Below are 71,532 nucleotides of genomic sequence, written 5' to 3'. Positions count from 1 at the left end.
TAGAGTATATTGAAAAAAACCCTAATCTAATTTGAATCCTTTTGAATCTTGGAAAAGTTACATCATTGGAATTACAGCTTGAAACCCTTTTCTCATAATTCTTCATTTATCTAGATTTAATGTGATATGTGACATATAATCGAATTATTTCTGGGTTCTTAAGAATTGTGTAGCTTATAAACTAGAAATTGGACTTAACCTTTGAACACAATTAATTGATCAAGAAATTGACGGTTGATTAGGTTAGAAGAGATTGAATTTCCAAGGAATTGGAATTCAATCACCTAGGATTTTCTCATAGTATTTGCATGATCAAGGTAGTTGATAAAAATTGCTAATCCGGAAGCCTAAACAACTCCAAAACCATAACTCTTTTCTCACAGTATTTTCTCGCACATTTACTGCTTGCTTCGCTTAATTCATTGTCTTTGATGCTAATTGGTTTCCAAAACTCTCACTTTCAATTGTCTAACTAGAATAGTTAACCAATCATTGCTTGTTTAGTCCATTAACTCTCGTGGGATTGACACTCACTCACCGTGAGTTTATTACTTGGTACGACCCAGTGCACTTGTCGGTAGTTGTGGTTTGAAAATTATGCACCAATTTATCATTGACAAAATAAATAAAATCCGACGGTACACTATTTACCGTCAGATTTTGCGTCAAAATTTATCCACGAGAATGACTAATCAGAATGACCACCGCCTGAATCCCCATGAACTCAAACTCTGGTATTATATGTTTTCTTTCCAATCGACCGCTGTAAAAAATGGAACTGATATCTATTAACGTTGTATATCGGGTAACTTGTGCCCTTATTCATTATACCCAAACTAAGTGCAACTAGTCTCCAATCTGTTATGTCAATTAGATGCACGCTCACGTATTTTTTGAACTAATGTGAAAAATTGTTCAATGAGGTATCAGGATTTCTCTCTTGGAATAACCTATATGACAGAATATGATAAAGAAGTTTTGATTAGATTAAGAAGTTAGAATCTTACTGGTTGTAATATTTATGCAGACTTAAAAACTCACATGAGGTAGGATAAAATCTGGTCACAGTTAAGCAACACATGCAGATGTGTGGTATTGATTTCCTTCTTCTCTAACCAATAGTCACTACTCGCACCCATTGCAGCTCCTTATATAGCAAAGATTGAATATGTTGTTCCACTTGACAAGGGTTCTCCCATCTCATTGTTCCTTCTAACCCTTGTTCTACGTGACTCAATATGAGGCTGAAAATAGAATGAGCAAATTCCTAGCTAGCAATGCTTCGCAGATGCTGCCCTCAATCTGAGCTCTGTTCTTCATGGTGCGCTTGAATGAACCAATTATCCTCTCAAATGGATACATCCACCTATATTGGACCGACCCACATAGGCTTGCTTCGTACAGTAGGTGGATTACTAAGTGTTCCATAACGTCAAAAAATGATGGAGGGGATATCCTTTCTAGCTTACAAAGTATGATAAGAATGTTCTTGACCATGATTGTGAGATCATTAATGCTAAGTTTCATAGCACATAACTCCCTAAAGAACTCACTTATTTCTGTGAGGGATTTTCAGATATTGGTTGGAAGTTCTCTTAACACGACAAGAGGCAAAGACTCCATGAAAACATGACAATCATGACTCTTCAACCCAACAAGCCTACCACGTAAGACGTTTGCACACTTGCTCAAGTTAGAGGCGTAACCATAAGGAAACCTCAATCCTCTAATCCACTTACAAACATTTTGTCTCTGGTCCTTCGTTAGAGCGAACACCGCCTTTGGTTTATCCTACTAATCGTTCTTAAGTCTCTTTTCAGATCTGGCCACCTGCAAATATCCACTAAGTCTAACCTAGCCTCATCGTTATCCTTTGTTCGCTCAACGTCCACTACTGTGTATATGATATTATCAAACACATTTTTTTCAATGTGCATCACATCAAGACAATGTCAAACCAAGTTGTCTTTCCAATAAGGAAACTCTCAAAATATACTCTGTTTAGTCCAATTATGCTCCCTGCCATATTCCGGAGGTCTCAAACCTGCTCTGTTATCAACGATCTTTGGGATTCTACTGACACGATACCAAACTTGCCTACCACCCAACCTCACGAGTGCCTCTTCTTGTTCAATTTTATTATTTTTGAACGAGTTCTTGTTGCGCTGAAAATGATGATCCATGTCGAGAAATCTTCGATGACAATCAAACCACGAATTCTTACCGCCATTCATCAACCAAAATGCCTTTGTATCCTCCATACAAATGGGACATGCCATTCTGCCCTGAGTGGACCAACCTGATAACATCCTATATGTAGGAAAGTTGTTAATGGTCCACATCAATACAGCATGCACTTGGAAGTTTGTCTTCGTCGAAATATCATACAATCTACACTATGGATCCACAACTCCTTTAACTCATCCACCAATGGATGCAAGAAGACATCTATTTTGTCCTTTGGATTGCTGAGACCAGGTATGATATAAATTAGAAACATGTATGGGTCATTCATGCACATTTCGGGACTCAGGTTATAAGGTATCACCACTACAGGCCAACAAGAGTATGCGTTACCAAAATTAGAATTTTGTGCGAACCCCTCAGAGCACAAAACTAATCTAACATTAGGATGGACCCGATCAAAATGCTTCGAAGCATCTCTGTGTGACGGGTGTGTCATGATTCCATCAGCTCTCTTATTGTTGTTTCTATTCTAGGTCATATGAGGGGTCGAACTCATCAATGCATATAATCGTTTCAGCCTAGGGATTAAGGGCAAGTAGTGCTTCCATTTCATTGGAACTCTCTTTAACCGCCGTTTACCAATCTGTTCTCTCTCGACTTGAAACATCGGTGATCCGCAAAATCTACATTCTATTAGGTATGCACCACTCTTGTAATACAGCATACAACCATTCAAACAAAGATAAATTTTCATTGAATTTAGACCCAATTTTGAAACAAACTTCTTTGCTTTGTAGCGGCTCCGGGGGATGCCAATGGCCCCTATAGGTACCAGTTCATTACAAAGGGTAGCCCACTTATCAAAAGATTCTTGGGTATGATTTGACTCCGACTTAATGCTCATCATTCTAACACATGCAGACAATTTCGAATGAACGCACCCCTCGAACAAAGGTTTTGCGACAGATTCTAATAGATGATAAAATCTCTTTGCCTCCAGGTTAGGCTCTTGTTCAGTCTCTTCCATTTCCATAACACCTATCGTATCAAACATCATCTCGTTGTATCTCTCTTGGTTACCCCTCCTAATTTATTTCTTCCATATTTAGTTCTCTCACCAACCAAACCCTCGTTGATCAATAATTGGACCTATTCAAATTCGAGGCAGACAGGCTAATTCCCTACTTGTCCACTTCTCCATGTTTTGTCCACATCTAATACCCATCCTTGGATGCATTACAGTAGAGGTGAAGTATTATATATTCGAAGGTCCTAACCACTTAGTCAGCTGATACTTATGTCACGAACACCTAGATACCCCTTCAGACCTAAACGGTTCTATGCTGAAGACATGTGAAACAAACGTGTTAACCATCTCAAAGAATTCAAGTTTTAAATCCTCCCGTCTACCGTTATCTCTATCATACATCCATAAACGATAACTTGGAATCATATTGCAATATACACCCTAGAATTCAACCAATAATACAATTTATTAAAGTTTTTAGAAAATTCGGCAGAGTGTACCCTATAATTAGAATTTTCTGCCAATTACAATTATTATTTTCTCACAAACCAAACATGTTTCAAACAATTTAAATGATAATTTGGCAGAACTTCTCCTTAATTCAGATACATCCATCAAATAAATATAACAATTTTCACAGAAAATAGCTGCAGGCATAAATTATAACATACACGTATTCAATAAAATATCAAATCCTAACCGTTCTAGTGCGCAACCCCTTATAACAACAAGCATCACAAATTTAAGCGACATAAGTTTAATGCAATTGAAAGAAACTTATTCAATAAACTCAACTAAAATATTCCAACAACTCAAGTACTCTTAATCTCACTATACTTAACCTACCCTAACATTATTTAATTTTTACTAACATTAAATTAACACAACAACTCCTAATTACATACTTCATTAAATAAATTTAACCACTAATTTATCAAATACTCTAAAAAAATTCTAGACTCACAAAATAATCTGAAAAAATAAAATAACCATACCAACAATAAATCTGATGATAGTGGCTGTAGGATCTCTTTAATGTGGTGGTGATAGAGGCGGCAGTGACGGCAACGTGAACAACAACCGCGGAAGAGGATGCGGCAGGGATAGCAGCAACAACATCGATGACAATGTGTAGCGACGGCGACAGAGGGTGCTGCAGGTGGTGGCAACGGCGATGACGTGCTCCTGGCGGTCGCAACGGTTACATCTTCAACGGAGAGAGAGAGAGAGAGAGAGAGAGAGAGAGAGAGAGAGAGAGAGAGAGAGAGAGAGAGAGAGAGAGAGAGAGGGAGAGAGGCAATGTTTGCAGAAGTGAGGGGGAAGAGTTTTGCGTTTGAATTTTATCCCAATTTCACCGTTGGATTTACTGGCGGATTAATTCGCCGGTAAATAACCAAAGCGACGCGTTTCACTAAACCGTGATACCGGCAGAATATACTGACGGTAAAATTGGCACAGGTGAGTTACGTTTTTGTGCCAATAATTACCGTCAGATTTAGCAACAGAAAGCTGTTTCAATGGTAATCTTTTCTGGCGACAAATTTCTCCTCCTTTCTGTCAAAAAACCCGAAGCTAAATCCGCCGGTAAAAGTTGACGCTAAATCCGATGGTAAATCTAACGGTAATTAGCGCTTTTCTTGTAGTGAATCTTGTCTCTCTTCACCTTCTCCATTTACTTCGGATAGTCACTGCTTCAGCTCTCGCCGATGCCACCACCCCTCTCTAGTTCGCTGCACTCTCTTCTCCTTGCTTCTTGAGTCCGCTTGTTGTCTTTGTTCCCATCATCTTGCCCCTTTTCTACTATTCTGCTTGCGCTCTTGCCACTGTCTCTCCGATTCTCTTCCTCTGTTCTTCTCTGCTGCAAGGTGCTATGCTTTTATTACTCTCTTTTTTATTTTCTTTTTCTTATTTTAGCTTATTAGATTTTCAATCTTTATTATCTTATAATTTTCTTCTTCGGTTAATTCATACAGAGCTGATTTGCAATTCCTTCAACTGCATTAGACTGGCAATTGGAAGAATTTGTTCAGATTTAATGTTGATTTAGAGTTTTAAGAGTATTTTATTTGTGTTTAATTATCGATGTCATTGAATTTGATTATGGTGATGGATTGTTTGGATTTAATGTTGATTTGGGATTTTAGAATTTTCTAATTTGTATTTAATTCTTGATGTTGTTGAAGTTAACGATGATGGTGGAGTTTAAGAGATGCTATGAAGGTTGTAGTTACAATCAAGGTGTTAATGGTGGTGATTATGGTGTTTTGAAAAAGAGAATAATAAAGATGAAAGGAAAGGGGTAAAATTGGTCGTGAAGTGGTGTTTTGAGAGTAGAGATGGCAATGATAGATGCACTGTTATTGAAGGAGATGAGAAGATGAAGGGAGAAGTAGGGGGATGAAAGTACCTGACCTTCAAATGCTGTGTTTTATCCCTAGGAAAAACGACGTTGTTTTTCTTCTCAACATAGGGACTGATTTCTTCTCCTCGCAACACGTGGACACTTAACGGTTACGTGTGCGAGTTAACGTTCTATGTCAGTATTTTCTATTAGTGACTAACGGAATAACTTGGTCGGAGACTAATTTGACCGATGGAATTAAACTTTGAAATTTTTTTGTGTATTTTAAATTTTAGATTCTAAACTATCTAAGTTTAAAAATTTTAGGGACTAATTTGAGTTTTTTTCTTTTTTTGTCGATGGTATCCCTAAATCGATAGGTCAATAACTGATTTGGGTAATTATTCGTATGTTTATAACCCAGTCTAACCCAAAATGTATTTTGGATTGGGTTGGCCCAAACCCCAAATTCCTGGGTTGGCTAGACCTAGTTGAGACTTTTTGTACCGATCCAAATAGACACTCCAAAATCATCATTCAAAAATTCGTTCCAATATCCAAAAAATTAATCCTTTTCAAACCCAAATTTATCGTTGCTACTTGTTAGGTTGCTGCTACTCACTCCCAAAAGAAGAATTAAAAACGAAAACAAAAACGGTTGCGATCGTATAGTTAAAAGATCGGATAAGTACGATTTGGGTCCCTAAAGTTTTGTGCCAGAATCGAAATCGTCCCTCTTATAATTTTGGATTTAAAATCGTCCTTAACGTTTTTTTTCGTATTAAAATCGTCCTTTTAAATAAGATTTTTAATTTAATTTCTAAACTACCCCTGTTTTAATAAAAAAATAAAATTTTAAAATAAAATAAATATAAAATAAAAAAAAGAAAGAAAGGGATCAGAGAAGCGGGGTGGGTGGGGACTGGGGAGAGAAAGAAAGAAAGGGAGGAGGGGGCCGAGAAAGGGGGTGGGGGAAGGTGGAGGGGGGAGAGAAGGGGGACGTCATGCCGCTGCACCGCCGCCCGCCGCCCGCCGCTTCTTCTTCTTCTTCCCGCCACCGCACCGCCGCCCGTTTCTTCTTCTTCTTCTTCTTCTTTTTCTTCTTCTTCTTCCCACCGCCGCCCGCCGCTTCTTCTTCCCGCCGCCGCACCGCCGCCTGTTTCTTATTCTTCTTCTTCTTCCTCTTCTTACCGCCGCACCGCTGCCCGCCGCTTCTTCTTCTTCTTCTGTGAATTCTGTGAATTTCTGGATTTCTTCTTCTTTTGGTGTGGAATATTATTGTTGCTGATTTGTTAATTTGTTACTTTATGTTTCTGCTTGTGTTAAATTTGTGCTTGAATTTGTTGATTTTCTGTTTCTGCTTCTCTGTGTGGAGGTGGAGGTGGAGGTGGGAAGTGGGGTAGGGGAAGGGAATACGGGGAGGGGGAGAGGACGGGTGGGGACGCGGGGTGGGGGGAAGGGGGAGATGGGGAGGGAGAGGGGACGGGTGGGAACGCTGGATGGGGGGAAGGGGGAGGCAGTGAGGGGGAGGGGAGGGGACGCGGGGTGGGGGTGGGGGGAACGGGAGGGGGAAGGGGAAGGGGAAAGGGGGGAGGGGGACGGCGGTGGCATTGGTGATGGTGTTAGTGGTGGTGGAGTGGCAGTGGGTGTTGATAATGATGATGATGTTGATAATGGTGGTGGAGTGGCAGTTGGTGGTGGTGGTGGTGAAGGAGGTAATTATGTTGGTAGTGGTGAGGGTATTTTTATAAAAAAAAAATTAAAAGGACGATTTTAATACGAAAAAAATGTTAAGGACGATTTTAAATCCAAAATTACAAGAGGGACGATTTCGATTTTGGCACAAAACTTTAGGAACCAAAATCGTACTTATCCCTTAAAAGATATTCTTTACCGTTAATAAACTAGAAACCCCTACCATGAAAAAAAAAAAAAACATAGAAACCACAATTTTTTAACAAATTCTTTCCATTACTTTTTTACTATTAATAATAATTTTCAAGTAGTGTATGCATCTTAAACGTGACATAAGTCGTTTAAATTTATCATACCCACCTTATTAGAGGATATATGCATGGTTGACCAAAAAATGTTTAAAAGAATGAACAATACTATAAAACTAATAAAATTTATTATTTTTTATTAATAGTTGATTAATTTTAAATTTTAAAGACTAAATTTAAAGTTTAAATTCTAAATTTTGATAATGTAGATATAAAGTGTTAATTCAAAAGATTAGCTAATATTAATAAAAAATATTAGGCATCTAAATTTCTCTTAAAAATAAAAAAAAAATTACTGGCGTCTATTTAACTTGATCTTTTTTTTCCCATTTTATGATCGCGCGAAACAAAATTAGTGGCGAATGTTGGAAATCAATAGACTGAAACTTGGTGATTATATACAATTATTATCTTAATCGCACGGTGAGTCATTTTTAAAGTATTATTTTTAACAATGTACAAGATGTCACTAGTACGGATTAAAAGAAAGATCAGAGATTTATCAGCCTCATGCGAACACGGAGTCAGATGTTTTTGGAACGGCAGAGAATGGTACTTACAAAGATAATCTAATGGTCAAGCTAAGACAAAATAGTTCTAAGAGGTATATGTGAGAGTTAAGAGTGTGTAACATACCTGATGGTCCGTTATATAATTTGTGCTTGTTATCTTATCTTATTTTATTAACTAAGATCAAGAGAGTATTTAAATTTGAATGTTAATTAAAGATTGACGATCTCTTGGCTGGTGGGGCATGGTTAGGGCCTAGACTCGGGGGAGTTGGGTCGTAATGAGGCCGTTTGGGGACCCGGGAAACGGGTTTGGAACAAACAACCACATACATATTTTATATATCAAAATGTTTGGTAACAAAAAAATTTTAACTAAAATCAGACAAAACTTATCTTATTGTCTTCCTAACATTAATATATATATATAGTAATACAAATAGGGAGTTCTTATGCTAACATGACACTCATACATTGAGTTTGGGAATTATTTGTTTAGGTGTCATTATTAGAAATTTTTAAAATTTTATTTATAAATTATAAATTATTATTTACTTAGGTTGTTACTTTTTAAATTTTTAAATACGCTTTCTTAGGTTGTTAGGTATTTAGTTTTAATATTGTTGAACTAATTATTTGCTTATGTGTCGTCGTTAGAAATTTTTAAAATTTTATTTATAAATTATAAATTATTATTTGTTTAGGTTGTTACCTTTTAATTTTAAGTTATTTGCTTAGGTTGTTATTTTTTAAATTTTAAGTTATTTCCTTAGGTTATTAATTTTTAAAGAGGAGTTTTTTGTTGACGTGGGGCTCATACATTGAGTTTGGAAATTATTTTCTTAGGTATCGTCATTAAAATTTTTTAAAACTTTATATATAAATTTTAAGTTATTTGCTTAAGTTATTTTGCTTAGGTTGTTATTTTTTAAATTTTAAGTTATTTGCTTAGGTTTTTAGCTTTTAAATTTTTAAATACACTTTCTTATTAGATATTTAGTTTTTAATATTATTGAACGAATTTAAAAAATTATTTATCAATTGCTTAACAAGTTACTTTTTAAATTTTAAAATTATAGTTACATTTTATTTTATTATAATAATATTATTCTTTTATTTAAAAAAAAGCTAATAAATTATCATTTTTAAAGAAAACTAAGTTCACTTAATAACTAATAACAATAGCTAAGTTCACCTAATTGATTGTAGTTATCTTATATTCTTCTTTATTCTCTTTGATTTAAAAAAAAAATTATAGTGTTAAATTAGTTAGTTATTAGAGTTTATAATTTAAATTTATTTATTTTATCTATAAATTTAAATCAAATTCAAATCAAACTCAATTATATTTCAGAAAATCCTAACTAAGTAACTATGAGTCAACTATAAAAATACGAGTTAGAGATGTATAATACAATATTTTCATTGTTTAGTGTATTTTATTTTTATTATAATAATATTATTCTTTTATTTAAAGAAAAAAGCTAATCTTTATTTTTATCTTTATCTTCATAGTAATATAAATGGGGAGCTTTTATGTTGATATGATGCTCATACGTTGAGTTTAAAAATTTATTTGCTTAGGTGTCGTCACTAAAAATTTTTAGAATTATATTTATAAATTATAAATTATTATTTGATTAGGTTGTTACTTTTTAAATTTTAAGTTATTTGCTTAGATTGTTACTTTTTAAATTTTAAGTTATTTGCTTAGGTGTCGTCACTAGAAATTTTTAAAATTTTATTTATAAATTATAAATTATTATTTGTTTAGGTTGGTACTTTTTAAATTTAAGTAATTTGCTTAGATTGTTTTGCTTAGGTTGTTATTTTTTAAATTTTAAGTTGTTTTGCTTAGGTGATTATTTTTTAAATTTTAAGTTGTTTTGCTAAGGTAGTTATTTCTAATATTAATTCCTAATTAAGCGACTTCTTAAAAGTTTTAATTTTTAAATTTTTTTATTTATTACATCTATAATTTTTTTCTGTACTCAATTTACATTGTTATCTTTGTATAATAGAAGTATTTTATCTCTCTTATTTTAACTACAAACTATTCATTTTCAGTCTCTTTGTTTAAAGACAACAATATCAGCACCTTATTATTTACTATTACTATGCTTTTATTAAACAAAAAAATATCGATTAGTGCATAAATTTTTAAAATTCTGACAAAGATATGGTTATATATTATATTTTTTGTATTTGGAAATGGATTTATTGTAATTCCTATTATTTGATTACTGTGCATATAAAACTTAAACCTTGATCTTGATACAATAAAATCGTATTATATGATCTCATCTTTTTAATTCATAGATTGTAGTCATCGATAATTTTTTATAGATATTATTTTTATACTTCACATGGTGAAGGAAGGAATATTTTTATATAAAGTATTTGTTGTAGATATAACTGAAATAGAATTTACTATCTTGGTGATTATTAAATGTGATAGACATTGGTGAGCCATGATTTTTTTGTTGGCATTGTGATGCTATGATGTAGTATGAGGAGAGATCAGAGAAGTCCAAAATAGGATCCAATAGAATTCTAAATATGTTGTATGCGAGGGAAGATACAACTGCTTTTTTGCAACGTCCACCTCAGCTCCTACAAGATTTAATATCTAGAGCAAACCAAAATAGCAAACATTTTAAGGATAATATAAGAACTTATAATAGCATGTTTTGCTTCATGTCCCTGGGTGGTAAAATTGAGACCTCCATCAATGATGGGACAGGTCCTCCCTAGTTCATTATGAGTGGACAAAACTACCACAGAATTGGATGCTTAGTGCCAATTGAGGGACAAAGGCCAAAATTCACGCAGTTATATATTTATGATACAAAAAATGAGATCTTAAATAGGATAGATATTTTCAGGTTTGTATCATGCATTCCAAACTGATTAGATCCATGTTAAGGTAATTCATACTTTGATTTTGGTTAATTATGAATACTAATATTTTTCAATTAATCTTTTATACAGTTCAAGAACAAATAGCAACAACTTTGACCAATCCTTGGTTCTAGACCTCAAGGACATGATCGATCAACATAATTTTTTTCTCACACCTTTAGGACAGTGAGAAACTAACTAAATCAAGATGATATCACAAATATAAGGCTGCGGTTGTATCGAAAAAAAATCAAAAGACGCGAGGATTTACAATTTATCATCTTCTAACGAGGTTGTAGCTCTAATAGTAGGAGATTTTGATTCTGGAGATGAAGGACATGATATTATAGTTCAATTAAAGTCTGGACATCTACAAAAGATTTATGAGATACACCCCACATTTATTCCTTTTCAATATCCTATGATGTTTTCTTACGATAAAGATGGCTACCAAAAAGACATTTCTTTGCGAGAATCTCATAGGGCTGATAAAAATAGAAAGAGACAACATGTGAGTTTAAGGGAGTTCATAGCATTTAGAATACAAGAAAGAAGGATCGATTATGCAACGATTGTCAATGGTGGAAGATTATTTTAGCAGTTTTTGGTTGATTGTTTTTCCATGATTGAACACTACAAGAATAATTAGTTTTAGCGACAAATTTTTAGCGGCAATAATTCAATGGCTGCTAATTGTTTATTTAAGTTATCATTTTGTGGCCATTATATATTTACCACTAATTCTATATATTATAATGGCAATTATTAGTATTGCCAGTAAAAATATAAGAAAAAACTACTTTTAATAAAATAAAATTTAGTAGCCATAGTGTTATGGCTGGTATAATTTTTATTAAAATAATTTTTTTATAACAATAGATCAAATTTCATAGAAAGAAGAAGACCCACCCTTTTCTCTCCCTCACTCTCTGAAAAACCTAACCCTAAACCATCACCTATCCCACTCCTCATCGAAATCCAAAACCCTACCAACCATCACTTATCCCAATCAACGCCAATCCCCTTCTCCGGTATCCAAACCATCGCCATCACCGGTATCGTCGCTTCCGCCGGGAAAGTTCCACCGGATATCGCAGGATTTCGTCGAGGTTGTGCTGGAGTCGTGGCTTACCGACCGCCGAGGAAGGTGGCGAGGATCGTTGCTCCTCCAGAGGCCAGCGGGAGCGGCAGCCCTCTCTCTTTGGTCAGGATTGTGGAGAAGACACCGCCAGCGAAGGCCTATGCGTCGCCGGAGTCTTACCTGTCACCGGGGATTGGGAAATTGACGGGGCAAGAGGTGAGCGGGAGCTGCAAGGAGTTGTCGCCACAGTATTTTGGCGGCGACGGAAGGAGGAGCGAGAAGGTAGATGAGGAGAAGGAGAATGGCATGTGGCATGGCTTGTCTGGAAGGTTTCCTTCGGTTTCTTTGTTCAATGAGTACCAAAATGCAGCTATGGCGGTAATTATTCTATTTCATTTGTCTCTATGATCGGTTCTAGGTTTAGTTTTTTACCTCTTTTTTTCTGTTTAAGCTGAATTTGAATAATGAGAGGTGGAACAAATGATGGCTTTGTGACTTGATTTTGAAAATGTTGTTTGATTTACGAGAGAGAATAGAAGGGATACTAAGGAGCCTTCTGAAGCAGGTAATTGTGTTCCATATGCATTAAGGTTTCTTTCTCTATGATATGATCTAGATATGATCTAAATATCATGATGATACTCCAATTCTTTTGTTTTTTTAGATGTGATCTAGATTTATTGTTATTATTAATATTCAGATACTAAGAATCATTATGTGTCTATGTATGCCTATTGTGTATGTATTTACATTGTATTTTCTATGTGGTTCTATCTTTTGGCTGATCTAAAGATCAAGAAACTGTGGTTTATGGAGGCTCTATTGATGAAAGAAACTGTTGGGACTACTTCCTCCACCACCCCCAACCATGGCTTCAAAAGCTACTAAGTAAGTGCAGAAGCATTTGAAGCATGCTTGCTTCGTGTTTGTGGTTATGCTTCTATGAGTTTCATGTGAAGATCTGAAATTTGGTTCCTTTCTTTTTCTTTTTTGATCTGTTTGGATGGTTGGGTTCTGCTTTATAGGGTTTGATCCAGTAGTTCTGATATGCTATTGTGGAATTTTTTACCTAAATTTTGTAACTTTTTTGTAAGTTGTATTGTGTTTCTCAGTTTCTTTCTTTTTCTCATGTTTGATTATAGTTTCAGCTTGATTTTTCTGTGTTCATGTTAGCTTAGGGCCTTTTGCATTAACTGATTATTATATCACTGTCATTTTCACTCCGATTCTCATTTATTTTTGGCTTGCCAATGATTCTGGATGCTGAATTTTGGATTAGGGTCACTTTCCTTTTTTGTTTAGATCCATTAGTTTGAGTGTATATAACTATGTCATTTTGTGTCTTTTTGTTTCTTATGTTGTCATGTTCTGTTTTGTAAAATGAATTATTGATCTGTTATTGGCATTACAATTCTTTCTTATGGTAGATCCAATTTGTCTGAAACTCCCAACAAAACATCACTAGCAACTCCAAGAGGCAGCAAACTTAGCAGAGGAGTGTCCAAATCGGAATCCGAATCACCATACCCTTGCAAAATCTGTGCCATTCCATTGAACAATCGCCGCGATCTGTGAATTCAAAGCCTGCTGCTACTCCTGATCGGAAATCACCAAAGCCTGCCTCCAACCCACCTGATGTAAGTTGTAGAATGCATTTAATTATCCTATCTTTCTTTCAGATTGTGACCTATTGACTAAGTCTTTTAACTAATGTAACAAGGAACCGTTTGAGATGTTTAAGAATATTATAGTCTTCCAATTAGTGCTAATTATTGGACATTTTTGTATGAGAATTGAAATTCTAGAAGATAATGCATGACTTTTTAACTGTGATTATGAGATGTCTAGCATTTTTGTATGAGAATTGAAATTGGTTTATGGAGGCTCTATTGACGAAAGCCATAATTATATGAACTAATTAAAGTAAAATTAGATAAAGATTATCCAATAAAGATATTAAAAAAATATATGGATAAAGATATGGATTAGACTGACAATAAATGATCCATGCATGAATGATGTTATTTGTTCATTTCTTTCAACATATTATTATTATTATTATTATTATTATATAATGTGGCAACATACAGAAGTACCTCCCTGGATTTGAGGGAGACCTTCCTTTTGTGCTTGAAAGTGGGTCAGTAACATTTGCTATTCCTGTAATTACTCATGAAATTTCTCAAGGTACAAGTATCATCTATGTTTGTCTGGAAAGCTAAAACTCTTATAGCATATGAAGCATGTTACCAGATTAATCATTCAACAAATTCCAATGTTTACAGGAAATGAAGAAGGAATACAACCATGGATTAATCTTCAGGTTTCATTTATGATTTATTTCTCTTTCTCTTTTCAACAAATGTATTCTTTTAACAGCCAATCACAAAATAGCATGAATAGTCTTTGAGATGCTCTTTTTCTTCAGGGATACCTGCTGGGGAATGCTGCAACAACAGCATTGGAACTATATTAATTATTAAACCCTAATTTACTATATTAAATTCTACAATTTTCTCATCCTAGATATGTGTTCTTTGTTTTGATTTTCTCTTCTAAGTTTGTTTAAATTTTCTTATCCCAATTAAAATTTTACTTTTGTTGTTGTTGCATTGCTTCAGCTTTCTTTGTGACTCAGACACTGCGTGCATTGGCAAGAGATGGAAGAACAGTGATAACTTCCATTCATCAACCAAGCAGTGAAGTGTTTGAACTCTTTGATCAATTGTACTTGCTCTCTGGTGGCAAAACATTGGCAAGCTATCAATTCCTTGAAGAGCAGCCAAAGATTTACAGTTTTGGATTCTTTAGATATTCATTATTCATGATTTTCCTTTCTTATCTATTTTTAAATTCTTAGATCAATTGCTAAAATTAAAAGTTAGTAGGCTACTTTTAAAGGTACAATTTTAGATTATTGCTAACACTTGGATTGCTACATTGATGTAACATAGTTATAGGCTTGTAGTATTTTTTGTTGTTTCAATTTGTAGGTTTATTACTTTTCAAGAAAAATTTGTGTATCAATATTTTGAGTTTAATGAAATATTTCATTTTGTAGTAATTAAATTTAGTGTATTTATATTATGCATAATAATAACTATTGTTGGCAAAATATATATTTGATTCTAGAAAAAAGATAATTTGTTATTTCTAAGAAAATGAGTATAATACAATTAAAAAAAGTCTTAAGATTTTAGTGGCAATAATAATGGCAACTAAAAGTGAATAATATTACAATTTTAGAATTATTTTTAGTGGCCATATAAATTGCCCGTAAAATGGATTTTGGCGGTAATAGTAATGGCCACTAAAAGTGAATAATATTGCAATCTTATAATTATTTTTCGTGGCCATATAAATTGCCAAGAAAATGGCCGCTAAAAGTTATATACTTTTTGCGGCCATTAAAACGGTCTTTACCGGCAAATGTTATAATTGCCGCTAAAACCTTTTAGCGACGAAGCATAAGACGGCTAATGTCTAATTGCCGGTAAATGTATTAGTAGCTATTTTTATTGCCGCTAAAAGTAAAATAAATGGCCACTAAAAGTGATTTTTCTTGTAGTGGAAGCACAAAGGTTGACCTACTATTGAAACAACCAAGATAAGGTGAAGAGTGATATATATAAGGGAATTCAAGATGCAGTTATTAGGGGTGAGACTCGTGCTTCCAAAGCATGTAAACGTGTCATCCTACCCGTGTCCTTCAATTCACTGGTGGCATAAGATATATGTTTAATAATTGTCAAGATGATATGGCAATTTGTAAGAAATATGGATATCCAGACCTCTTCATCACAATGATATGTAACTCGAGTTAGCAAGAGATTGACAGAGTTAACAATCCAAGAAACTTAAAGGTTGAAGACCGACCGGATATATTATGTAGAGTGTTCAAAATTAAGCTTAACGTGATAATCTCGGATCTTAAGCAAGAAATTCCATTTGGAATGCTAGATGCAGGTATTACTCATCATCCAACCTTTTTTTTAGAGAAATTTATCTTTAAATTATTATAAAATAAATGACAAAATATTTTTTATTTTTAACATATTATTGATTTTTTATTATCAACCTTATCTTTATCAAAGCACATATATAAAATAGATAGTTTATTTATAACATATTATTTTTTTGTCTTTTGTTATAAGGAATATACACGGTAGAATTCTAAAAAAGAGGTCTACCACATGCTCACATTTTTTTATGGTTGAGTGGAGACCACAAGATAACAACAACAGCTCAAATTGACTGGTTAATATCATCAGAGTTGTCCGATCCTGTTCGATACCCAAAATTGTTTAGAGCTGTGTCTACATATATGATTCATGGACCATGTGGTAGAGCTTTCTCAAAATCTTCCTGCATGAAAGATGGGTATTGCACTAAATATTATCCCAAAATATTCAGTATCATCACAGTTATTGATAATAGTGGATACCTATCATATAGAAGACGAGACACCGAAGTTGTTACTGAGAAGAAGAGAGTCCATATGGATAATGTAAAACCAGCGAAATTAGTAAATAATTGGCCAATAAATTAATTATTATTTAAAAAAAATTAGAAACTTAAATTTTATAGTCTAATGAAGTAGAACTAATTAAAACATGAATTTTGACACTAATTTTAAAAAAGTTGGCCCAAAATTAAACTGTCAGACCGAACCAGTTGAATCGAACCCAAACCGAGCCCAAGGCCTAACATATAAAATCTCCATTTGTAGCCCTATCACCATCATAAACTGAAACACATTGAAAACAAAAGGGGGAGGGTTACAGTGAGAAGAGGAGAAGGAAAATCTAATCACGTCCAACCTTCAATTGCTTATATCTTTCAATCCGGAACTCCGATTGATGAGCCGTCAGTAGCCATGCGTTTGTCTCAAAATTCTATACAAAACTCATGGAACAAAGTTGTTGGTAAGCTTCACTTTCGTTTCCATCTGTTCACTCTTCAGTTTCAAAATTTTTGAGCTTTAGTGTTAAAATTTTGTGTAATTTCGGTGTTTAAGGATCAAATTAACTTTGTGCACTTGTTGGGTCTTGTTCCAAACTTCTACTGGTAAGGTGAAAAACCTCTAACCCTTGTAAAATTATTGATATAGAGAACGGGGTGTTGATTTAGTGATGTATGTGTGATATTAGATTAAATTATAAGTGTTGGTGGCAAATTGGTGGTGTTGAAAGCTTGGAATTTGGATCGTTGGGGCTGAATTTCTGTTTGCAAGAGGTGTGGATCCTTGGACTTTGTGGAATGGTGATCCTTGTGACGTTCTGGGCTTAGAGAGAAATCAGTCAAGATTTGGTTTTGGTTTCTCATAGATAACATATAATGTTTTGTGAAAATATAGGTTAGATGACTATAGGATAAGTTGTATGATATGTGTGATTGTGGATTAATGACTTGTGTTAGAGTTTGTTAAGTGAATTGTTGAAATGTTTGATGAATTATTGAGGGTGATTGTGTTGAGTAATGAGGTTGATGGAAATGTGTGACATATTGATGATGATAAGTGAATTATGAATGAATGATTGACGATGATTGTGTTGAATGATAAAGTTGAAGAGAATGTGTGATGAATTATGATGATAATATTTGAGAATGAATAATGATTGTGTGTGGTGGATTGAGAATGTTTAGAAGTATAATGAGAGTTATAAATTGATGATGTATAATGTTTGTAAGCATTAGGGTTGTGTTAGCTGACAAATAATGTGATATGTGTTGAGGTTTTGGTTAAATTGAGAATTGGTCATTTTGATGAAAAATCTTATTTTTGACCAACTTCGATGAGTCATAACTTGGCTTCCGGACCCTCAATTTTTGTCAAACTTGTTTTAAATGAAAATTGGGTTCGTGAAGTTTATGTCGTTCGAAGTTATGTGCGTCCGAAGTTAGGTGTGAAAAACAGGAAATTCTGGACATAGCAGCTTTTGCATTTACTACTATGCCTGCATACACGGCACACACGCACGCGGCCATTGGCCTCTGTCCAGAGGCTCCGCATACACAGTAGGGTGATGTGTACGCGGGATGGAAAATTTTTCAAGGTCGTGTATGCGGCCATATGAATGCGTACGCGGACCCCTGCTTTTTAAAAAAAAAAAGTGTGTTTTAAGATTTACACCAATTTTCTAGTTTTTCCAAACATCTGTAACTGCTCTATAGGATCTGATACCTAATTTTTAAGCCTAGGATGGAGGATGAACTTATAGAAAAGGGTTGAGGAGTGAAGGATTGGATTGAGAAGGGGGAATAAGTTGATGATTGATAAGAATGATGAGTATGAGATGATACATGATATGAATGATGACTGAGTTAATGTGAAATACTTGAGGAAGTACGGAAGTGTGAGAATGATATGAATGATTATAATAATGAGCTTGGGAAAACTCATGGATATACGATGAATGTGTTTGAGAAATGAATGATTTATAGTGAATTTTAAAAATGAAATTGATCTTTGAGCTTTGACCTGGCAAGGATCGTGGTAGTTTACTGCTTGTCCAGTATTTGAGAATCGAGGTGGTTTACCACTCGTAGATGGTGGGGATCGTGGTTGTTTACCACCCACAGGTTGTTTCTTTTCCAATTGAAAATGTTTGTGAGGATCCTGGTGGTTTACCGCTCGCAGATGGTGGGGATCGTGGTGGTTTACCGCTCACCAGGTGAGGATTGTGGTACTGTACTGCTCACTAGTTTTCAAGAGGACGATGCTTGGGTTAGCTACGGGACATGTCGAGTTGGCTAAGTAACCGAGAAATGAGACTTATCAGCCATAGGGTAGGCATACATCATATGTATTTATGTGATTGTTTGGTGTCTTTTGTTTTGGATTGACTAAGTGATCATCTATGCTTAACTGTTATATGTTCTATTTGCTGTACTTGTACTCTACTTGTGTTTTTCTTATCTATTTTATCTATCTCTACAACTGAGAGATCCCTCATGTTAGCGAATGTGACGCTGAGGGTAATTCTACCGGTGTTTTGGAGGATTAGAGGAGAGTGATATTTGAAGTGTTAAGTTACAATTGGTTTAGAACCTAAGAACCTTAGACAACTCACCTAAATCTCTGGTTTAATTGTATCGTTAAGCTTTATATCGGAGTATTGGAGTTCTAGGATTGCCTCTGGCTTTTCCGGGACCTTATATTCTTATCTTTGATGGCACCATTACCATGCTATGAATCTTTGGTTCTCATATCATATATATGTTGTTGTTTTCAGATGCAGGTCGGAGGCACCTTAGTAAGCATTTGAGACTTCGGAGCAAGCCAAGCATAGTTTGGGAACTTATATTCGGTTAACATATTTTGTACTTTTGTTTAGATTCTCCCATATGTATATATAACTTGTATGTCCCTCTTAGAGGTCAACGATGGAGAAACAGGTTGTTATATTGTATTTTAGGATACTTTGGGTAATGTATTTATGTACGTATGTATACACTTATTACTCCGGCCAGTCTTAGCTTCGCATGCTGAGTCAGGAGCTTGTTATTCTGTATCTTAGTATTCTACTTTGTTGTATATATATATATATATATATATATATATATATATATATATATATATATATATATATATATATATTTTAGAGGTCGTAATACCACACCACCTCTATTTTACGGCTTAAGCATAAAGCTCCGTGTAGTAGGGTGTTACAAATAATAAGAATGTGGTTTCATACAATGCATATCTGCTGATGTCTTATCAAGCGCATGTTAATGTAGAGTATTGCAACAAGTCAAATGCTATCAAATATTTGTTTTAAGTACGTGAATAAAGGTCCAGATAGGGTAGCAGTTGGAGTTTTAAAGGACGTTTCCAGTTGAGAGGATGCTCAGGTTATTGATGAGATCAAACAATTTTATGATTGTAGGTATTTGGCTTATGATATTCATCAGATGTGGCCTTCAATGATGAGATTAACCTTTTATTTGTCTGGAGATAGCAAAATATCATCTTTAAAGATGATAATGATCTTGAGGAAATCATGAAATAAGAGAAAGGAAAAGGTACGATGTTCTTAATATGGATGGAGGACAACAAAGAATTTGAAGCAGGTCAAATTTTGACGTATGCTGAGTTTCCAAATCAATTTGTTTATGATAGAGAAGCAAGGAAATGACATCCACGCAAAAGAGGGTATTCTATCGGGAGGTTAAACTATGTTCTACCGGGTACAGGTGATATCTACTATATGAGAATTTTATTAACTGTTCAGAGAGGTTGCACAACATATGAGTCTATTAGAACAGTTAATGGGATTACATATTATAACTTCCAAGATGCTTACTATTCCATGGGACTACTGTGTGACGATAGGAAATTCACTACAGCTATTAATGAGGTCTGGTCATCAATTGCAAAAACTGTTTATGATACTATTGATATCTAATAGTGTTAGCAAACCAAATCGTATTTGGAATGTAACTTGGGTATTATTGGCTGACGGAATACTATATAAGAGAGGAGAAAAATATTGAAAAACCAAAGTATTTCACTATGTGGTAAATCATTATCACATGTAGGACTTTACTTGTCAAAATCAATATTAAAGTTGCTTTGTCAAGAGTTAAGAGTCACGGTGGCCTTAAGGTTCTAATTTTGGACGAAGACAGCAATTCAAAGTCATCAATAACAAATGTCATGTTCAAAGAAGTTTTTAATAATATTTAGGTAAGAAAAATAGTATTTTCATTTTTGTAACATGTTATGTTTTACACTTTTGTACAAATATTTGTCGTAAATATAACTAATTTAATTTATCTCTAACTATATTTTCAGACTTGAAATGAAATGTGTAACATGAAGCACAACATCATATGACAATTGTTTATCTAATGAGGTTAGTAAAATATTAGATTGTCAATAAACTTTTGTTAGTCTATTGATATAAACTTTAGTGCAAAATTGATATGTTACTAATACAGTTATATATGTTCTTATTTTTCAGGTCTCTTTTCTTATTGTTAAAAAATATTATAGATTTCAAACTATTCCATTTACATTTTACTTTGAATAAATATAAAATAACATATTCAATATACTTATTATATAATAACAATGATAATATTATACTAAAGTTAAAAAATTATAGTTATAAAATACTATTTTTGATTTACTATATCAAATTAAAATATAAGTCCGTGCATCGCACGGATTTAACACTAGTATTTTATATATAAAAAATATTTGATAACAAAAAATTTAGCCAAAATAATCAGAACTTATTTTATTTAATATTTTATTAATTACTGCAACAATTAATGAATACTAAATATTTGACTTTTTTTTTGCCTTCATAACATTACCTTTTTATATATATATAATAAACATGAAATATTGATTTTTTGTACAAACGTAAAATGAGCATAATGCATATTATTATTTTAATAATTTCAATTCAATGTGCAACTTTTCTTTTTATAAATTTAGCTATAATTTCTACTTTTTAATCTTATTTCACTATCCGAAAAAAAAAAACTCAAAGAATCGTCACAAATAGAAAAAGACGTAGAAGATGTATGTAATCCACTAATCCATGCAAACCTCAGATTTATATTTTTGAAAACTGGGGGAAAAATGAGCAAACACGTAAAGTTACTGCATAATTTAATTCACTACTCAAAAATTAAAATTCGGTGCAAACCAGCAAATAATGGGTCTTAAATTATTTGTATGAAGCAGTTAAAAATAGGAGAAAGTCTAGAGATGAGCAATTTTATTAAAATCTGACTAGTACTTAACTAGTAAAAAAAAGTGAGCAATTTTATACCATTAAATATAATTTTAGATTATTAAAATATTAATAATAACTAATTAATAGTTACAAATTATAAAACTTGCTAGCCCTCTAACCTTTTTTTAAAATGATTGGTACTTAGTTTTTGTCTAATTTATTGTTTAACTAAAGCGTTAGTAGAGGTTTGTTAAGAGAATATAATGTCGAATATTTCGGAATCGCGTCACAGTGATAAAGGGTTTTTCCGCAATACTTTTAACGAAGAAAGAAACATATTATATTTAGAGGATGCTTTTGTCCACATGAAACATGTTGTCAACATAGTAAAACCAAGGTAAAGTATATTTTTGTCTTTAAAATTTGATAAAAATTTTAAAAATGTTCCTAAATTTTATTTTGTTTTAATTTTATTCTAAAAATTTTTAATTTGTATCAAATATACTCATGACAGCTAATTTTTCAACAAATTTAAGATCAATTCAACAATAATTTCATAAGAACAATCCTCAACACAAGTAACTTAAGCATAATTTTCATGCATTATTGTTAGATTAGTCTTAAATTTTTTGAAAATTTAGCCGTCAAGGGTATATTTAATATAAATCGAAAACTTTTGGAACAAAATTGAAACAAAATAAAACTTAAAGGTATTTTTAAAATTTTTGCCAAACTTCAGGGAGAAAAAGTATACTTTACCCTAAAAACAATATAAACAGTGGGAAAGCTAGAAAGAAAAGTGATGATGAGTCAATACTCAATAGTGGAATAAATAAACTTTTGATTAAAAAAGCAAAAGAAAAAAAAGTTAGAATTTAGAATAAAAAAAGAGTAATAATATATTATTCAACAAAATTTATAATTTTTGCCTAATACTTGACTAACTTTAAATAGTACAAACTAAAATTTGAATTTTAATAGAATAAAAATAGAGTATTTATCAAAAGTATTAGTTAATATGAATAAAAATACTAATCTCTAACATTGTTCACAAAAGAATATTAAATAACCAACTATTTTTTATTTTTATAATATATTTAAATTTAAAAATGTTATTTGTACACTAAAATTAGTCACTAATGTATTTGTGTATAAATACATGTATAATTTAATTTATTTTTAATGTATATTTATATTTCAACATGTATTTTATACTGGTAACTAACTTTGGTGGCTAATTTTGGTGTACGCGTAGCATTACTCGAAATTAATATTAATTAATTCTCAATTTTTTTATGAATAAAAATATTAACCCGTATTACTTTCGAAAACAAGAACTACTGTGTATCACCCGTATAGCCGTATTACTTTTCCATTAGCAATTAGGGGGAGTGTAGGAAGCGCTCTCTGTCTATATATAGATATATGCTATGTCTGCCAAGCAGTATCCGAATCACTAAAAATCATGAGCTGTTCTAATATTTTCATTCCCCTTCTTGTTTCATCGTTTCTTCTTTTCACTTTCTTGCCGGGAGCTGCCCATGGCAGCAAAAAGGTATAGGCTAGGCTCCTATTCTTTTGGAAGTTTTCTACTTCGAATTTGCGATTTTTGTGGTATGATTTATGAATGATTAGTTGTGCAGTTGGTTTTCTAATCTCTTTTTGTTTGTCTACAGTGCTACATTGTGTACTTGGGAGCACATTCTCATGGTCCAACCCCTACCTCTTTTGACTTGGAAACCGCCACATATTCTCATTATGATTTGCTAGGTTCAGTTTTGGGAAGGTATATACACATATAGAAGCATGCATACCTTTATTATTCACTTGAGTACAAAATATTTTGTCAGTTACAAAAACATTATTATATGTTGTGAATATTGTTGGACAGCCATGAGAAAGCGAAAGAGGCCATGATATACTCATACAATAAGCACATCAATGGCTTTGCTGCTTTACTTGACGAGGAAGAAGCAGCAATCGTTGCAGGTGAGAATTCATGTTCACCTTGCTAGCTAGCTAGTCAATCTTTCTCAATTTTGTTTTAAATTAACTATTTATTGACACAACGTGTTGATTGTGGCAGAAAACCCAAATGTGGTTTCTGTGTTCTTGACCAAAAAGCACAAATTGCACACGACACGGTCGTGGGAATTTCTTGGACTACACAGAAATGATAAGAACTCAGCTTGGCCAAAGGGAAGATTTGGTGAAAATACAATAATCGCTAACATTGATACAGGTATCTAGCTTTCATAAATGAAATGCTGTCGGACTTTTGTTAAGTAAATAATGGTTGTTGTGAACAATGTAAATAAATGTTTTAAAATTGGTCGTAAAAACACATTACACTTAAATTATCCACCTAAATCTTAATATTAAGATAATTATCTGCATATTAAATATCTAATATATCTATTATTCATATTATTTAATATTTTCATTATCTATCTATACTTTTCCAATAAATTGCAATTACTATTTACATACAAACCAAATAACTATATGTATAATACGACTTATATTGTTGGGTCGTAATGATAGATTGATAGATGGAAAGAATACAATTTTTGCAAGTTTTCTTTATTTTATTTTTGAAATAATTCTTTCACTTTCAGTTTTAATTTTGTTTTTGAAATTACATTATCCACCTAATTTGTATAATTTTATTCTGAACTCTACACATAGTTGCAAATTGAGAACTAAATTCTATGATATTATTATTAATTAATTGATATTAATACCATGATTGATTGTTAACTTAAATTACTGGATGAATTCTTATTCAATATGATGCTATCAAAAATTGAAACAGCATATCAAAAGTTGAAAAAAAAGGTAAAAAGAAAAGTATAACACCCGTTTTTTTTTTTCTTTTTAAAAAAAATAATCTCTATTGTTAATACTCTACTAATTTCGATTTGAATAGGCGTTTGGCCAGAATCCACGAGTTTCGATGACAAGGGATATGGCCCAATCCCGTCAAAATGGCGCGGGGGTAACGTCTGTCAAATAAACGAATTCCAAAGTTCTAGGAAAAATCCTTGCAACAGGTCACTTTTATTTTTCCTTTCCTTTTTTATTTTTGTCCTTTTGGTATCTGATTCATCTTTCTTTTAGATAGCCTTTTCTTTTTAGTTAGTATATCTATTTCTTGAAAAAAAATTTATATTTGTATTAAGTGTACATTTATTTTATAACTAAATAAAAGATAACTAAAATTTTAACTATATCTTTAAAAACAGAGATAAATAAATCATTTACTTAAAATACACAATTTTTTTATTGGTAAAAAGAAATTTATTTATTCTTTAAATAATAAAAAATGTAAAAGCGTTTAATTTTAACTAGACACATACAGAAGTGTCTTTAAAAAAGATTTTAGTTAAAATATGTGTTTAAGGTACATATTAGGATTTATTATTAGTAGTAAAAAATTTTAAATTTTTTATTTTAATAAGTATATAATAAATATATTAAAAATATTTTTTTATATTTTTATAAAAACTTTATTTTTTAGTTAATAGTTGTAATATATATATATATATATATATATATATATATATCGTACTATATATTAACTAAAAGACCATGATTTTTTACATTGAACATTTTTAATTGAGTTCTAATAACTTTAAGTAATTAGTTTAATCAGTTTTTAATCATTTAAGTAATTGATTTAAATACTCGGTATTTATAAATGGTGACTGGTTAATGTGCCAGAAACCGCTTAGATTTTTTAGTTAAATAGTTAAAAATTGAAAAAGAATTTTCAAATAATAGAAAAATATTTTGTAATGGTTAAAAAATGGCATTTGCTCTTCTAGCAATGGGACTTATTTATTATTTTTTGCTATGAGCATCAGGAAGTTGATTGGAGCAAGATTTTTCAACGTAGCTTTTGAGACATACTATGGGAAACTTGACGGGAAGTTACAGACAGCTCGTGACTTTGTAGGGCACGGGACACACACTTTATCGACAGCAGGTGGCAACTTCGTGGCAGGAGCAAGCGTATTCGCGGTTGGGAATGGCACAGCTAAGGGTGGCTCTCCAAGAGCCAGGGTTGCAGCCTACAAAGTCTGTTGGTCTCTAACGGATCCATCTGATTGCTTTGGGGCCGATATCTTGTCCGCAATCGACCAAGCCATAAACGACGGTGTTGATATCATCTCCGTCTCCATCGGCGACCAATATTTAGTGCACCCTGAAGATATATTCACCGATGAGATATCCATTGGCTCATTCCATGCTATTTCTAACAACATATTGTTCGTTGCCTCTGCTGGAAATGACGGACCAACACCTGGAACCGTCGCTAATGTGGCTCCCTGGATATTCACGGTTGCTGCTAGCACAACAGATAGGAACTTTAGTAGTACCATTACTTTTGGTAACGGTCGACAAATCACCGTACGTCTTATTATTCTCATCTTTAAGCTAGATCATACACACTAAGCTTGTAAATATATGGTAATATGTAATTAATTAATATTTTACAGCATAGCAAAATTAAGTTCATAAATTGTTTCTTGTGATCTTTTTCTTTTCTTTTTTTTTTTTTCCCTCAGGGAGCCAGTTTATTCACAAGCTTGCCACCTAACCAGGCCTTTCCTGTGATCCTTGCTGCTGATGGTAAACTTGCCAATGCCACAACTCGAGATGCGTAAGTACAATTCACTTATCCGAGCCTTGTTTATTATTAAATGGATGGTGAGATTAATTACACACATAATTTTGTTGTTATTATTTTGCGTTTTTGTAGTTCCCTTTGTAGACGAGGAACACTTGACCCAGCAAAAGTCAAGGGAACAATAGTGGACTGCCTCAGGGAAGGAAAAATAAAATCAGTTTCGGAGGGTTTGGAAGCTCTGAAAGCAGGTGCCAGAGCAATACTCATGGAAAATCAAAAGCAAAATGGGGGAACAACTCTTGCTGAGCCTCACATTATGTCGTGTGTGAATTATCCAAATGTCCACCCTCCTCCTATACCACCACACCCACATCATAATATCACTGCTACCACGTAAGTTGTGCATGATCATTCGTTGTATTTTCACAATAAAATATGGTATTCAATCGGAAATGGATGTCTTCAGTTTTTTTAACACTTTAAAGAATCGTAATTTCTTATTATTAATTTGGACCAAAAATAAATATAAAAAAAATGTAATAAAGAATTAGATTAAACAATTGATATCATCTCATTTTTTTTTATTGGAGAGAATCTAATCCTGTATTCAATAAAAATAAAATATTTTTAAAGAAGAGTGTTAGAGATTATAAATTTTGTAATTTATAGTTATCAATTAATTATTAATAATATTTTTAATAGTATGAGATTACTCATTTTTTTTATTAATTAAATATTTACTAAATTTTAATAAAAGTGTTGGTTTCTAAATTTTTCTTATTTTTTAATTCATGAATAATTAATTATAATTTGGTTGTTAATCAGTGGAAAAATGATATATATATATATATATATATATATATATATATATTAGTAATAAAAGATTTGTTATATGTCTGTACACCAAGATGTTAAATTCATTATCAAATATCAACTATTGCAGTGATATTAATAAAATAACGGCGTCTACAACAATAAAGATCTCCCCAGTAAAAACATTCTTTGGAATAAAACCCGCTCCAGTTATGGCTTCATTCTCCTCTAGAGGGCCCAATCAGATTCAGCCATCAATACTCAAGGTCAATACATTTTAATTTTAATTCATTATCAACTACATATATATATATATCACATGTGGTGCCTTGTTTCATAGTAGGTAACTTTCTATTTTATGTTTCAGCCTGATATTACAGCACCAGGAACAAACATACTTGCTGCCTACTCACTATTCGCTAGTGCGTCTGACCTACTAGTAGATGGTCGTCGAGGGTTTCGATTCAATGTGCTACAAGGAACATCTATGGCTTGCCCTCATATCTCTGGAATTGCCGGACTTCTCAAAACTCTTCATCCTCATTGGAGTCCCGCCGCTATTAAGTCTGCAATCATGACCACCGGTACATACTCTATATATATATATATACTTTTTCAAGGTAGTAGCAACCTACCCAACAAAAAATAATCAACTTTAACTAATAAATAATTACCACTTATAACAAGACTTTGAAACTCTAATTTGTTCACATACAGCTATATGGCTACAAATAATGATTTTGAGATATCAGTTAAATTCACTTTCCACTTCAACTATATATGGCTACAATTATTAACTGATATGATTAGATCAATTAAATCCTAATACTATATTATATAGTTTTATTCGACAAATACGTACTAGTTAAATAATAAGAAATGAACCAACAAATGAATCTGAATTGTTCTCGCCACCACTCTCATTTTCTTGTAATTATTGGTTGTTTTGTCTTTTCTGGTCGTCAAATTAGCATTACTTGTCTTATTTTTAATTTACAACATACTTTAACATATTCAGTTATATTTGCCCTTGCAGCAACCACACTAGACAACTCAAACGGCCCTATCAAAGATGCATTTGATGATAAGCTAGCAAATTCTTTTGCTTATGGGTCAGGACATGTTCGACCAAACCTTGCAATAGATCCAGGACTTGTTTATGATCTGCACCTTGACGATTATTTGAACTTCTTATGTGCTTCTGGATACAATCAACAAGCCATTTCAGCACTTAATTTCAACAGGACTTTCACTTGCAAAGGAAATCACAGCATAGACGACTTGAATTATCCTTCAATCACATTGCCAAATCTAAAGTTGAGTCCAGAAACTGTTACTCGTACACTCACCAATGTGGGTCCCCCAGGCACATATAACGTTACTGCCAAAGTGGACGGATGCAAAATTGCTGTTGTGCCCAATTCCTTGACTTTTACTAAATTAAATGAAAAGAAGACCTTCAAGGTTACTGTGCAAGCATCAAGTGTGATTCAGAGTTATAAATATCAATTTGGTGAATTGATATGGACAGATGGAAAGCACAGAGTCAGGAGTCCTATTACAATCCGACGCCGCAAATGAGTTTATGTATATAATGTTACTGTTTAATGTAACCATGGCGAATGTTGTGTGCTTTATTCCTCGTGTATTTATGTTATGTTTTCTTCAGATATGTATTGTGTGTGCGTGCATGAACATGGCTTGTACTATTAATTATTCGAGAATAATATTCAACGTAAAAGTTTGAACTAGTTCTCAATCTCCAAACTGCTTCTAATAATAGAATTTTATAAGTGCCAAGAGTTAGATAATATTCTCATTCTGTAGATGGATTGGGTATATGCTTTCTGATAGTGAGGGGTGACGACTCTGTTTTTGTGGTGGGAGGAGTGGAACAAACGAATTAATGAAGATAGCATTACAATCTCAAGAAATTGATGATCTAATAAAGTTGGAAACTCAGGTGCGTCGACTTTATGTGAAGTTTATAGCTGAAAGTCGTTAGACGTCAAATAAGTCAAATCATCTAACGGCTCTCACTTATCAACTTCACGTGAAGTCGACTGCACCTGAGTTTTTACCTCTAATAATATTAGTAGGATCCAAAAGGATAAGCAGTAAGGGTTTTACCAAATTAAAAGGATAAGCGTTCATTTGTTTATTGAATTGTCATTTACTTTACAGTAAGTCTCAAATACACCTAAAAGATTCTTTTAAACATTATTGGTGATGTGAAACACCAGCAGTGACCACACTGCTTTTGGCCTTGTTGTCATCCATTTCGAATCTCTAAAAGGACGCACCAAATGATATCATATCCACTTCATCTAGTATTATTACCAACAATAATCACGAGGAATTTCGTAAATTCATAAAGTGGGCAACATAATGTTTTTAATTTCTTGTCTCTAGTACTAACATATCGATATGGATTATATTAGGATCAGTGGTGTGGGATCATCTGCTACTACTAACGTTTGTTACGTGGAGAATCAAGTTTAAGTCAACATTATTTAGTGATGATGTGCCCAAAAAAAAGGAGTAGTGATGCAAACTTGGTTGTAATTATTTCGAGTGAGTTGATTAGCTTAGTAGGAATTCAACTTTTTTTTTTATGTAGACAGCTCCATGTCTCCAATAACGAAAACATAATTTATCTTTGCATTGTTCCGTCGTACATATATGCCGTTTAAAGTCTCCCTTGACTGAGTTGTATCAATTATTATATATATGATGTTGCTTTTATATAATATTGGATCTATTGTCTGAAAATAATTATCTTCTAAAGTTTCAGTACGTATATTGAAACGGTTCCACTACGTTACCAACAACATATCTGCCAACTTCTGCCAATTCTTATTTATAATTGTGTTTCATGGAAGTATGTTCGTGGATGTGTCTAATAAAAATGTCTTTTTTATAGCTGTGTTTAATAGAAATGTTTTTATAGATATATTAATTATTAGACACATCCACGAACACACTTCCATGAAACACAATTATAAATAAGAGTTGGCAGAAGTTGGCAAATATGCTGTTGGTAACGTAGACTTTTCCATATTGAAATATTATTAAAGTTACAATTATAAAAATGAATTATATTATTTTGACAGAAATGTATATCCTATTTATTAACAAATTATAAAATAATTATTAATAATTACAATTTAATATAGAATGTTAAAAATTAATATTGTATAAATCTAAATTAGACGATAATTTTTAATATTAAAAATAAATATTGATAACGATAAAATTTTAGATAAAATATATTAAACCACCAGCATCGTATCCATATATATTGGGTATATATAGTATGAACGCATACAAGACAAATGGACAACAATTCTATATATATCTACGTCGCATAAAAAAGAAAAGGGCTTCTCTACTGAATGAGTGAATGTATTCTTTCTAGGAATGAAATGAAATTCCAGGTCTAATGATTTTCTTTTGCATTGGATGGAGATTCGAGAGGAAGCTCTTTTTTTCAACTTTAGACAAAAAAAATTAAGAGGACGCTTTAAGAGAAAATTGACGCTTTTTAATTTTAGTGTTATAATTTCAGTCGTATTTTCTAACAATGTAAAATATGTATTTTTTTTATGAATATTATAAATGTAATGGTCAGATTTATGGTTTTTATTTTTTTTTAAATATGTAAATTTTAGGGTCACATTTATTTTTTTATTTTAAAATTTTTTAGATATACTAATATGATCTTTTGATCTGTGCCCTATGAAATATGAGGATCCGAGTTATTATTAAAATAAAAAAAATTAAAATTTATATAAAAAAAACGTAAATTAACCATAATACTAAATTATACACAATTTTTTTCATTTCTAAAAAATTAGAATAAAAAGAACAGGGAATAAAAATAGAAAAATGCTAGATGGCTAATAGTCTAATAGAATTTAAAATTTATTATTTTTTATCATCACTTTTAGTTATTAATTCAATTTTTTTAGTCTAATAATTTAATATATTTTTAGTATATATTTTTAAATATTAATAATTAATTAATAGTTAAAAATAATAAATTTTATTGATGATCTAATGTTTTTCATAATAATAATCACATGCACAGGTGTCTTGCATTGAAATAATAAGTACGGGTTTAAAAAATAATAAATAAAGAGCACTAGAAGAAAAGTGTGACATAGCTAGCAAAAGTCTAGAGAAGAAAAATAAAAAGAAGAGAGAAAGTATGCCTCATTACATTTTGGAAAAGAAAAAGCTAAAGGTAGGGGAGGGAAAAACAATGGCAACAGAACAAACAACATAATGAAGTATACACCTTTTTTAAATTTGGCATCTAATTAAACATCCTGATCATTCACTAATTATCTCCTTCAAAGGCTCAATACAAGGGATAGCTATGTAGATTCAATATCATTATTACACTCCTGTTGAGATAATTTATGGCAAGTTGTTTTTTCATTTTCTGAAAACATGCTGAAATCAAACTTATAGGCATCACTACTCATTCCAAAGGAGAAGAAGAATTAATGAAGTGATTAGTAGCTGTTATCAAAACCCCTGTAGGAAGTTTTGTTTTACTTAATTTTGTTGTCTGAATGATTATTAAACGATCGCTTCAACAAAGATTAAGATCGGATTTAAGCCTTTATGGATGCATTTCTGAAACTGTGGAGCTGTCATTGAGCGTTCGAGAATGCAAAATGGAAACTGTTTTTAGTATTGTGGAGTTGAATGTTTTGGGATGTCGGTATAATAGTTGAGACTTTATCTTATGTGCATATGATATTTTCTACCTGATTAACAATTAATTTGTCATGAATCTTAATTTTATTTAAAAATTTGTTATTAACTAATAAATTATTATATATACAAAACAAAAATTTAAACTCTCAATATTTATTTAAATAGATTAATAAACTAATCTAATCACTATACCACCTCAAGATGGTTAATATTTCTCCTTTTTAATGAGCTTGAACTCATGTAATGATAACTATTTTTTTTTTTTGGTCTTACTTTGTCTTTGAAATTAACAATTTACCTACCAAAGGTGATATGGACGGTTTTGTTGGAAAATATTAATCTTTTTAAAAATTATAGAGGATTCATATTTAATTATCTAAAAATGAAATTGATGTGAAAGTTTATTTAAATATATAAATAATTTTATTATAAAAAATAACAAAAATATTTAAAAATCAGTTTTTGCAAACAAAAATTTCCAAATCCAAAAATTGGATATAAAATTTAATAAATACACACTTAAAATTCACATTTTTTAATAAATTTATTCATATATAAAATATCATTAAAAAAAATAGAAAATGAAGTTGAGCACCTGGTCTCCCCTCTTCTCTTTTACTGTTAACGTATATCATATATGCATAATAATTTGGCTATTTTTTTATATAGTTTTTCTTTTTAACAATAAAAAAATATTAGGTGTTTTCCAGTTTTGCTAAAATAGGGAATACATGCAAAAGGGTAAAATTACTGGGACAATTTCTAATTTTTCTCAAAAAATTAAAGAAAATTAAAAAGAAAAAAATGGGGTGCACAATTTCGAGTTAAGCCCCACTTTGGTCCCTGAGATTGACGAGTTGCATTGATTTAGTCCTCCAGATCCCGATTGCACTAAATTAGTCCTCCAAATTTGAAAAAATGCACCACGTTAGTCCTTACTCTATTTTTCATCACCGGAGGACTGACGCCGTTAGTGACTTGGCAAATATTGCCACGCTGGACACACTAACGGTTATATGACGTGGCCTAAAGTTTGATTTGCTCCAATTTAGTCCTTATCCCCCTTTTAAAACCTAAGTTCATCCTGTGACCCCATCATCTTCTTCTTCTTTTCGTTTCTCTTTAGTTCTTCGTCTCCTACTCCCTTCTGAGTTTACCAGCATGATTGCAAGTGGGAGCCAGAGTTCCATGCGGTCCAACACAAGGAGTTTCAGTCGAAGTAGAGCATCGGGTGTTCCGCAGTGATGTGGGTGTGGGTGCCGCCCTATTCTTCGGTGGTCTACAACAGAGGCTAACCCTAACAAGCCATTCTTTGGGTGCCCTAACTACAATATTAATGGTAAGAGGTGGTGTGGTTTGTTTGTTTGGGCTGACATTGGAGAAGAAGGCCTGAGAGGAAGGGTAATGTCTACTGTGGATGGTGACCAAGTTAGGGTAGATTTGGCTTGGAGAATTGGGAAGATAGAAGCTGAAGTTAGAACCCAAAAAATGTACATTCTAGTTTTGGCTTTGTTTATAGTTTTTGTTGTTGGTTTTATGTTGGTAGTTAAAGCTTGAAGATGACTTTGTGTTACTGTGTTCAGGGTGGAAGTGTATTAGAAGAAAGAAAAATTCTCCTTCTCAAATGTCATAGTTGTTTTCTGTCATTCAATGAAATTGCTGAAAGAAATTGCAAAAAAATGCATCTGAAGTAGCATAATTGAAGCTGAAAGAAATTGTCACAATAATAATATCCATATCAATAAGTTTTAACAAAAGTAACAATAATCCTGCTATATTAATGACAACTCTTAAGACAAGTAAAGAGTAGGTCTAATTCCAAAATACACCTTAGCCAAAGGACACAGAGTGTCATCATTGTCATATTGTATTCAAATATATTAAAAGTCTACTGCCATAAATTCAGTCCACAAAACAAAAAGCATGATTTACAAAAAGATTCAAAGTTTCATCCAAAATAGGAAAAAACAGGATCAAGTACATCTTCATTTCTTCTTCCTTGGTGGCTTGAAGCCAGGTGTTGGGACAAATTTCAGGAAGTTAGCCAGTCTTGAAGATGTGGCTGAGCTTGCTCCTTGTAGTGGATCCACAGTGATCGATCCTGATGGTGGTGTGGAGGACCTCCTTCTGGTCTGCAACATGGATGGCCTCGCAGGTGGATCCTGTTTCAGTAGGACATAAATTCAGTTGAACGTGGACAACAATTTTGAGTATGAGTTGTGAAACTAAATGTAACTACCTCTTGACTATGTTGGGACTATTGTGCATCGGAGTAGTTTGACTGGAAGAGGTCAATCTCAACTGGTGCAGGTGGCTGAGCAGGGGCTTCTGGAGCAGCTTGAGAAGGTGCTTCTGGAGGAGCCTGAGCAGGTGCATCTGGAGGAGCTTGAGTAGGTGCTTGTTCAGTGGGTTTTGTCTTAGCAGCAGCTGCAGCTGCATCAGCAAGAGCTTGAGCAACATCAGCTGCTCTCTTTTTTGGACAACCCCTCTTTGTGTGCCCCTTTTGTAGACAGTATTTGCAAGTAAACGGTTTTAGTTGTCTCTTTAGAGTCCCAGTTACCTTAGATTTCTTGCTTCCCTCATTACCCTCGTCTGCATCCTTTCTCCTTTTCTTTGTTACTGGTCCTGGCTTCTTCTTTTTCTTTGGAGCTTGTGGTCTATTCTGCTCAGATTTTTCCCAAAGAGATTGTTCAGGTAATGGATTTATATAATGTGCATAAGTGTCTCTATATGCGTCCATGGTGAGCCACTTATGACAGAAATCTTCAAGTCTCTTATTCACCCTTGCGAGGGCTACACACGCATGCACACAGGGCATTCCTGAAGGAATTAACAAAGTAATGTGTCATTAAAGTATTTAACACAGGTCTATTGGTTAATAAAGTATTAATTACCTGTTAGCATCCAAAATTGACATGTGCAGAGTCGCTTGCCCAAATCCACTACCATGTTAGTTGGATGACCATGAACTTCAAACTTCTCATACTCATCATCCCCTGTCCAGATTGTCATCCAACTTTTAGACTCCTTCCTGATCTTGTCCAACCTACTTTGAACCACTGGTGGTAGCTTTCCCACATGGTTGGCTAACTTAACTTTGTTTTTAGCGATTGTTCTCATGACAAACATTCTGACCTCCTCAAGTAGCGTGATGATTGGCTTGGCCCTTGCTTCCTTAATTCTTGCATTAAAGACCTCGCAAGCGTTATTGCAGATATTATCCAGTTTAGGAGCATGACTAAATGCTGACTTTGTCCAGGACTCCATAGGCCACTTGTTCAGGTAATTCCACGCCTCTTCATTAATTTTCTTAATCTTCTTCATATTGTCAGAGAAATCTTGATAAGTTGTTGATCGTGCGCATTTCCAAAGTAAACCCCTTAACTCTAAATCCTTCCACTGCTTGTTAAAATTTCTCCATAAGTGCCACACGCAGAACCTATGGTGGACATGAGGCATTACCTCCTAGACTGCAAAAAGCAGGCCCTGCATGTGAATCAGATACAATACGTGATATATAATAGTCCTTTAGTTACAAATCGTGATACATAATAGTCCCTAAGTTACACATCGTGATACATAATAGTCCCTGAGATACAATTCGTGACACATAATAGTCCCTGACTTACAATACGTGATACATAATAGTCCCTAAGTCATGTTACCAGCATACTATACACAAACAGTATAATCAGTTCACAGCTATTCAGACCATCATGTGGACACATAATACTCAAAGAACTTACATTAACTAGTAATAGGCTATACCATAAGAACTGTTCTAATAATACAACCTACTATGAAAGGGCATGCACTAGCAATTTATACTTGCCTTCTGCATGTCGCTCATGAAGCACCATTTGTTTTCTTTATAGTTTCCGAGGTCCTCATGGAGTAGCTCCAGAAACCACCTCCAGTTCTCCGTGTTCTCGACATCCACAATTGCCCATGCTATAACATAGATGTGATGATTTGCGTCCTGACCCACAGCGGGTGGAATCTGGCCTCCAGTTTGAGCTTTAAGGAACGCACCATCTAAACCAATCAGTCGCTGCACCCTGCCTTAAAACCATTATTGCACCCACTAAGACATACATACATCCTCTGAAAGATCACCTCTCCATCTGGTTGGGGGATGGTTCCTATTCTAACTGTTGAACCCGGATTACACTTTAATAGGGTTTCTCCATAGTCCCTTACCATTGCATATTGGGCCTTCTCATCTCCATACACCACAGCTCTAGCGTCTGCCAAGGCTCTAGAAATTGAATTCTTATTTAGCACCAGATCACACTTGGACTTGAAGTAGACAGCTGCCTCACATTGTCTGAAGTTAGGATATTTCCTAACCTTCTTCACTAACTTGCTAGTCAACCAGTTCCTATTTGCAGCTCGGTTGGTGGTCTCTCTAGCACACGTGTGGTCGTCATTGAAGGTTTTTATCTGCCAACATGTCTCCTCATGATCTCGTGAGGCATATACCACCCACTTGCACTCCTCAGCCTTACAGACAGCCCTGCATCTCACAGCATCGTTCTTAATAAACTGAATCCTCCTACCTTCTTGAATTGTAAACTCTCTCACTGCCTCTCTGAACTCAGACTTTGTATTAAACTTCATCCCCCACCTCAAGTTTTAAATCACCAAACCGAATACCATCTCTAAATACCGGGAATACATCATCTGGCTCTTCTTCAGAAAATTCATCTTCCAAAGGAGGAGGAGTCTTCATTTCCTCCGAGTACCAAGAGTTAGCACCATCAGACTCTGCTCCAGGATCATATGAGTTGTCTAGGTTTTCATCTCCTATCACAGGGACTTCTAAGAAACTTAAGTCCACATCACACTCCTCATCATCCACCACCAATGCATCATCATCGTTAAGAAACTTCCTCTTAGACTTTGCTAGTCCCTTAGCAGGTGCATGCTTCGACCCAGGCTCTCTGCTCTTGGTCTCACATTTTTTAACAACATCATCATCACTTGAGCTATCATCTCTCCCAGGATCATATGAACTGTCCTCTGTGGTGTGTTCATCTTCAGAAGAAGACAACCTCAGCACTTGTTTTTTCTTCTCATGTTGCTGCCTTGTCCTCACTTGTGAAGCAGACCTTGTGCAATAGGCTTTAGTTCTGATTTTGGGCTTTGACTTTGGTTTGGGCTTGGACACAAAAAAATTTCTTTTCAGCACCAGTTCCACACAATGATCTCTTTAAGATAGTTTTCATCAACTACATTCATACATTACAGAAACATATATCAAAATAAAACACATTTATCCACCATCGGAACAGAGCATGAAGACAAACCCCAAAAAAACAGTTGCAGACAACATCGAAATAAAACCCTAGCCAAAATTTCACTACAAACCTTAGGCAAAAACAATATACAAAGCAATAAACTATGATCAACAACCATCAACGCATTCCCTAAAATTTGAAAAAATAAATTTTTAAAATCTTCACTAACCTCGGTGACAGAACAGAAGCTCCTTGTTGCAGCAAAGTACCTCCTCAGACAACTGTACAGTGTTCACTCGTGATCAAACAGTCTCCGGAATCCTATTGCTTACTCGTTCCTATTTTCAGTGAGTAACGGAAGAGAGACGTTTTTCCTTTGCGTCACTCATGGAGGGGTTGAAGACGAAGAGTGGAGACAAAAGAGGGAGAGGCCAACGTTTTGTTTTCCATCGCATAGAAACGATGTCGCTCAAAAGGGGTTTTTAGCGCCAATTTAGAAACGACGCCGTTTCCTAGTGTCCAGCGTGGCAATATTTGCCAAGTCACTAACGGCGTCAGTCCTCCGGTGACAGAAAATAGGGTAAGGACTAACGTGCTGCATTTTTTTGAATCTGGGGGACTAATTTAGTGCAATCGAGATCTGGAGAACTAAATCAGTGTAACTCGTCAATCTCAGAGACTAAAGTGGGGCTTAACTCGCATAATTTCCCTTGCTCCTTAAATGTTTTTAAAGGAAATGGAAGACGGAATGTTTTCCCTTCTCCTTATAGTTAAAAAAGAAAATTTTAAACGGATAATTTGTGTTTTTCCAAAAAATAATTTGACAAAATGAAATGGACGGGGAAGCACTGCGCCACACACCCATAAAACATGAAGACCCACCATTTCCGCAATAATTTAGCAGATCACACATAACGAATACAAGATTAAAATATAAGTGGGTCATAAGGTCATATGGCTTACGGGTTACCAGGCTCTTTAAGTTATTCTGGTAAGGTTTTAGCCACATCCCACACCCTACCTGGCCTGGTTTTCTTATTGTCAGTCTTCTTTTCACCTGAACATTTGACCCATCATTTTCTGGTATATACTATATAGTTTCACCTTCCTTTCTACCAAAAGCCCAACTCTCATCCTTCCTCCAATATTTTATTCAAGGACCCAAAAAAAATACTTACAATCACTTTCAGTTTTTGCCTCCAAAAGATTTAACTTCTAACAAAATAAATAAAAAAAATAATCAAGTTGGATTGATGTAACGGTTACCCATTAGTCTGCTTAAGTAAGTGTTGGAGATTCGAATTCTTTGCATGCAGTAATTCATTGGCCAGCGACAAATTCTTAAATGGAGTTTCAATCCGTGACAGATTAGTCCTTGGAAAGATATGTGACTCGAACCCGCGACCTCTTAATTGAGTATGGGGAGTCTATGCCATTTGAGCTATAACTCATTGGCAAAATTAAAAGATAAAATTAAAATATATTTCAAGTTTTACCAATAAAATCAAGAATTAGTTTAGTCATAGTTCAATTTTTCCTATTAATAGCTTTGTTCTATTTTTATTGAGAAATTTAACAATGACATTGCTCTACTTTCATTCGTTCATTCTAACTCAACAAGCTTATCTGCTTTTGTGATTGGTTGGTACAAAACCTAACCAAAGAAAGTAACCTTAACTCATACATATAAAGGGTACACAACACACTGCCAAAGTAAACAAGCTTAAGAATTAAGACACAGGAGGATTATTTTATATATATGAAGTATGAATCATTAGATCATAATGAAGCAATCACGTAAGTGCACTTCCCGGTCCTTCAATGAGTTGCCCAACTTAGGGTCTGTATTGTGTTATCCATCTTTATATTTGACATGTACATATGCCACATTCTTTTTTCTAGTTTATAGTCTCATCCTTCTTTTCCACCCAAATTAAGAATTGAGTTCAAAGACAAAGACACAATGATTAGCATATCCCAGTAACCAGTATGCAAAATGATTAAACAAGCCTATGGTACAGTTGCCCATAACTCATACATACATGTTACACACACACTCACAAATTGAACACGCCTATGATACAGTTGCGTTACATGAACCCCCATTAGATCACACTAATTCATAAGAAACGGGTGAGATTAATCATTAATCACACAAGTGGAGCTTCCAATAATTCTTGATTGAGTTGTCCAAGTCTGATCATGGGAAAGTGGTCATCAGAGAAAGGTGATTTTCCCATCATGAGTTCTTTAGACACTTGATGCATGCTTGGCCGAAATTGTGGATTTTGGCTCAAACACTCAAGCGCCCACTTTGTGATTAACATGATTTCCCCAGCAACTGACTTCTCAGGATGGGGAGGCCTTTGATCAATTACATCAACCAACAACAAATTGTATGTTATTGATGCGGTTGATGGTGACAACAATGAATTGATCATATCTCCCGGATGCTTTCCCACAAGGATTTCGAAACAAAGCACTCCAAAGCTATACACATCACTTTTTGTAGTCACCTCCAAACTCTGAGCAAGTTCTATAACATTGAAAATTTAAAGTTAGTCATTCATAAATCCATATATGGTTTTAGTATCAAGGTAAAATGGATTTATTACCTGGAGCACCATAGCCATAGGTGACTGCAAGTGTGGTCCAATTTGAACCTGGCTTTAGAAACTTAGCTGTCCCAAAATCAGAGACATGAGCTTCATCTTCTGAATCCAGAAGAATATTCTTGCTTGATATGTCACGATGAACTATAGGGGGCACGCAATCATGATGGATATATGATAAAGCATTAGCAACTCCTCTAACCACATTCACTCGCTTCTTCCAATCAAATGCACTTGCTTCTGCTTCATTGCTTAGTACTTGATCCAAACTGCCACCTTCCAGGAATTCATAAACCAAAAAAGAGAACCGGGAATGCTGGCAAAATCCATATAGCTTTATGATGTTGCGGTGCTTGATTTCTGTCAGTGCTTCAATTTCACTTTTAAATGATTTCAAATTGGACTTGTCCTCTGGATCTGATTCTGCATGAATTTTCTTCACAGCAACAACCATACCTGAAGGTAACTCAGCTCTGTAAACAGATCCTTGCCCTCCAAATCCAATGAGATATTTGTCATCAAAATTCTTGGTAGCTTCAATGATAGTTTCAAATGCCATTTTTCCATCATGGCTCCATATGGAAAAGTGTTCTTCTGATTGTATTTCTTTGGCTGAGTCTTCTTTCTTTCTCACACTTCTACAAATAATATACATTAAAACACCCACCACACAAAGCACAAGTACTAGTATTCCAAAGATAAGAAACAATACTAATTGCATGGCCTTGTGACTCTTTTGGCTATAGCTATTAGTTTTGCATTGCACCAAGCCAGTGACATTACCACACAAGCCTTTGTTACCTTTCAGTGACTCAATTGTAGCAGTGCGAAAGGCCTTACTTTCTGGAAGTGGCCCTTCTAACTGGTTGTATGATACATTGACAGATGTCAAGGTTGACATGCCACCAAAAGTGGATGGAATATTGCCAGAGAGATTATTGTGTGAGAGGTTCAACAACTGCAAGTGCGTCAACTGTCCAAGCACATTTGGAATAGTTCCATTCAAGAAATTCCTGCTAAGATCAAGAGAAGATAGAGGTTGGAATGAACCAAAGTGAGAGGGGATGCCTCCCTCTAGCTTGTTGTTGCTCAAATTCAATTCCAACAAGTTGGGTAACTCAACAACTTCTGTTGGTATGTTACCACTCAACTCATTTCCTGCTAGATGCAAGATTTGCAAATTCTGCAGTGATCCTAATTCTGTTGGAATGTTTCCTGAGAGAAGATTATCACTGATCTTGAGTTCAAGCAAACTTTTCATTCTCCCTAATTCTTTCGGAATCTTCCCTGTCAATCGGTTTGAGGAAAGTTGAATCCTGCCAAGTTTGGTAGCCTTCACAATTTGTGGTGGTATACCACTGGAAACATTATTGTTGGATATGATCAAGTTCTGAAGACTATGACATTTGCCCCAGTTTGATGAAATTTGGCCATAAAATTTATTATCACTCAAATCAATATGTTTCAAATTGGGATATATGCCAAAGTCTTTCGATATGTCACCTTCCAACTGGTTTCCCTCTAATGTGATTCTAACAATACTAGAGCAATTCTTCAAGCTTCTTGGAACTGGACCGGTAAAACGGTTGTGCTCAGCAGCAAAGTACAAGAGTGACTCACCTGAGCAGATTTGAGGTGGCAAATGACCGGTGAAATTATTTTGGGCCACTAAAAAATCTTGCAACAATGTCATGTTATTAATGCCCTGTGGGATGGAGCCAGTAAGCATGTTGTTGGACAATTCTAATGAAAAGAGGCTTTTCAAGTTTCCAATTGTGTCAGGAATGGATCCACTGAGTTTATTATATTGGAAAGTCAAGTAGTTCAAATTGAACAGATTACCTATAGAGGAAGGAATTGGTCCAGAAAAATTGTTAAATCTCAGGTATAGTTCGGTGAGCTTTGTCAAATTTCCAAGTGTGGGAGGAATGGAGCCAGAAAGGTGGTTGCCCTCAAGTGAAAGGGAATTCAAATTGGGGGCTAAGTTATCTATGTAATTTGGGATAGATCCGGAAAGTTCATTGCCAAAGAGCCATATCAAGGTCAAAGTAGACATGTTCCAGATAGAGGGTGGGATTGGTCCAGACAGTGTGTTATTAGGAATGTAAATTTGTTGCAGATTGCTCAAGTTACCAATTGTAGAAGGGATAACACCAGAGAGAGTGTTATATGAGAATTCAATCGTCTGAAGGTTTGTCATCATTCCTATTTCCATTGGAATGGAACCAGAAAGATAATTATTTATAAAAGAAAAATACTCAAGGTTGGTCAATTTGCCAATCCCAGTAGGAATGTGGCCAGAGAGATTGTTGTTTCCAAAATCTAGATATGTTAAGTTGGACAAATTTCCTATAGACTCAGGGATTTGGCCACTTAGATGGCATTCGAAAAGATCAAGCCCGCGAAGACTTGTCAAGGTGAAGATCTCTTTAGGAATGGAACCCTCAAAGAAGTTTTTGGACAAGTTCAATTGATTAACTCTGGACAAGTTAGCAATCTGTGGGGGAATGGTTCCATGGAATAAGTTGTTGTATATGTTTATGCTAAGGAGGTTGGGGAATGAAGAGAAGGTGAGAGTATGGAGTGTACCTTTGAGTCCAAAATTTTGAATATCCATGCTTGTGATTGACTTTGTTTTATCACACTGAATTCCTCTCCATCTGCATGGACTTGTGCCGTTGTTCCAAGATGACAACTTAACTTGGCTTTGGCTGTCAAGAGTGGCCTTCCACTTCAAGAGTGCATTTGCTTCCCTGTTTTCATCAATTGCAGCTGAGGCCATATTTATGAGGACACTAAGAACTATGCATATAGTTACCCTGCATGCCATCATAACCCTGATTTTTTGGAACATGGTTCAAGCTGAATAAGTATAATAACAAGACTTTTTGGATCAATCAAAGATGCAATGCATTCAAAGGCTGAAGATAGTTCTGGTGTATGGATATACTGATATATATAAAAGTAACCAAGTGCAACTAATGAGTGGCCGATCCTGCACTTTGGAAAGTTTTGCACAAAGGAAAACAAAATCCATTTTTTAACCGGACCACCCCACTTCAAAGGTTGAATTATTGTTGTGTGGAAAAATCTTCATTGCTTTAGCAAAAGGTTATGTTGTGTCGGCTTCACACCACAAAAGATATTTTTATTAATGGTTTAGTTGTTAATCTTTTAGCTAAATCTGAACGAGACCTTTATTCAGTGTGATTAATGAAGATAAACAAAGAAAAGAAGACCAAGAAGAAAAAAATATATGAAAAGGGAAAGAAATAGGAACAAGTGAGTCTACTTGTGTTCCATATGGCATATTTTTTTCCTTTTCTTCATAATTTACATCTAAACATATTGTGTCGCGATTTGCCATATAAATATGGGTTTCATTTTTCCTTTTCTAATCAACTATGAACTATGTGAATTACATCTATTTTAGATTCTTAAATTTAATCTAAAACTGTACTTAAACGTCTATTCTATATTATTTAGTGTTTGTGTAGTTTTTCTTTTTCATATACTTTTTTTGTGTGTCTTAGTTGATTTTATTAAGCATAGAACAGGTTACTTATGTGTCTTTGATAATTTCAGGCCAATAACTCGTTATTTAGTTCTGCGTACAAGGGACCTTGGGCTTTGCAGTATTGTATTGGACTATGTTCTTGTCTTGGCCTTGCAACATTTGTAGCCTTGTAAAATTAGGCCTCTTTCAGGAGGCCCAGACCAACAACGTAAAAACAACTATGTTCCTTGTTAGTTAAAAGCATCATCCTGAACAAAAAACAAAAAAAAAAAGTTAAAACCAACATTAAAAGAAAAGTGATAACTTATTTATAACCAACGTTGAATTTGTCAATGAGCTTTCTTTCACATGGCATATCTCTTCCTCTCCAACTTAAAGATCAAGGGTTCAAATATTAAAAATTGCAATTGAGGAGAAAATTTGATAAATGTGTGAGGGGTGTGTTGTGAGTCTTTCGAGTGTCTAACAATTCTTTTCCCACTTTCTATGTCAGATACTATGTTTTGTATCTGTGTGTTTATATATATGTCGTACAAAGTCAAATGCTTTCTCTTTAATTTTTCATTGCTAATAAGTGGTTTCATACTGCTACCTAAGACTAAGAAAGAACATGCATTGGATTCCATTTGGTTGTTTGAAAAACTTCCGTCCGTTATACAAAATTTCGTGCTCAGCTTCTTATATTCACACGAGGACTTTCTTTGTGTTTTTGTATTATAAATGTTATTTGAGGTTGATTTTTTTTTTATATAGAAAGAATATTGGCATATTTTTTGAAAATGGGATTATTTAGTATAATTATAGATGGGTGGATTTTGTAGGTGAGAAGTCAAGTGTGGGAGGAATGTTGCAACATGTGGGGGCGTATTGGACACGTGGTAATATTGGTCAATACGTAGGGAGCGTGTTGAATAATTTTTACAACGGTCCCGCTACGTTACCAACAGCATATTTGCCAACTTCTGCCAACTCTTATTGATAACTGTGTTTTATGGAAGTGTCTTCTTGGATGTGTCTAATAAAAATATCTTTTTTATGGCTGTGTTTAATAGAAGTGTCTTTATAAATATATTTTCTGGATGTGTCTCTTTATATATGTATTTAAAATATAATAATTAATTATTGTTAGCAATAAGTTGGTAGATAATATGTTAGTACTCTATACTTTTCCTTTTTCTAATATTATAATACATTTTAAATGTCAATATTCAATCAAAACATTATTTCCATTTCCATATTAAAAATAATTTCTGGTTATTTGAATGATAGTAAATTTTTGTTACACTCGATTTATTATTAGAATAAACTACTATTTTTGTTATAAAAATTTTGATTACTGATAATTTTAACCGTAAAATAATGTAAATTAACTCTAATTTATTAAAAATGGAGTCCATTTAACAAAATTATTTAGAATGTTAAACAAAATAAGTTTATATTTTTCATAATAAAAAGTAATAATTTATTTATGCATTTTACCATGAAAAGAAAATAAAATAAAATAAGAAAATATAAAAATAGAGTTTTCCTATAAAATTAATACTTTCGAATATTATCTCACTAATAAAGGGTTTGTGATTTGTCTGCATAAAGAAAGAAAGTGTGTTATGATATTGCCTTATGGTCCTTGTTCTCTTTGCTTTGGAAGATGCTTTTGCCCCAAAAAACATTAAAATAACCTGAAGCTCATGAAACATGCTGCTCCAAAATTATAAACTAGTAAGAATTAAAGAAGTCGTCGATAGAAATTTTCCTTCTTTTCCAAGTGTAACCCTACCCATTAATTCATTATATCAACACCCATATCATATCATATACTTTATATTTGAGAAACATATACCTTTCCCCAATATAATCTAATTTAATATGAAACTAATCTTGGAGAAAGAATAAAAAACAAAAGAGGATTGGAATATGCGTTGTGACATTTTGCTTTTCCAAAAGCAAAAGCTGAGTGAAGAAGAAGCACTTTGTGAAGACCAATAAGCGCGCGTAAGACACTAATAGAGATAAAGGAACATTAACATAATAGGCGAGGAATTGATGAATCCCCTATATAATTGAATTGTATGCTATGTCTGCCAAGCAATTCCCACATTCAAATGGGCAAATCTAGTTTTTACTACCTTAATCTTCCCCTTATTATTACCATATCATTTCTTCTCATAGCATTTTTGCCGGATGCTGTTCATAGCAGCAAAAAGGTAGCTTCAGTTCTATTTGTTTCTTGCTTAATTTCTTATGGAAAAAAAATATATTGTAATTATTGTTGTAAGTTGTAATCTTTGTGGTAACATGTTGCATTTCACCAATATATATATATATATATATGTACAGTGCTACATTGTATACCTAGGAGCACATTCTCATGGCCCAAACCCTACCTCTGTTGACCTTGAAGCCGCAACAAATTATCATTACAATTTACTAGGTTCAGTTTTGGGAAGGTACGTACAAAATATTTTTCTCTTATTATTATTAAACTTTTGCTTATGATAGACACAAAGCTTAAGAAAAGACACCACTACATATGATAAGTATTTTATCTAAATATAGTGGGAGTAGTTTAGTAAAGTTAAGCGTATAAAAACCATTAAATAATTCTTCCATGAAAATATATAATTGATTAATTATATCGTGTGTATGCGTATTGGTTCTTTGACAGCCATGAGAAAGGGAAAGAGGCCATTATCTATTCATATAATAAGCACATAAATGGTTTTGCTGCGCTTCTTGAAGAGGAAGAAGCAGCACATGTTGCAAGTGAGAATGCTTCCGATCCATAGTTCCATTATTTTTATTATCAACGTCGCTTTCCATTATTGGTTCATTGACCTCCAATGTAATACAGTAATAATTAGTAATTACCTAGTCAATTTATCTCAATTTTGTTTCAAATAAGTTGACACTGAATTAATTATTAATTAATGATAAATGTTTGTAATAATCGGGGCAGAAATACCGAATGTGGTGTCTGTGTTCTTGACCAAGGAGCACAAATTGCACACAACCCGGTCATGGGAATTTCTTGGACTACACAGAAATGACAAGAACTCAGCATGGCCAAAGGGAAGATTTGGTGAAAATACGATCATTGCTAACATTGACACAGGTAATTAATTAATTAAGATTGAATTTATATTCCAACACAGAAAATGATTTTATAATTAATACCAAACTTTTTCTTGCATAACAAGTGTACTAAATTAGTGTCTATCTTTTCCTTCTTTTTTGATAAACTGCCTATCATTTAATATAAAATATCATTCTCCAAATTAAATTATTTCTCCTTGAATAGGAGTTTGGCCAGAATCACAGAGTTTCAGTGACAAAGGATATGGCCCCATTCCATCAAAATGGCGCGGTGGTAATGTCTGTCAAATACCTGATAACAAGAAAAATCCTTGCAACAGGTTATGCTTTAACTTTTTATATTTTCTATTTTCAAAATTGAGGAAAAAAATTGATTTTCTTTTTCAACAAAATGTTGCTGGATTTTAATGTTGTGGTGTAAACAGGAAGTTAATTGGAGCAAGATACTACAACAGTGCTTTCCAAGCTTACAATGGGAAGCTAAACCCGTTGCTACTGACAGCACGTGACTTCGTGGGGCATGGGACCCACACTCTGTCAACGGCAGGTGGCAACTTTGTGGCAGGTGCAAGCGTGTTTGCGGTTGGGAATGGCACCGCAAAGGGTGGGTCTCCAAGAGCCAGAGTTGCGGCTTACAAGGTTTGTTGGTCGCTAACTGACCCAGCCAGTTGCTATGGCGCCGATGTGTTGGCCGCAATAGACCAAGCCTTAAGCGACGGTGTTGATATCATCTCGCTCTCTGCTGGTGGCCGGTATTTAGTTGCCCCTGAAGATATCTTCACTGATGAAGTCTCCATTGGTGCCTTCCATGCAATTTCTAGAAATGTTCTTTTGGTTGCTTCTGCGGGAAATGATGGACCCACACCTGGAACCGTTTTGAATGTGGCTCCTTGGGTCTTCACAATTGCTGCTAGCACCATTGATAGGGACTTCAGCAGCACTATCACTCTTAGTAATGGTCAACGGATCACGGTACTATCACAATTTTTTCTATGCATGTCTTGCAATATGAAGGGAAATAATAATTAATATCTGTGGTGTATTTTTTGTTAGGGTGCGAGTCTTTTCGTAAACTTGCCACAAAACCAAGCATTTTCTTTGATCGATGCCAATGATGCTAAACTTGCCAATGCGTCAATACAAGATGCGTAAGTACAAATAAATCAATCTTTTATTTATATGTTATTTTGAATGAAAATTCAGATACAGTTAAGTGAGAATTGTTACTGTTATTGTTGTTTGGCAGTTTACTTTGTAGGCCAGGAACACTTGACCCAGCAAAAGTAACGGGGAAAATAGTGGCATGCTTGAGAGAAGGAAAAATAAAATCAGTTAGTGAGGGGAATGAAGCGAAGAATGCAGGTGCAAAGGGAATGTTCTTGCGCAATCAACAGCAAAATGGGAATACTCTTCTTGCTGAGCCTCATGTTTTGTCAACAGTTGGCGATCATGGTTCACATCCACCATATAGGCCGCCTGCTCTGCCAACCAGGAATCCTACTTCTTTAACAACTTCAAGGTTTCAAAAATACAAACAACCCTTAATTCAATACTAATTCATATGATGAAATATAGAAATAGTCAGTCCATAACTTTCCCGAATATATTTTGAATACGAAGAGTCCATTTGCATTTATGTTCGTTATGTTTATAATAATAATATAGCAGGGCTCCTGTAGCGGCCTCGTTGGCCTCGTCTATCACAGTAAGATTCTCGTCGGCAAGAACCCTCTATGGAAGAAAGCCAGCTCCAGTTATGGCTTCGTTCTCCTCTAGGGGACCCAACAAAATTCAGCCATCCATACTCAAGGTCTCATCTTCATTTGATTCCTTATCAACCACATATATCTACTACCATTTTATAAGAAAGAGATTTTCATATCAATATAACTATTAGAAAATCCTTGTTTAGCGTGACTAATTTTTGTTAGTTAACAGCCTGATGTAACTGCACCTGGGGTGAACATACTTGCTGCATATTCACTATTCGCAAGTGCATCTGACCTATTAACAGACAACCGTCGAGGATTTCCATTTAACGTGATGCAAGGAACTTCTATGTCTTGTCCTCATGCTGCCGGCATAGCTGGACTTCTCAGAACCCTTCATCCTACTTGGAGTCCGGCAGCTATCAAATCAGCAATTATGACCACCGGTAATTCACGCCAAAAATATAAATAAACTTTGACAACATAAAATGAACTTAAACAGAGGATCAGAATATATTTAATTGTTGTTAATTTTAACCTATTTTATGTACATCTTGCTCAGCAACCACATTGGACAACACAAACAAGCCGATTCAAGATGCATTTGATCATAAATTAGCAAACCCATTTGCTTACGGTTCAGGGCATGTTCAACCAAACCGTGCAATAGAGCCAGGACTTGTTTATGATCTACACCTCAACGATTACCTAAACTTCTTATGTGCCTCTGGATACAACCAACAACTCATTTCGGCACTTAATTTCAACAGGACTTTCATTTGTAAAGGAACTCACACCATAGATGACTTAAACTATCCTTCAATCACATTACCAAATCTTAAGTTGAGTCCGCTAACAATTACTCGTACACTCACCAATGTTGGTCCCCCAGGCACATATAATGCAACTGCCAAATTAGATGGATGCAAAATTACTGTTGTGCCCAACTCCTTAACTTTCACAAAGATCAACGAGAAGAAGACATTTAGAGTTACCATACAGGCTTCAATTGTGATTAAGCTTTATAAATATCAATTTGGGGAATTGTTGTGGACCGATGGAAAGCACAGAGTTAGAAGTCCCATTACAGTACGACGCCGCAGGTGAAAAATCATAAGAATGATTCATGTTTAATTTAGTATACGAGGCATATGTAAAATGAATAATGTGTGATTTTTGTAATAATTGATGCTGAGCGCGACATCGCTACATCATGTATTTTCTTACATTTTTTTCCCCTTCAAAATTGTGTGTGCAGTGTACTACCATTGTCTAGTTATCTAGTTATTAATATTTAATCTACAATATTTAGAGACAATTTTATTTTATTTTTCCTAATCTCTCTTTCTCTAGCTACTTTACGTCTCTATCCCTCGCCCTCGAAATGCAAATTCAGTTATAATACTATTATCCTAGCTAATACACAATTCGATGCTCTCGTTGTTTTTCATGGTTATCTTGATCACCATAACAATCGGATTTCAAATTATGTGTATCAGAGATGCAAGGACACAATATTACACTGACTTTATTTGATCAGAGATGTTAGGATTTGGTTGAATTAGTCCCACATTGTTTAAGATAGCAAATGAAATGGGTGGTCTAGGCTATAAATATGAGGCTAAGTTTTCTATATTTTTTGCATCAGTCGAAAACACTTAAAGCTTGTATCTGACTATTCTTTTCTTCTATACTCTTTGATTAGAGAGTGTTGTGAGGTGTAGTTAAATATTTGCTTTAAAAGTGTGGGTGTACTGGGGTGCCGGTGTTAGAGAGAAAGAAGTCTATGTGTTGTAACAATTTTCACATAGTGATATTCTTTGGTTGTCATTTGACAATGGTTGTGATTTTTTTTTTCTCCAGTAATTGGGGTTTTTCACGTTAAATTCTTGTGTTATGATTGTGTCTATTTTATTTCTCTGTGAAAGGTATTTTCTCAAGGGGGAATGATGTATTATTCCCAACATGTGGTAGCTTCGGTTCGGTGGGATTTATTCTTAGTATGCTCTATGGTTGCAGCCTAGTCTGACCTTCCACATCAGAAAAAATTTTTGTCCTGACTTGAGGTTGATCTTTGGTTGCTGTTATTGTTGCTGGAAGGCAGTGTGACACTGTCAGAGTGCAGGAAAGACTTGGTATTTAAGTGTGTCCATTGTGAGCCACCTCTCTTTCCTGTGGACCCTTCCTAGTGCACGGTCTACAGTTGAGTTATACTATTCCAGTATACGGTTGCAACAATGTCAAGATATTCAAGTGCTGTGAAGCTTGAAATAGAGAAATTTGATGGAAGAATCAATTTTGGCTTGTGGCAAATACAAGTCAAGGATGTGTTGATACAATCAGGTTTGCACAAGGCATTGAAGGAGAAGATGATGATCTCTAGAAGATAAGAAGTATCCTCATGGTATTGCCGCACTGCCATGGATAAGGATAAGTTGTGGCAATCGGGTCCACAATTGCACACGGGCATTGGTTGGCGTTGAGATGCAAGGTGTGTGGCGGAGTTATGTCGATGGCTGAAGAACTTCCAGGAAAAGCCAATTTGGAAGTTGCACCATGAATTTTCAGCAAGATTTCGATCTGTACCAAGGCGAAATGCTTGGAGTGGTCTAATTCCAAGTGAGTATACTTTCATGGTTGAGTATGATAGTTCTCTGAACTATGATTGTCGGTATAGACAATGGCAGCAAAGAATTGTCGGTGTTGACTATGGAAGCTGAAGATGTGTGACTATTTCAATCAAGGTGGAGATTGTTAGGATTTGGTTGAATTAGTCCCACATTGCTTAGGATAGCAAATGGAGTAGGTCGCCTAGGCTATAAATATAAGGCTAAGTTCTCTATATTTTTTGCACCAGTCGAAAACATTTAAAGCTTGTATCTGACTTTTCTTTTCCTCTATACTCTTTGATTAGAGAGTGTTGTGAGGTGTAGTTAAATATTTACTTTGAGAGTGTGGGTGTGTGTATTATTTCCAACAAGAGAGAGCAAGAGAATGTAATTATCGGACTGTGACGAAGTACTTTATTTCTTTTTTTTCTTTTATTTAGGTATTTAAAGTACATGACTTTAAATTAACAACAAAATAAAATTGTTACTTATCAGTCATGTAGAATTATAGACAATAATTTTTTTAAATAATGTGAACAATGTGCTTTAAAATTAGCCTAATAAAATAAAAAATACACTATATCCCTACGAAAATTATGAAAATCACAAATGGAGAAGGGAGATTATTGTATGCATAACATTGTTCACTAAAATTATTGTCTACCTATACTTTTTTAAGAAATAACGTTAACCTAAAAAGTATATAAGAGTTTTAAAAATATTATTTGTATATTAAAATTAATTATTAAAAATAATTATTAATGTATTTATATATAAATATATGTGTGATTAATTTATTTTTAATATATATTTATATTCTAATGTATATTTTATATTAATAACTAATTTTAGTAGTTAATTTTAATATACACGTATCATAATTATAAAATTATAAAAGTTTAAAGTTTATTTGGATAACTTCGGATAAAAAGTGGTAGTAAGCTAAAGTCATCTCTAAAAAAATGATCCCAAGATTTAAAGCTCTTAAACGATAGAATTAACATGATTATATAATTTAAAATAAAAAAATATTAAAAAAATATTAAAATTTATTATTTTTAATTATTAATTAATTATTAATTTTTAAAAATATAAATTAAAAATATATTATTAAATTATTAAATTAAATAAATTAAATTGATTGCTAAAAATGATATTTAAACATTTCTTTCAATAATATATATCTCATGATACGGTTAAATGATATAAAAATGTCACGAGAGACAATATTAGTCTAAAAGAAACAAGTAAACAGCTAATATTAATTTAAAATAAGAAAAAAAAATAAAAAATATTGATCGCATAAAATTTTTCCTTATTATAAGTGGATCATTCAAAGATTATTAGTACGTTGGATAAAGCGCATCAATAAATCGGTAACAATAACATGGAATGCAAATGATCATTAATAAAAAAAAAAAAAAGGGGAAATGCTTATATAAAGTTAAAGTGAGAGGGAAATGCTTATATAAAGTTAAAGTGAAAGAGAATAAAGGAACAATAATAATATCTCTATATTTAAAGGAAGAAATTATTAAAAATACCTATTAAATTTATGAATATTGACAAAAGTACTTATAAATTAAGAAAATTAACGTTGTATTAATAAAAAATGGATTCCATACGAGAAAAGTATTCAAATTCTAAATTTTTGTTAATTTTTTAATAAAATTTCTAAACTACTCCACTCTAACTCCATTTTACATTACTTCCTCTTTTTTCACTTTTTTTTTCCTCACTTTTCTTTCTTTCAAAACTCCTCACAGAGTCACAGAACTCTCATACTTTTTGACCGCTGTCTGCCACCTACCTACCCCGTCACCGTCAATCTTCTCCCCTCTTATTGCTTCCTCATCTCACTCTCAAGGTGACTACAACACCTTCATCACACGCCTATGACCCAACCTAAGGAGAACGCCGTCGTCGCATGCCTAAGAAGAGAGTGGGGTCGTGGTGCTGCTGCATGCAAAAAGAGGGTTCGGTGAAGAGAAATCGGAGAAGAAAGGAAGGCGGCACTGTTGATGGAAGTTCTGTCGTCGACGATGTTATAGCTGGCGAAGAAAAATGTATTTCTTTTTTTAAATATTTTTTATTTTATTTTTCTTTTTTTAGAAATTGATTTAGTTACTACTAAAAAGATACTATTCGGCTTCTATTTTTTATGAAGGTTGATATTCATTTGCAGAAGATTCGGTTGATGGCTACTTCTACTTCTGATTTTTGCGAAAGTAAATTTCAAATTGGATAAATGAATTTGTTAATTTTTTATGGTTGATGGTTGTTTCTGCTTCTAGTTTTGCTAAAATGGATTGAAATTGGATGAATGAATTTGAAAATTTTTATGTTTTAGGTTTTGTTGGTATTTGATTGATTTGATTTGGGTATGGATTGTAAACTTATGACTGAATCGGTTGAGGTCCGATTCTCTATCACTACCACCACCATTGATTTTGATCTAATTTGTTGTAGGAGTAGTTTCGAATTTCATGACAAAGATTTTGAAGGTGCAAGTTGGTTATGAAAGGTTAAAAAAGTGAATTGATGAAGTTGAGGGTGGAATAATTTAAAAATTTTATTAAAAAATTAACAAAAAATTAAAATTTAAATATTTTTATCATATACAACCCATTTTACATGAATACAACGTTAATTTTTATAATTTATAAATATTTTTGTCAGTTTTCATAAATTTTATAAGTAATTTTAGTAGTTTTTTTTTTCTAAAGTAATGTTCCCAACTTTCCATAGTTTAATAAAAGCAAACTTATAACTAATTTTGGGACAAATGTCAGAAACACAAGGCCAATATGAGTCAACTAATTAAAAATAGTTGACTTTAGCGTTTGGTTTTAGAATAAATACTTACTATAGTGCCAATATACAATTTTTAATTTATTAACAAAAGGATAAAATTAATATTTAATTTTAAAATATAAAAATAAATAATTTTAAAATATTTAATACTTACCATATAAAATAAGTTTGACAAATTTAATATTAAAGTTAAAAGTATCAGAAAATTTGCTTTTAGAATAATCTTTTCTCTCTCCTATCTTCTTCTTTTCGGTATTTCCTTTTTACAAAATGGCATGGAGAGAATATATGTATTTGTTAATGCCTTAAGTAATGAAATATGTAGTGATGGTTATTGCAATTAGGAAAAGTATATGGAACTAAGAAGTGATCAGTCAAAAAGAAAACAACTTAACTAATTTATAATTATATTTAATTAATTTTATTTGTTTTTAATTTATAATGTTTGATATTAATTGCTTCTCACCCCAAATTAAAATTTTAAATGATACGTTGGAGAAATAGGGGCGGGAATCACAGAACTTCCAACAATTCTGATTTTTAGTTTTTTTGAACAAGAGAGCTTAACACAATAAAGTGGAGCGACAAGAAAACAATACTACCGCATGAACAAGTATGAAAAAACACCTCCTTAATGTCATCTCCGGCATAGCCATCAACAACAAAAAGATCTAAATTACTCCATTCTCTAACACTGTTTAAAGATTTCTGAAATACCTCCTCTGCACTCCCTTCCTTGTTATTAAATATCCGACCGTTCCTCTCTAGCCAAACGTTTCAAATAACCGAAAAGAAGCAAATAAGCCAATTGTTACGCTCTACCTTCCTGTTGGCAACACCTGTCCAACTCTCAAAGTGATCTTTTAGTGAGCCCGGAATAGTCCACGACCTCCTAAATTCTGATAGCCATTGACACCACACCTGCCAAGTAAACTCACACCCCAGGAACAAATGATAAATATGTTCAACTTTTTTATTACACAAAACGCACATGTTATCACCTTGACTAATAATTCCCAATCTTCGCAGCCTTTCTTTAGTATTTACTCGTCCTATCAGAGTAAACCAAGTAAATAACTCCACTCGTGGTGGCACCAAACCTTTCCATAAGGTTCTTGTGAAGCTGTAACTCGTTATGTCCTTCGGGAGAGATTCTGACTGTACTACCTGCACAAAATTGTTAGTTGAAAATATACCTTCCTTATCAAACTTCCAAAAAATTCTGTCTTGCTTATCGTGTGTCAGCTTAACAGGTCTTAACATCTCATGTAATTGAACCACTAAATTTAACTCCCATTGGTATAAGTTTCGCCTCCAATGGAAGTTCCAGATCCACTCAATCCCATCCCAAAACCCACAATCCCCTATAACTGATCCTTTTTGGTTTGAAATGGAGAAGAGTCTCGGAAAACGCATCTTTAACGGACCATTTTGTAGCCAAACATCTTCCCAGAACTGAGTCCGTCTTCCGTCACCCACCTCCATAGACAACCCCGCAATCATCTTATCTTTCACAGAGCTATCCTTGAACTGCAGTTGACAGATATCCTTCCATGGACCCCCTCTAGTAGGTAATGTTTGAGCTGATAACATTACACTGGGGTTCAAATCATAGCAAGAGCACACCACCTTCTTCCATAATGGACATTCTTCTTTTGAAAACCGCCACCACCATTTGAACAGTAGTGCAGTGTTTCTGATCACGGCATCACCTATCCCTAGACCACCCAATTTTTTCAGGGCTTGAACCACCTCCCACTTAACTAGCGCCAGACCATTCCTGCCTTCCTCCTTTCTCTACAGGAATCTTCTCTGCAGCGATATCAACTTCTCTGCCACTGCCTTTGGCATCTTATACAGACTCAAGTAGTATACCAGCAAGCTATTTAACACAGACTTAATAAGGACCAGCTTACCCGCTTTATTGAGGACCTTTGCTTTCCACAGACTAAGCTTCTCCTCTACCTTGTCAATGATCGGTTTCCAGGTCCTGACTAGTCTTGGATTTGCTCCTAAGGGAATGCCAAGATATCTGACTGGGAGGCAGGCCTCCTTGCACCCCAACAAGTTGCACATGTTATACGTCCACTACTGTTCACAGTTGATTGGGATTAAACTTGATTTATCAAAGTTAATGGTTAACCCCGACATCAACTCAAAGCACCTTAGTAATCTGGCATAGTTCCTGATGGTCTCCTCTTCTGGTGGGCAGAACAATATAGTATCATCTGCGAACTGGAGGTGAGACAACTCTATATTGTCCTTACCAACTAGCAGCGGCACTATGCGTTTGTTCCTGACTGCCTCCCCTACCATCCTATGCAGGACATCAACCACTAGAACAAACAAGAACGGAGACAGTGGATCACCTTGTCTCAAACCCCTCTCCATCTTAAATGGTTTAGATGGTGAGCCATTTACCAGGATCGACATAGTCGCTGTGCCAACACATTCCTTAACCCATTCCCTCCATCTCCAGCCAAAACCCATCTTTTGTAACACAATGTCCACAAAGCTCCATTTAACCCGATCATAAGCCTTCTGAAAGTCTAGTTTGATGATTGCCGCTTTCTTTCTTCTCGTCTTCAGCCATTGCACTATTTCGCAGGCAATAAGTGCCCCATCATGTATCTTCCGACCCTTCACAAAAGCACTCTGCGTCTCTCCCACTAGCCCTGGCATAATTGTTCTCATCCTCCTAACCATCACTTTTGAAATCACTTTGTACACGCAACCTACCATGCTGATCGGCCGGAGGTCTTTAATCTCCTTGGCTCCAGTGTACTTAGGCGCAAGAGCTACCCAAGTAATATTGGCGTCAGAAGGCAACCTTGAAGATTGAAAGAAATCCAGAACCGCTTTGGTAAACTCTGCACCAATCTCATCCCAGCACTTCTTAACAAAATTCATGTTATACACATCACTTCCTGGTGCTTTGGATGACTCGCAATCCCAAACGGCCTCTCTAATCTCCTCCGATGTCGGTAATCTCTCCAACGCTATCGACTCCTCTTCCTCAATCCTTTTTACCAGTCTGTCCCTAAAACCCACCACTGGTGATCTCTCCTGGTGATACAAATCTTTATAAAAATCTCTGATAGCAACCTTGATCCGAGCTTGATTTCTTATCAGTCTTCCGTTGATTATTAAGGCATCAATTCTATTGTTCCTCCTTCTTGCCGACGCCAAATTATGGAAGTACCTAGTATTTTTATCCATATCCTTCACATGCTTGGAGCGCGACATCTGCTTCCAGTGTATTTCTTTTCTCACATACCACTACTTGCAACAGCTTACTAACGCCTTCCTTCTTGCCTCCGTTGTATCATCATAAACCCCATTTCCTGCCAACTCATCTATCTTCCTGATCTCCTCCTCGAGTTGCTGAATTTTCTTATCGATGTCCCCAAATTTGTCCTTATACCAAGATTCCTCCATTCCTCCCTAACCATTCTTAGGAAGCCTTCATGTGTAAACCAACAATCTAAGCTTCGAAAGGGACGCGAACCACCTCTGTACCTGGTATTCTGAACTATAATTGGACAGTGATCTGATAGGCCTCTTGGACCCCCTTTTAACCGAATCTCTGGGAACTCCTCCGTCCATTCAACACTGACTAAAACTCTATCGATACGACTGCAAGAGCGGCCTCTAAACCATGTATATTTGCGATCAGTCAAAGGTAAGTCCACTAACTGCATATCTTGGACCCAACTCTTAAAATCTTCTGCTGACGCAGTTAATCTGTCCTGACCTTTCCTCTCTTCAACCTGTAGAACCTCATTAAAGTCACCCATATAGCATATCGGAACTTGACATAAGCCCGCTATAAAGCTCAGTTCCTCCCACACAGCAAGTTTTTCTATTCTATTATGAGCACCATATACCAAACAGAAAGCACAACAAAATTCATTTTTCAAAAGTATTCCTTCAACACATAACCATCTCTCTCCTTTGTAACAGTTATTCATTCTGAACAGCAAGTCATCCCACATTAACAGGAGACCCCCAGACGTGCCTTCCGATCCTACAAACTCCCACCGCACAGCATCGCTCCCCCAAATTCGTGCTACATCAAACTTAGTCACAGCTTGCATTTTAGACTCAACCAAACCTAACATATTCAGTTTCTGTTTCTTTCTTAGCTCTTTAACCATACTCAGCTTCCCAACCCCTCCTAACCCCCTAACATTCCAAGAGTTAAAAATCATAATAAAACTTTGTTACACACCTTTTTCAATTTTTTCGGTCTGCATCTTCGAGCCTTTTCTTTTTGCTTTGCCAATCTCCTCTTTTGAGCTAGGACTTTATTCTGTTCTTGTAAAATTGTCATTATATCATCATCTTCATTGTATTCTGATTCTTAGTATATAAAATTTTTTATAAAATATATAAAAAAACATCCATTTAATATGAAAAAAAAATATTCTGATACTTAGTAGAAAAAATATCCTAATACCTAATATAAGTACCATTCACGTAAAGATTTTAGATTCATCTAGAGACATTTGGCTGATTTTTGGCTGGTACCTTATTGGTTCCCTAGTATTGGTGTTGCAATTATAGCCAGTAGCCACGAACTATAAGACCAAGAAAAAGCAACTCTGTCTGGTATCGGTAACGATTAACATATTCAGTACGGGTATCCATAAGTTCGGGATGTAAGAGCCAGTAGCTCACTGAGCTCATTATCTCTATCCCACTTCGAAGTGAGATTGATGAGTGAAAGAACTCGGTATTCACATAAGAAAGTGGCAGTAGTCTAGGCGGACACCTTTTATTTTGCCATCAATCCAGCGCATTTAGATCTGTCCTAGTGGAATGAACAAAACCCTATCTTGGCTGGAGAAAGCCAGTCCAGAGAGTCTGGTATTTTGTTGGTAATTAGCCATGTTGTCACACATTGGAATCTCTAGAAGGATACACTTTTTTTTTTTTAAATTTCCGCACAAAATTATATAATATAACATTGCCAAACGTACCATTCAATTATAAAAACAAGTCATTATTAGCATAAAGCTAAGTAAACAATTATATTCCTCAACATGTTTAAAAGTTGTTGTTTTTAGCAATCATTCATGGATATCCTATGAAATAATGAGGGTCAGTAGTGATGGCTTGGGTCCTCGATCTCCTAGCACTACGTACAGTTTGGATTTTGTTTCTATCATCTTGCTTACTAGGAAGTCAACTTCATTTTATGTGTAGAATGATGAGATATATATATTGCTTCATATGTCTCCAATACTGACACCGTAATAAGATAGAAGAAATTAAAAGAAGAAAGATTGTAATAAGGGCAAATCTCGCAGTATTAAGTTAAATGGGAGGAGAAATTATATGAATTAACTAAATCGAAAAACAAAACATGGATCAACCAAAAATATATTTTTATATAATTTGAATTAAACCAATTTAAAGTATAAATCAGGAGTAATTTGAATCAAGTCTGTTCGAATTATGAAGGAGAGTAATTTAAAATTAATCAATTCGAACTATGTATCTATGAATTCGTAGGTAGTTCGAACCTTGTTGATCCAAATTATGCAGAGCGTAGTTGTAACGGTCAGAAAATTGCCAGAAGATCCCCAGTGGATATAAATTCAGGAAACCGCCAGAAGATCCATGACTGAAGTAGCTGTAACGGTCCGGCTAACTTCACTACGTGTCTGTTCACCACGCGACACATGCACCGGTATAACCATGAGAGAGCAGCTGATTCCCAACTGTACCCATCCATGTCCTCAAGTCTAGCCACGTATGGGAGCCACCTAATGTGAATGCGGTTGTCGGACTTATCAGTAAATAGCTGAGTTCCTAACAGCATCATGATATAGGTCCGGGCATACCTCCTAATAGTGGGTTCATCGGCTCCCTCAGAAAGCTCTCCAAACGTCTCCTGGAACCAGCTGCAGTTCACTGTAAACTTCTGGATTTGGTTCGTAGGAGGTACCACACCCAGCAACTCCTAGAACCACACCTAAACTGGCACCCTCGATATACGTCTGAAAATCTGTCAGAAAACCACTAACATAATGTCCATCGATCGGCAGACCTAATTGGTACGCCACGTCCTGCAATGTAATAGTGCACTCCGTGAACGACATATGGAACGTGTGCGTCTCCGAACGCCAGCGCTCCACGAATGCACTAACCAGGGGCTCATCCAGCCTAAACCATCTATCGTTCAACCTCGCAAGATGGTACAAGCCGGCCATCTGCAAGTACGGAACGTACCTCTCGTCCAGACGCATACCCTGCTGTCGTCGCATGCTCGAAATGCATCGGTGAGGCTGCATAAATAATGTACCAAAATGTCTCTCAGCTCGGAACATATTCATACGACATCATTCACTAATGCATATGTTAAACCCAAAAAATACAACTTGTCCACTACCACATAATATAACGCGTTAAGATGAAAAATAACATCATATATCCATCAAACTGGGTCAAATGAGAAAATATTTTTAAAACATACTTCTTAAAAAAAGAATAATATCACAAGATAAAAAGATCACTGATTACTATTCATATTAACCACTAACATAACCACTTATATATATTCTAAAGAGTAAAGTATCGTTTTTATCCCCAACATTTGGGGTAAGTCCTATTTGTGTCCCTAACGTTTAAATCGTCCTATTTATATCCTTAACGTTTATAAAAGTGATTCAATGTTATCCTACTATCAATTATACTAACAAATAAGATTATATTTTTCAATTATTCTCACTTGGATGTGTTCGATTTTAATATTATACCCACTATTTGTGTTTAGATTCAATTATATCCCTAGAAAAGTGAATTATGTAAATGTTGTAGGAATTGGTTTCAACATTTGATGAGCTATTTTTCGGAGTAGATCATCGATTCTATCCAGACATTTGTATTCTAACTTAAAGAAGAGATTTTTAAAACTCAAACTAAAGCGCTCATGATGTGTAATTGACGGCAGGATAACATTGAATTACTTTTACAAACGTTAGGGATACAAATAGGACGATTTAAACGTTAGGGACACAAATAGAATTTACCCCAAACATTGGGGACAAAAACAATACTTTACTCTATTCTAAATTAGCAACGATAAATAATGACTACCATTCTAACATACCAAAGGCAAAAATATAAAAAAAAAAAGGGTAATTCATTGACTCTTATTTTAAAAGAATCACACTAACTTCTTCATTGATAACACCAGCTATATGGGCAACTCCATCCAAATGATAAAGTCAATTCGAGTTATCCTCCATCGGTTAAATATTCTGTTCAACCCTTTGTTGAAGTGGTATGAGGTCCTTTTCTCTGAAATTTGGTGGGACAGAGGTTTGGAAAAGTGGTTCGAATGAGCTTCCTTCAAACTTTTTATATAGGAAGAGGCTTAGTAATTCAAATGAGTGGGATTCGAATTACCAACGGCAGTCAAAACCATTTGCTAATTTGAAACAAGCTGTTTCGAATTACTATGTGCACAAAATGGTTGGCTAGTTTGAACTAGGCTAATTCGAACAAGTGTAAGTTACTATGCGTATGTAATTCGATTCATACTGATTCGAATTACTATCAAGAATTGATGCGAGCATAATTCGAGTTCCACCAATTCGAATTATACAGATTCGAATTATTATTGGTTGGTGTAATTCGAGTTGCCTTGATTCGAACTATATAGAAACGTCCTCCTAGTAGATCCTTGTCACGTTTTTTACTTTGATTGAATCATGTAAATTCTCCTCTCATCTGGTTTAATACTGTGATTTGTCCTGATAATAATATGACATTAATTTCTTCCTTAGATATGCTATTTAGAATCTTTCCTTAACTCGATTTTATTGGTTTAGATATAAAATTATTTACGTATTTTTACAAGATAAACTACAAAAAATATATTCAAAATAATCTTAGTATTGATAAAAATATTTTTAATTTTTGTTTTTAATAAAAATATTTTTAAATTATTTTAAAATATAATAAAAATATTTATATATGACAAAAAATAAAATGAGTCATCACATAATATTTTTGTCACATTTTTTAATATTTAAAAAATATTTTTATCAATAACAGTTTGTAAATATTTTTGTTAACACAAATTAATTCAGATCTATTTTGGGTGGTTTAATAAAAATATTTTTTAATGAAATAGTATGTTTGAGCAATGAAAATATAACACGGTGACATACTTTGCTCAAAATGTGCATATAATTGTATTTGTAGTATTTTGAGTAAAATCTTACATCAACCCCTAACGATTTCACTAAACTTTTATCTGTCCCCTAATAACAGCATAATGCTATTGTGATCCCTATCTATTGTCTCAGACTTATCCTTACATTCGATTTTTTTTTTAAATAAAATAAAAAATTTTATTATTTACTCAAATCCTATTTTTTAATTTTAATTCTTTAAATATGATTTTTTATTTATTTAAAAAAGTTCTCGATAAATTCTATAATTTTTATAAAGTTCGCTAAGTGATAAAGTTCACTTTAATTATTTTTAAAATACACAAAATTTAAATTTTTAAACTATTATCATAATATCCAAAAGTACATAAGAATATATAAAAATACACGAATAATAAATATGACTTTTTTGTCAATGAGTTATAGCAAACTCTCCCTAAATAAAAAAAAAAGAGAAAGTATGAGAAGTCAATGGAATATTTATACAATGTGTACAATGAAAGTTTAGAGAGTATTAAAAATATGATCATTAGTGTTACCTTTTTCCATGAGCTGAAGTTTTTGGGATGAGTGGCATCATACATGGTATTAGAGTACTAGATTCGAAAAGTCAAAAGTTCGATCCTTGGTGAATTCTAAAATCAGTTTAATGTTTTGGGAAGATGTTTATTATCGTTAGTGAAAAACCCTTACGTTCCTATGTTTTTTAGGGACAACGCGCCCTGTACAGTGAGCAAAATATTGGCATTTTCTTTGTTGTGAAAAGAGTTTAATACTAGCCCTCTCTTCATTATTCAATGGATTTCAAATCCTAACAAGCTAAGGAAGCATGCGCTGTACAGACCAATCCTCAGCTTCGAATCGGCATTCATGGATGTCTAATTGCAAAACAGGGAGGAAGAAGTAGTTCGAACTCTCTAATTGCAATTGTGAACGCTATATAATCATGTTCGAATTTGGAACAAAATTAAATCTTAGTAGGTTGTTTTTTTGCTGCTGCTACTTTGAGGTAATTCATGTTAGGTTAATGTAATTTTTCTAGTTATGTTATGTTAGAAGATTATTTTCTGTGTTATTTGTAGACTCCACTATAGAAATGCAAGTACTTCAAATGACCTGATGAGATTATTGGTGGAAATGTTGGTTCGAAACCTAAGGATGTAGACATAGGAGGGCAAAAAACTAAGTTGCAAGCAAATTGTCAGAATTAGAAGAGAAAGTGAGAAAATTGGAGATACTACTATAGAATGAGTGTAGACCCAAACAAGATTTGCATTTTTAAGATTTTGGAATGTGTTGGGATTTTTAATTGCATTTGCTGCTGCTGCTGTGAAGTTTGTGTTGTGTTAGGTGTACGAGGTATCTGGAACTCTTTGCTATAATAGCGTTTTACTGTTATTGGTTAGCACTTAATTTAAGTTTGTATAGTTTTGATGGTGACATATTTAAGAAAGAAAAAATAATATTATGTAATTTTAGTTGAATTATATATGAAATCACTGTGAATTTTACTTCATTTTGCTCAATAGGCTAAAATTTCAAATTACTAACATCCATAGATCTCAATATTATCCAAAAGTACAATATATTAGTAACTATTAGTTTTTGGCAACCTTAATACATTGTTACAGCTAAAACATACCAAAATAACTATAGTGCAATATCATAAAGTCTCACGACCACAATTGAACATTGAAACAAAAGACACAATTTAAAATCTAAAATAAACATAAACACAATAAGAAGCAGGCCAGTGGCACAGTAATAAGAATAGGAAAAAGAAAAAGAAAGAAGCAGGCCAGTGGCTCAGTGGCTCTTCGCAAAGAATTCAGAGGGTGTGGTTGGACGGAAATGTCTCACTTTTCTTTAATCAAATGTCACGGGTTTAATCCTCCCCTTGTGCAAGAAAAAAAAAAGAAAAACTTTGAAGTTCTAAACCAACAAGTTAAGAATCGAGTTCATCAATAGATCATTTTTTCTTCTTTATTCTCTGCTCTTTATTGAAACATTAACAATGAGATTACTCTACTTCTATTCATGCATTCTGACTCAACAAGCTTATCTCCTTTTGTAATTGGTTGGCACAAAACATAACCAAAGAAATTAACCTTTTACTCGTACATATATATAATGGTACACACGGTGTCAAAGTAAACAAGCTTAAGAATTAAGACACAGGTGGACTATATATATGAAGTATGAATCATTAGATCATAATGAAGCAATCACGTAAGTGCACTCCCCGATCCTTCTTCAATGAGTTGCCCAATTCTGATCATAGGAAACTGGCGATTAGCTAAAGGTGACTTTCCCATCATAAGCTCTTTAGAAATCTGATGCATGCTTGGTCGTGATCGTGGACTTTGTCTCAAGCACTCAAGTGCCCACTTTGTGATCCACATGATTTCCCCAACAATTGAATTCTTAGGATGGGGTGGCCTCTGATCCATGACATCAACCAATAACAAATTGTATGTTATTGATGCTGTTGTTGGCGACAACAATGAGTTGATCAAATCTCCTGGATGCTTTCCCATGAGGATCTCCAAACAAAGCACTCCAAAGCTATATACATCACTTTTCTCTGTCACTTCCATAGTCTGAGCTAGCTCTATAACAAAATTGGAAATTTCAAGTTATGCATAAAGAAATATATGGATCATTCTTGGTATAGAAATCAAGGGAAAATGAACTTACCAGGAGCTCCATATCCATAGGTGACTACAAGTGTTGTCCAACTTGAACCTGGCTTAAGAAACTTAGCTGTCCCAAAATCAGAGACATGAGCTTCATATTCTGAATCCAAAAGGACATTCTTGCTCGATATGTCGCGATGAACTATAGGAGGTAAGCAATCATGATGCATATATGATAGAGCATTAGCAACTCCTTTAATCACATTCACCCTCTTTCCCCAATCAAATTTACTTGCTTTCGCTTCATCTCTTAGCACTTGATCCAAGCTTCCACCTTCCAAGTACTTATAAACCAAAAATGAGAACCGTGAATGTTGGCAAAACCCATATAGCTTTATGATGTTGCGGTGCTTCATTTCTGTCAATGCTTTGATTTCATTCTCAAATGCTTTCAAATTGTATGTCTCCTCCCCAATAGTAGTCTTCTCATGAAGCTTCTTCACAGCAACAACCATACCTGAAGGCAACTCAGCCTTGTAAATAGATCCTTGCCCTCCATTTCCAATGAGATATTTGTCATCAAAATTATTGGTAGCTTGAATGATTGTTTCAAATGCCATTTTCCCATCATGGCTCCATATGGAAAAGTGCTCTTTTGATTGCACTTCTTTAACTTCTTCTCTCTTTCTGCCTCTTCTGCAAAGAATATACATTGAAACACCTAACAAACAAAGTGCTAGAGCAAGTGCTCCATAGATAAGAAACAATACCATCTTCAGGCTATGCTTCTTTGTGCATCGCTCCAAGCCGGTGACATTGTTAGCACACAAGCCTTTGTTACTTTTCAAGGACCAAATTGGAGCATTAAGAAACGCTTGATTGTTTGGAAGCGGCCCTTCTAACTGGTTGTGTGATATGTTGACTGAAATCAAGGCTGACATGCCATCAAAACTGGATGGAATATTGCCAGAGAGATCATTGTGTGAGAGGTTCAAGAAGTTCAATTGCGTCAGATCTCCAAGCCACCTTGGTATTGTTCCATTCAACAAATTGTTGCTAAGATCAAGAGAAGAGAGAGGTTCTAATGAGGCAATGCCAGAGGGGATGCTTCCCTCTAGTCTGTTGATGCTCAAGTTCAATTCAACCAATTTGGGTAACTGCATAACTTCTCTTGGTATGTTGCCACTCAACTCATTTCCTGCTAGGCGCAAGAATGTCAGATTCTTCAATGATCCTATTTCTGGTGGAATGCTTCCTGAGAGATGATTGTTATTGATACTGAGTTCAAACAAGTTTTTCATATTCCCTAGTTCCTTTGGAATCTTTCCATTCAGTTGGTTTGAAGAAAGGCGAAGCCTACCCAGATTAGTAGCCTCAACAATTTGTGGTGGTATAGCACCAGAAATATTGTTGTTGGACATGTACAAGTTCTGAAGGTTATGGTTCTTTCCCCAGTTTGGTGAAATCTGACCGTAAAACTTGTTATCACTCAGATCAATATGTACTAAATTCGGATATATGCCGAAAATTTCTGCAATGTCACCTTCCAACTGGTTTCCCTGTAATGTGAGTCTAGCAATGTTAGAGCAACTCTTCAAGCTTCTTGGCACTGATCCAGTAAAATGGTTGTTCTCAGCATTGAAGTATGAGAGTAATCCACCTGAGCAGATTTGAGTTGGCAAATGGCCAATGAAATTGTTCTTGGACACTGAAAATTTCCTCAAACTTGTCAAGTTATTAATGCCCTGTGGAAGGGTGCCATTAAACTTGTTGGTGGCCAATTCTAGCATCTTGAGGCCTTTCAGGTTTCCAATTGTTTCAGGGACAGTTCCAGAGAGGTTGTTTGTATGGAAGCTCAAGTAATTCAAATTGACCAGATTACCTATAGAGGCAGGAATTGGTCCAGAAAAATGATTAAAGCTGAGGTATAATTGGAAGAGCTTTGTCAAGTTTCCCAATGTGGAAGGAATGGATCCAGAAAAGTGATTGTTATCAAGTGCAAGGGAATCTAAGTTGGCTAAGTAGTTTTCTATGGAAGCAGGGATGGATCCGGAAAGGTTATTGTTATTAAGATATAATAAGGTCAAGTTAGACATGTTCCAGATGGAGGGTGGAATTGACCCAGAGAGTGTGTTACTAGAAAGGTATAATTGTTGCAAATTGCTCAAGTTACCAATGGTAGGAGGGATAGCCCCAAAGAGAGTGTTGCTTGAGAAATCAATCACATGAAGGTTTGTCATCATTCCTATTTCCACTGGAATGGAACCAGAAAGATGATAATTATCTATGAAAGAAAGATACTCAAGGTTGACCAATTTGCCAATCCCAGTAGGAATGTGGCCAGAAAAATTGTTGTCTCCAAAATCTAGATATGTTAAGTTGGCCAAATTTCCTATAGACTCAGGGATTTGGCCACTTAGATGGCATTCGAAAAGATCAAGCCCGTGGAGACTTGTCAAGGTGAAGATCTCTTTAGGAATGGAACCTTCAAAGAAATTTTTGGACAAGTTCAATTGATTAACTCTTGACAAGTTACCAATCTGCGGGGGAATGGTTCCATGGAACAAGTTGTTGTATATGTTTATGCTGAGGAGGTTTGGGAATGAAGAGAAGGTGAGAGTGTGGAATGTACCTTTGAGTCCAAAGTTTTCAATGTTCATGGTTGTGATTGACTTTGATTTGTCACACTGAATTCCTTTCCATCTGCATGGACTTGTGCCGTTGTTCCAAGATGACAAGATAAGTTGGCTTTTGTTATCAAGGGTGGTCTTCCACTTTAAGAGTGCATTTGCTTCTTCATTCTTCTCATCACTTGCAGCTAAAGCCACACAAGAGAGTTTCACAAGGACATAGAAGAGGAATATTAAGAGATTTTTTCTCGACATAGTTCAACCTTCTGTGTATGGATTGAATTAATGGATGGTATGTTGTGGCTGGTGATGATTGATCAGTTCTGTGCACTCTAGAAAATGATATCAATCAATACATGTATAAATGCGGGTCGTGCACTTATTTATATACATTATTTTTTACATGTGCTTTTTTTATTTTACCAAAGATAGGAAAGTAGAACTCGCAACCTCTTAATTGAGTATATTATTGTATTATAAAAATAAATATGATATAAGTACAAGATTCTTTTTATTTATGGTATGGTTTAATATGATTTCACACCTGTAAAGACATTTTTAGATGAGCAATTTTTCTATTATTTTAAGTATCTATCTATTCTTAATATATAAAAGTAGGTACATAGGTTTATCCACATTGTTTTTAAGTTATTTCTCTTCTTCTACTAACGTCATGTCAGCACCAACGCTTACTTGGCAAAATTTTAGAATCCATCACTCAAATCTTGCCAAATCAACTTTTATTTTCACATAAAAAAAACACAAAAAACAACTAAAAAACACAATAAAAACCAACAAATTAACTTTTTCAAATCAATCCTTATTTCTAAAATAACAAAAACACAAATTAACATTTACCCCAACAAAAAGCTCTCAAAACCAAAGAGCTTATTACCTTTCTCAAACCCTCACCCTCTTAACACCTCTCCGTACTAAGATCCTATTTCCTCCATCCTCTTCCAGTCCCATCCTATTTTCTCCATCCTCTTCCGGTCCCATGAGCCATTGTTTTTTCCTCAAAACAAATTGTACATCGCGATGTCCATCTCCGGCGGAGTCGCATTGTATAAATTACAGAAAACAGGGCAAACTCCATTCCTCCTCTTGCGGTTTCCCTGCCAGAGCTCGATTCTGAGTCTCAGACCAACGTCACCATTCAGCGCCGCCAACGTAGGAAATTTGTCTCAGTATCTTCCTAAAGATTTTCAACTTTGCTATTTACTCTTCTCATTGTTCAATATCATTTTCAATAGCCCTGTTTATTTGTTATAAATAATAACATTTTAATTGTGACTCATTGCAAGTAGCACAAGTTTATGTATTCCTCTTTTGTAAACGGTTCTGTCCAACACTCAACCAAAATTAATGTGCATTTAAAATTATTGCTCCCTATATCTATATACTATCAATTGCAATATTTCATCATTAAATTATAAATTGTTATTTTACATGTGGAGTACTTCTTCCACAATTTATATTTACGTGTTCCTCTTTTTCAAATTGTTATTCCACATGTGCAGTATTGCTTTCACAATTTACTTAGAATGGATTATCATTCTTTGACCATGTCTTATTCTCTTTGTTGTAGAAGGATTTGTAGTGGTAATGACAGACCGTAAGAGTTAATACCCAAAATTGCTAGATAAAAATCAACTAATCACTGTTTAGTAAAATATTTTAAAAAAATTAAAACAAAAAACTCTTATCTATTATTATTCAATTGAAACATCAAGTACTAATTAAATGCAATAAACATACATTAAAAGTGTCATAATAATAATAATTATAAAAAATTTCAGTTACAAATATTCAAATTCTACAACTTATACATATTAAGACTCTTACTACTCTTCATTTCTTAATCTCTTATACTAATTGTCAAAAATTTCTTAAATTTAATATAACATTTTTATATATTTTTCATTCTCATTCATTTATTTTTTCATTATTTACAAACAAAAAAACCGTAAGAAAAAATAAAGTGTAGCCATTAATACAAATCGAAAAAAAAAAAAAAACGTTTTTATATAACTCTAATATAAATAACTTATGTCTTTTTTAAAAATAAATAAATTCAAAATCTATTTATAATATATTTTTTAAAATATTTTTAATATAACATTTATTAAAATATACTATATAGTATAAATAATTTACCTCTCCACATATTGTACGGCTCTCACTCTAGTTTAAATTAAAATTCCGTCATAAGAGTACGAGAAGAATGTTCTAGTTAGTTTAAAATAACAGTAGAGCATGTAGGTGTGTCATGTGCGTGGACTTTTGAGTAAGGGGAAATTATTTCAAAGCCAATTTTATAGTATCTATTATTTGTTGCTTAAATTTTGTTTAATTTATTTTTTATAATAAATTCTAATTTTTTTAAATTATTTATTTTTATATTTTTTAAATTAAATATTAATTTTTAATTTTTTAATAAATAGACATCATCTTTTAGACATTATATCATTTACCTTATTTCAATTTTCACGTTTTTTTTTAATATTTTTGAGGGTGTTTTGCGTGGGGGTTGTTGGATGAACTTCTCTGACCAACAGGCCACGCCGCCACGGTATATGAATGAGGACCCACATAGTCACTCCCGCGTAATATTATTATCGATGATTCTTGGTGTACAGATTTGTGTTTCATTCTCAATCAATTAAGTGTAAACTGTGAAGTGTGAACTACCCAACTTCGTGACTTATTAATTTCATTTTTGCTGTTTCATTCTCTTGACATTTAAATTAATTTAATCTACTATGAAGTTCTACTTTTAATCCATATCTTTTGGTACTAGTTACTAATCTACTATGTTTCTCATTCTATTTCTATATACTTTGTTTAGTTATTTATTGTTGCGATATTATTCTTCATTAACTTGACATAATGTAACTTTTAAGTTACATTTTTTGGAATTTTCAAAAATTAAATTTATACTCGCGTAACGTGCAACAAATTAATGTTATAAAATTTTGTTACATAATCTTTTAGTTAATTAAAAATGATTGATGACTTTTTTATTTTATTTTTTGGTCATTGTCAAAAAAAAAGAAAAAAAAAAAAAACAACCAAGTACTAAACAAGACCTAAAGATTTTTGTTTAATAAGAGCATCTAATTAAAGTCTTAAACCCAAGGTTGGATTCACTCTACAGAGTCACAATGATGATTAATTACTATTTTAATTCAATCTCAATGGAAGATGTTTCTGATTTTAGTATTTTACTGATTAAATTTCCATGCTTATTATGAACTACTTTCGAATTATTCCTGACAAAAAAGAAAGCTTTTAAACAATTAGTTTCCTACCAAACTTCACGTGCTTACAAGCAAGAATGAGATCCTTCTAAATAGTAAACAATTCAGTCTTTAGTATACATTAATGAAAAATTTATTAGTACATCCGACAAATAAATGCAACTTTGACCATGATTGAAAATGTGAATCACATATTCACATTATATGTGATATGAGTCGAGGAATGGTATGTTCGACCTTTATCAACATGTGAATCAATACATTAACACATGGTAAAATAAAAAATGTGGGTAAATGTTTGATGACCAAGGTAAAATAAAAAATGTGGAGTGTCTAATTTGAAGAATAAAATCTTTCATAGTTAAAGCAAGGTTGTAAGTTGTGATAGCCCCCAAAATAAAGGAAGAAATTAAATTGTGAAAAGAGAGATTACAATTTATCATTGTGATCTATAAATAAAAGAAGTTTAGAGGAGACAAGAATTTTATTCTGAAACTTTATAATTATACTAAAGTTCTCTAAAATTTTAAGTAATTATATTATGTGTACACTAAAATCAGTCACTGAAATTATCTACTAATGTAAAATACACATTGAAAATAAACTAAACAATATATGTATTTATATATAAATACATAATAACTAATTTTAGTGGCTAATTTTAATGTATAAATAAATAGTATTTTTATTCGAATTTTTTATTTAAATAAATAAAATAAATATTTTAATTACTGAAATAAATAATTATAAAAATTATTACCAAAATCCGTTTCTCAGGCTTATCTCGTTTACAAGATAAGATACGTGCACACTTATTTCGTTTACACTGTAAACGAGATACATATTAAAATAATGTGTTTACAGTGTAAACAAGATACAGTAAGACAAATTTTCAACTGCTATAAAAGTATGTGCAACCTTTGGCATTCTCCACATACATTTCATATCTTCTTCTCTCCCGTTTTTCTTACAAAAAGTAAGCAAAAATGTCCAATAACAGCGGATATCTAGTTGTTTGTGTGTACTCCAATCGTCGTATGAGAAACAGCGACAATGGAATGATATTTGAGTATGAAAATCCGTTATTATTGTGCAGTCGGCGCGTAAGTTCGTTGTCTAGTCCAACTTTAAGAATTCATAACTAATATTCCAAAAATCAGCCTCACATAATTCCAGTTATTCTAGAGTTATTTATTCATTAACAAAGTTATTATTTTATTTTAAAAATCAGATTTTAAAAAATACAATTCAGTTATCAAAACTTCAATCAATCACCAATAATGTCCACTGTCATTACAGTATATCGAATAA

General features: G+C 33.9%; 7 protein-coding genes across 10 annotated transcripts; 3 read left to right on the top strand and 4 right to left on the bottom strand.

The window, feature by feature from the left end:
• Positions 1-6,559: 6,559 nt before the first annotated feature.
• LOC148569457 (uncharacterized) lies at positions 6,560-15,113 on the top strand. The gene is made up of 5 exons (XM_088485056.1): positions 6,560-6,626; positions 11,862-12,427; positions 13,477-13,686; positions 14,335-14,372; positions 14,478-15,113. The coding sequence occupies exons 1-3, from the start codon at positions 6,560-6,562 to the stop codon at positions 13,489-13,491; spliced, it is 648 nt and encodes a 215-aa protein (XP_088341182.1). The 3' UTR covers positions 13,492-13,686; positions 14,335-14,372; positions 14,478-15,113.
• An 8,031-nt stretch (positions 15,114-23,144) lies between these two features.
• On the top strand, positions 23,145-28,938 carry LOC107635248 (subtilisin-like protease Glyma18g48580). Its single transcript, XM_016338656.3, has 11 exons — positions 23,145-23,296; positions 23,418-23,527; positions 23,633-23,730; positions 23,828-23,983; positions 24,671-24,794; positions 25,608-26,154; positions 26,313-26,407; positions 26,507-26,767; positions 27,318-27,453; positions 27,555-27,771; positions 28,224-28,938. The coding sequence occupies exons 1-11, from the start codon at positions 23,207-23,209 to the stop codon at positions 28,766-28,768; spliced, it is 2,379 nt and encodes a 792-aa protein (XP_016194142.1). The 5' UTR covers positions 23,145-23,206; the 3' UTR covers positions 28,769-28,938.
• Positions 28,939-34,172: 5,234 nt separating this feature from the next.
• LOC148569456 (uncharacterized) lies at positions 34,173-35,239 on the bottom strand. Its single transcript, XM_088485055.1, has 2 exons — positions 34,810-35,239; positions 34,173-34,735 (listed from the first exon to the last, which is right to left on the bottom strand). Exons 1-2 carry the CDS (start codon positions 35,237-35,239, stop codon positions 34,173-34,175), a joined length of 993 nt encoding a protein of 330 aa, XP_088341181.1.
• A 3,622-nt stretch (positions 35,240-38,861) lies between these two features.
• Positions 38,862-42,850, bottom strand: LOC107635247 (putative leucine-rich repeat receptor-like protein kinase At5g63930). Of its 2 annotated transcripts, XM_088483589.1 has the most exons (3): positions 42,357-42,759; positions 39,771-41,387; positions 38,862-39,691 (listed from the first exon to the last, which is right to left on the bottom strand). In XM_088483589.1, the coding sequence occupies exons 1-3, from the start codon at positions 42,619-42,621 to the stop codon at positions 39,306-39,308; spliced, it is 2,268 nt and encodes a 755-aa protein (XP_088339715.1). In that variant the 5' UTR covers positions 42,622-42,759; the 3' UTR covers positions 38,862-39,305. The 2 variants fall into 2 exon arrangements, with proteins under 2 accessions (XP_088339715.1, XP_016194141.1); XM_016338655.3 differs by having other exon boundaries at positions 39,771-42,850.
• Positions 42,851-45,310: 2,460 nt separating this feature from the next.
• LOC107635246 (subtilisin-like protease Glyma18g48580) lies at positions 45,311-49,404 on the top strand. Of its 2 annotated transcripts, none has more exons than XM_088483590.1 (11): positions 45,311-45,488; positions 45,622-45,731; positions 45,950-46,047; positions 46,241-46,396; positions 46,583-46,697; positions 46,803-47,349; positions 47,431-47,525; positions 47,624-47,896; positions 48,043-48,187; positions 48,316-48,532; positions 48,649-49,404. In XM_088483590.1, the coding sequence occupies exons 1-11, from the start codon at positions 45,354-45,356 to the stop codon at positions 49,191-49,193; spliced, it is 2,436 nt and encodes an 811-aa protein (XP_088339716.1). In that variant the 5' UTR covers positions 45,311-45,353; the 3' UTR covers positions 49,194-49,404. The 2 variants fall into 2 exon arrangements, with proteins under 2 accessions (XP_088339716.1, XP_088339717.1); XM_088483591.1 differs by having other exon boundaries at positions 45,313-45,488; positions 48,046-48,187.
• Positions 49,405-56,865: 7,461 nt separating this feature from the next.
• LOC107637210 (uncharacterized) lies at positions 56,866-59,339 on the bottom strand. The gene is made up of 2 exons (XM_016340647.1): positions 59,212-59,339; positions 56,866-57,694 (listed from the first exon to the last, which is right to left on the bottom strand). Exons 1-2 carry the CDS (start codon positions 59,337-59,339, stop codon positions 56,866-56,868), a joined length of 957 nt encoding a protein of 318 aa, XP_016196133.1.
• A 4,313-nt stretch (positions 59,340-63,652) lies between these two features.
• LOC107635245 (uncharacterized) lies at positions 63,653-67,319 on the bottom strand. Of its 2 annotated transcripts, XM_088483588.1 has the most exons (3): positions 66,964-67,296; positions 64,393-66,585; positions 63,653-64,306 (listed from the first exon to the last, which is right to left on the bottom strand). In XM_088483588.1, exons 1-3 carry the CDS (start codon positions 67,214-67,216, stop codon positions 63,921-63,923), a joined length of 2,832 nt encoding a protein of 943 aa, XP_088339714.1. In that variant the 5' UTR covers positions 67,217-67,296; the 3' UTR covers positions 63,653-63,920. The 2 variants fall into 2 exon arrangements, with proteins under 2 accessions (XP_088339714.1, XP_016194136.1); XM_016338650.3 differs by having other exon boundaries at positions 64,393-67,319.
• Between the last annotated feature and the right edge of the window lie 4,213 nt (positions 67,320-71,532).

Source organism: Arachis ipaensis, chromosome B4, assembly GCF_059453495.1.
Source record: "Arachis ipaensis isolate K30076 ecotype BB chromosome B4, ASM5945349v1, whole genome shotgun sequence".
Lineage (NCBI taxonomy): Eukaryota > Viridiplantae > Streptophyta > Magnoliopsida > Fabales > Fabaceae > Arachis > Arachis ipaensis.
Note: the sequence above shows the minus strand (reverse complement) of the source record. Positions and strands in the feature narration are given on the sequence as shown.

Excerpts from the sequence above, each read along its gene's own strand:
- LOC148569457 (XM_088485056.1), top strand. The coding sequence starts at position 6,560 with ATGCCGCTGCACCGCCGCCCGCCGCCCGCCGCTTCTTCTTCTTCTTCC. Across the intron at positions 6,627-11,861 it reads CCGCCACCGCACCGCCGCCC|AAAGAAGAAGACCCACCCTT; the intron begins GTTTCTTCTTCT and ends CAAATTTCATAG.
- LOC107635248 (XM_016338656.3), top strand. The coding sequence starts at position 23,207 with ATGAGCTGTTCTAATATTTTCATTCCCCTTCTTGTTTCATCGTTTCTT. Across the intron at positions 23,731-23,827 it reads AGAAGCAGCAATCGTTGCAG|AAAACCCAAATGTGGTTTCT; the intron begins GTGAGAATTCAT and ends TGATTGTGGCAG. Across the intron at positions 26,155-26,312 it reads GTAACGGTCGACAAATCACC|GGAGCCAGTTTATTCACAAG; the intron begins GTACGTCTTATT and ends TTTTTCCCTCAG.
- LOC148569456 (XM_088485055.1), bottom strand. The coding sequence starts at position 35,239 with ATGAAGAAGATTAAGAAAATTAATGAAGAGGCGTGGAATTACCTGAAC. Across the intron at positions 34,736-34,809 it reads TCAATTTTGGATGCTAACAG|GAATGCCCTGTGTGCATGCG; the intron begins GTAATTAATACT and ends TAATTCCTTCAG.
- LOC107635247 (XM_016338655.3), bottom strand. The coding sequence starts at position 42,621 with ATGTTCCAAAAAATCAGGGTTATGATGGCATGCAGGGTAACTATATGC. Across the intron at positions 39,692-39,770 it reads CTATGGCTATGGTGCTCCAG|AACTTGCTCAGAGTTTGGAG; the intron begins GTAATAAATCCA and ends TCAATGTTATAG.
- LOC107635246 (XM_088483590.1), top strand. The coding sequence starts at position 45,354 with ATGCTATGTCTGCCAAGCAATTCCCACATTCAAATGGGCAAATCTAGT. Across the intron at positions 46,698-46,802 it reads AAGAAAAATCCTTGCAACAG|GAAGTTAATTGGAGCAAGAT; the intron begins GTTATGCTTTAA and ends TGGTGTAAACAG. Across the intron at positions 48,188-48,315 it reads TTCAGCCATCCATACTCAAG|CCTGATGTAACTGCACCTGG; the intron begins GTCTCATCTTCA and ends GTTAGTTAACAG.
- LOC107637210 (XM_016340647.1), bottom strand. The coding sequence starts at position 59,339 with ATGATGCTGTTAGGAACTCAGCTATTTACTGATAAGTCCGACAACCGC. Across the intron at positions 57,695-59,211 it reads GAATCAGCTGCTCTCTCATG|GGGGTTAGGAGGGGTTGGGA; the intron begins GTTATACCGGTG and ends TTGGAATGTTAG.
- LOC107635245 (XM_016338650.3), bottom strand. The coding sequence starts at position 67,216 with ATGTCGAGAAAAAATCTCTTAATATTCCTCTTCTATGTCCTTGTGAAA. Across the intron at positions 64,307-64,392 it reads CTATGGATATGGAGCTCCTG|AGCTAGCTCAGACTATGGAA; the intron begins GTAAGTTCATTT and ends ATTTTGTTATAG.